This window comes from Erythrolamprus reginae, chromosome 2, assembly GCF_031021105.1.
Source record: "Erythrolamprus reginae isolate rEryReg1 chromosome 2, rEryReg1.hap1, whole genome shotgun sequence".
NCBI classification, from domain to species: Eukaryota; Metazoa; Chordata; class Lepidosauria; order Squamata; family Dipsadidae; genus Erythrolamprus; species Erythrolamprus reginae.
The window spans coordinates 250,517,124-250,589,212 of record NC_091951.1 but is presented as its reverse complement, the minus strand read 5'-3'; the positions used below and the strand labels follow the sequence as shown (position 1 = coordinate 250,589,212).

At 43.4% G+C, this 72,089-nt stretch overlaps 1 protein-coding gene and 1 long non-coding RNA gene across 2 annotated transcripts in view; both read right to left on the bottom strand.

The window, feature by feature from the left end:
• The window catches only part of LOC139162272 (uncharacterized), a 3,808-nt gene extending 3,192 nt beyond the window's left edge, over nt 1-616 (bottom strand). The window contains exons 1-2 of the long non-coding RNA XR_011558289.1: nt 490-616; nt 25-65 (exon numbers count right to left, since the gene is read on the bottom strand). This is a non-coding gene — a long non-coding RNA (uncharacterized lncRNA). The remainder of the gene's footprint in view (nt 1-24; nt 66-489) is intronic.
• A 17,461-nt stretch (nt 617-18,077) lies between these two features.
• On the bottom strand, nt 18,078-46,900 carry LOC139159553 (SUN domain-containing protein 3-like). Its single transcript, XM_070736864.1, is given in 11 exon segments — nt 18,078-18,236; nt 19,349-19,441; nt 20,046-20,213; nt 28,827-28,847; nt 28,849-28,940; nt 30,198-30,279; nt 36,293-36,295; nt 40,359-40,515; nt 42,256-42,332; nt 45,674-45,768; nt 46,522-46,900. Coding segments are annotated over 11 exon segments (1,326 nt in total).
• Between the last annotated feature and the right edge of the window lie 25,189 nt (nt 46,901-72,089).

The following is a 72,089-nucleotide window of genomic DNA, read 5'->3' as shown; positions in this document are numbered from 1 at the left end:
TGGAGGGATGTATAATAGCCTTACCAGAGATTGTTCAGCTCAGTTTCATACACTTTTGCTAGTTCCTGTTGGAAGGAAAAAAACATATATGATTCAACTTTTATATGAACAATTTGTACCGTGGACCTCAATCATAGTTAACTGTAGTTAATTTATGACCATTTTAAAATATATATATTTTATATATATTTATGCTTCTTGACTTAAATTCAATTCCATACCTACCCAGCCAGAATTATGCAGTAAATTATAATCTTATCATTTAGTGATTGCCTCAGATAGTGAGAATTTACCATTACATAGATGATGAAAAACTAACTTTGGAATCAATAACCACATTTATCTTTACAACATCATTTGGTTACCTGTCCACATTGCCTTGTGCTTATCCCATACCCTCTGGTAGAGCCAATACATTTTAATTTATGTTTGCTTGTTTGTATCCTACTTTCCATTATATATATATATTTACAAAATATCCCAACATACCTTTTTCCTCTTATTTTTCCCAAAAATAACAAGTGAGTTAAGGTGAGTGTGTGTGACTTGGCCAAGATCACCCAGCTAACTTTCAAGGTTAAGGCAGGACTAGTACTCAGTGTCTCCTGGTTTCTAAGCCAGCATTTTAATTGCTATATCAAACCCAAGCAAGCTGTCACTTCCTGAGCTGCTTGTTTGTGTAGCAGTGGTTACTCCAAAACTGCTGAGAACAACTTAACAGGCTCAGTTGTGTAACGTTAATTAGTTGATTACAGCCTGGTAGCAGCTGCTGCCTGGAATTGACAAAATCCTAGTCACTTTCACCCCTGAAGGCATTTGCCTTCCAAAAAGCTGCAGCTACACTCCTTTCAATGCATATTCCCCATCATGTACCTGTTCACTCTCTTTCCAGTGAATGTAAATGCAAACACCATTCCCATTCTTTCTAATTATCCCAGTGCCAGGGTAAGCATTTCAAACGATGGGGAGTAGGGGAAAAGGGGCATATAATTTGGCCTTTTCTCCAGGTTCTTCATAAATTGAGTTCTCCCTACACCTTCCACACTGCTTGGAGCCCCTCCCTTATGATACCAGGTTGCAACGCCTTGGTCCCTTCAGCCTTGAAAGATGGCGTTTAAGGGGTGACTTGATCGAAGTGTATAAAATCATGCATGGGATAGAAAAGATGGATAGAGAAAATTCTTTTCTCTATCACACAATACTAGGACGAGGGGGCACTCCTTAAAGCACATAGGTAAGAAAGCAAGGACAGATCAAGGGAAATATTTCTTCACCCAGAGGGTCGTTGGTTTATGGAATTCAGTTGTCAGCCTTGATAGCTTCAAGGCAGGATTAGACAGATTCATGGATGCCAAGTGTATCGGTGGTTATTGAAATGGATGTCCATGTGCCGCCTCTATGTTGGTTGAGGCAGGCAGGATTCCCTTGAGTACCATTTTTTGGGGGTCAAGGGAAAGGGAGGGGTTTGCCTTCTCCTTCTGCTCAAGATCCCCATGTACAATTAGGGGGCCAATGTGTAACACAGAATGCTGGACTCGATGGGCTTTGGCCTGATTCAGCATGGCTCTTCTTATGTTCTTATGCTTGGGCTCATTGTTTGTGGTTATATCCTAATGCTGTAAAGCAGGGATGTCAAACTCATGTTGTCATGTTGTTATTATGTGATGTATTGTGACTTTCCCCCCCCCTTCGCTAAACCGGGGTGTAGGGGTGGCCAGTGTGTGATGCAGCTGTGCCATGATTGTGACACCCCTGCTTCAAAGCAAGGGAAAGTTGAAGTAAAATAATAAGCAGAATTGTGGCCATGTGATTTTTTGCTTAGTGACAGCTTTGCTGAGCAACGGACTTGTAGTTTGTCAATTGCAGTCACTAAATAAGGAGTACCTATTTTTGGAGAATGCAAAAGTAGTGGAGCCAAGTTTGCTACTTGAACCATTCTTTTATATTTAAAAAATAAAATCCAGATTTTAACTGTCACTTCCATGATGACAGATTATACACAAATTCACTTGCTGTTTTCCAGATACAACATTTCTGGTAGCCTCAAAACCCAAGAAAACAAATGTGAACAGCATCTTTGATGGCCTCTTATTATCGAGCAAGGGCTTGTTTCCATTGAGAATTGTTACTGAGGAAAGGATGTTTGTGTGTGGCAGCCATTTTGTCTTGAGGCCAAATTCTCAAATTCTCTATGAGTTCCCCAATCTGGCCCCAAACTATTTCGATGACTTCCTTTTCTGTCCCTTACATGTAATGGTGTTTACCTTGGATGACAGGCCATCAGATAAATGCAGGTATTCACAAACACTGTAAACGGTGCCTGTAAGAAACAAACAAAACCTGAAGGAGCATTTAAAATCTCACTTTTTTCTACCGATACTTACCATTCAAACAGCCTTCATTTACTTCAACCACCTACCCAAATTGTCTCTTACAGAAGCTCTTTCAGTAGTGAAAGAAAAATCTGTATCTGAGAAAAAGGTGAATAGGATATACAATAACATGCCCTTGTTTGCAGGTTGTATACTTCCGCTGTGCAGTTCCATGCGTATTCGTCCTGCAAGAATCTGCAGTTGGATCCTGGTTCAGAGGAGCAGGAGTTGGAGCTGGGACTGTCCAACAGGGAAGACATAGTCCTCTATAAATGAGTGGAAAGTCAAGGGGATGAGGATGAGGAACTCCCAAGGCCATCTGGCACTGAGAGTAGGGGGGGGGGGCAACCGGATGGGGATCCTCCTGCAGGAGCAGAGCAGCTGCAGAGGACCAACAGAGATGGTAGCCTCTCAGTGGTGGGCTGCTACCTGTACGCCTCGGAGCTCCATTCCGCTAGATTGCGCAATTTGCGTGCAACCACTCTTATGCCATCTTCAATATTCTAGTGATTGGCGCCATCTTTTTAAAAAAAAATTGTCTTTTTTGCTTCCTGCACATTTGCAGAAGCAAAATCCTGCTAGGGGATGCTCAGGTGAGTGAAATGTGATTCATTTTTTGCTTCTCCACATGTGTGGAAGCAAAAAATCACCGAAATTGCATGCGAGCGAGCGTCCCCTCAGGAGATTTCAGCAAGTTTTTGTTTCATGCGCATAAGCAAAATCACATGTGGGAACGGATGCACAGGCGCACATCCATGACCACCCGAATGAGTAGGATGCCCGTGCAGCGCACCGGTATGCAGGTAAGTGGAACCCGCCACTGTTCTAGACTGCCTCTGACAAGGAACGGATGAGGAGAGCAGAGTGGAGAGGGGCACAGAGGAGATCAGCGAGGTTGCTTACAAGGAAGCAGCCCCGTCCTTCCTCAGAAGGAAAGCTGGGGAAGGTTGATTGAATCAGATGCTTGAGAAGGTGTGTCTGTTGGGAACACTTGCTTGTTTTGATGTGCTTCTTCCCAGCTTCACTGGATCCTGTTCCTTGAATTTTGGGCTTGGTCTCAGCTCTCAGACTTTAGAATCTTGGACTATTATTTGGTTGCTGGAACTCTGGACTTATTTCCAGTGAAGGGCTACCAAAATTTTACTACCACATTGTGGGCGTGGCTTATGCAGGACGCCCTGCATTTTCTTTCAACATCTTTCAATGCAAACTGGGTGCTTTGGGGGTGCATTTTCGCTACCCCACTGCATTCCCCCCCCCACATCCAGGCAGTAGCCCCACCCCTGCTTATCTCCTGCTTATCACCCTCATGGGACTTTGTTTGTAAACTCAGAGTGACAGAAAAGCATTAGTGGGTTGTGATAATGAGCAATAAGGAAACCTTCCTTAACCACTGCCTTGCCCACCTGACGTGAGTTAAAACATGAACTTTTCTGGATAAAATCTGGCACATTGGGACTTCTGACACTCAGGTCATCGACACAAGCACCTTTTTTGTTCAATCCATGAGAACCTCCTGCTATTCAGATGTGTTTTTTTTCAAATCTGAAGTGGAAGTACTTACCATAAATGGCTAAGGCAGCTATGATGAGCAACATCAAGCATTTCACACAGTTATCCATTTGGCTTCTGTGGAGGAAGGTAGGATCATTAAGGAAAAGTCAATAGACGGGAAAATTCTTAGGATAAAAATGCTAAGGATAAGAATGGGAATTTTGATAATGGCGAAGGCCACTCAAGGGCATTGCTCGTTCTTTTCCCAACCAGAGAGGTTTATTAACAAGTCATTCTGAGGGTTGCTGCTGCTTCATGTTTTTTCTCTCTCCTCTCTTTTCCTTGCTTGATATCTGCCATAAAACAATGCGTGGTGTGATGTCATCAAACAGGGTGTTCCCTAACCCCTAGTGCCAATGGTATCACACTACATTATGGCTATGCTAGATGTTGCATGAGAAAGGGAAGAAACACCTAGGACAAGTGTAGACAAATTTGGCTCTTCTATGACTTGTGAACTTCAGCTCCCAGAATTCCTGAGCCAGTCATGCTAGCTCAGGAATTCTGGGAGTTGGAGTCCACATGTCATGGAAGAGCCAACTTTGCCTAGGAAGATGCATCTATTGAGTTCAACCAGTTCAGTTTAAGGTGTTAGCAACATTGTTAGGTATCAGATAGGGGCCTTTCGCAAACTGGATATGCAGATATGGAATTGGAAATTGCCTGCATGTAAAACAGGTCAAGCATCAAATTCTAGGCAATGCTGAGGTTATTACATTGCTTGAGATATGGAAAAGCAGAAGTGAGAGTAAAAAACATAGTAGAGTTGATGAAAACCAGCAAGAGGATCAGCAGAAAGACTACTTGTGAAGTAGAGAAAGACAAAACATAAGCTTTCTTCCTGCAAGTAATGGAGGAGAGAGGCAGCTTGAGTCTATGCAAAGGATTCAAGAAGTCCATGGGTGTTTCAGCTGGGTTTATTTCAACATGGCCAACTCTTCATAGGATGATTCACTGCGGGACAAGAATTACACTAATATCAAAGAAGTGGTGGAATGGAAGAATGGAAAATTTAATATTTTAAAATTTATTTTACACTTGCGGAAGGCGCTGAAGACCTGGCTCTGCCAACGGGCCTGGGGAACCCAGAATGGGATGGAGCCCATTAAATGGCTCGTGTGATCTGCTACTGCCAGGGTAGGGAATGGGGTAGGGGGTGATTTTATTATATTATACTATATTAATTTATTTGATTCTTTTTATTATCTTTATTGTTTCAAATGTGGTTTTATATTCTGTAAGCTGCCTTGAGTCACTATGGGTGAGTAATATAAAACAATATAAAACAAACAAACAAATAAATTGATCCCAGATTCAGTTCTTGGACCTGCAGTGAAGATAATGATTTACTAAATACATCAAAAAACCTTCCTTTGTTTCTAACTAACCCTGTTCTAAAAAGTTGCTTGTTATAATCATCTTCTTTGGCACAATCCAGAGAACGTATGTGTTGTGAAAAGATCTAACATTTTGCTATATTTTTTTTCCTGTTAACAGATGATTGTACTTTCTGCACCATCTGAAATAGAAGTTGATCCAGAAAATCTGATCTCTGAGAATGCCTTTTTCCTTCATTGGGAGGAATTCTCAGTATGAAATATGAGGATTGAAAGCTAAAGGACTTTTTAAATTTTATTCTATTTTTTCCAAATCACACAAATTTACTGCCAGGTGAAGAAGAAGAAAAATAAATGAGTTGAAGTGCTGGATACTTTCACTAGAGGTCAGTCTTACTTTATATAATAAACAGCTGGTGATCCCTTGTGGATGATTCTTCCAGAGATCCCTATTTCCTTAATTAAATGGAGAAACAGAATGAAAAAAACAAAAAGGGATTGGGAACCAAACTTTCTGCTTGGTTCCCCATTGAGGTTGCTTGTGGGAATCTGGGAGGGAGTTCAGAAATGAACCCTCTTCAGCTGACCGAGGAAATTGCCTGCTTGTGGAAGGGAAGAAAGGAAGCTGTAGACCAGTAATGGTGAACTTATGGCATGGGTGCCACAGGTGGCACGCGGAGCCATGTCTGCTGGTATGTGAGCCATTGCCTTAACTCAGCTCCAATGTGCATGTGTGTGCTGGCCAGCTGATTTTTGGCTCACACAGAGGCCCTGGGAGTTTTTGGTTTCCAGAGAGCCTGAGGAGGGATGAGGGAGGGCAAAACATGAGCCTATTGGGCCCACCAGAAGTTGGGGAACAGGCCATTTTTGCCCTCCAGAGGGTCTCCAGGGGACAGGGAAGCTATTTTAGCTTCCTCAGGCATTGAATTATGGGTGTGGGCACTCACGCATGAGCAATAGCGCGCACCCATGCTCTCTTGGCACCAGAGGAAAGAAAGGTTTGCCATCACTGCTGTAGACTATAAGGAAAATTGTACCCCAGCATACCTGTAAGGGTCCCCTTACTTCAAAGAGAAAGGCCTCGCCCAACAATATCTGACACTCCACAATAACCTCTGAGTCTTTCTCTGGCTCTTATTTCACCACCTTCCTTCAGCCGTTATATGTCAATTGTCAGCCTGAGTTCTAAGACAGCCAACTGCCATTTGCCCATCCACCACCTGATTGGATGCAGAGGGAGAGAGGGAGGTGTGAAAAAAATAAAAGATACAATAGCAATAGCATTTAGACTTCTATACCGCTTCACAGTGCTTTACAGCTCTCTCTAAGCGGTTTACAGAGAATAAGCCTATTGCCCCCAACAATCTGGGTCCTCATTTTACTCAACCTTGAGCCTACTGAGATTCGATCTGCGAAACTCCTGGCAGCCAGTGATCAGCAGAAATAGCCTGCAATACTGCACTCTAACCACTGGACCAGGGAGGCTCTTCAGTCCTCTCTTGTGTCATACAACATATGATTAGTGTGAAGGCGTGGTTGGATGTCACCAAAATGACAACTTTCCCAAACTTCCTAAGTGAGTCAACGTGTGCTAGATTTCTGTAAATAAACTCATTCTGGCTTCTTTCATTCAACAGCTCTTGTTTTAAACCTTCCCATTGAAAGTTGTATTTTATCATAGGATGGATATATGTTTATCCCAGGCATGTTTAAATTCAGTTACTGTGGATTTACCAACCCCGTCTGCTGGGAGTTTGTTCCAAGTATCTACTACTCTTTCAGTAAAAAAATATTTTCTCATGTTGCTTTTGATCTTTCCCCAACAAACTTCAGATTGTGTCCCCTTGTTCTTGTGTTCACTTTCCTATTAAAAACACTTCCCTCCTGAACCTTATTTAACCCTTTGACATATTTAAATGTCCCAATCATGTTCATTAAGTCTTTCCTGATACGTTTTATGCTTATCAGGAAAGACTTAATGAACTCGATCTGTATGGTCTGGAGGACAGAAGGAAAAGGGGGGACATGATTGAAACATTTATCTGTCTTGAACCCATACTACATCTTGGACATCAACACCCTTGAAAACGTCCAAAGATATTTCACCAGAAGAGCCCTTCACTCCTCCACTCGAAACAGAATACCCTACGAAAATAGACTAACAATCCTGGGCCTAGAAAGCCTAGAACTACGGCGCCTAAAACACGATTTGAGTATTGCCCACAAGATCATATGCTGCAACGTCCTACCAGTCAATGACTATGTCAGCTTCAACCGCAACAACACAAGAGCACGCAACAGATTCAAACTTAATACAAACCGCTCCAAACTTGATTGTAAAAAATATGATTTCAACAATCGAGTTATCGAAGCGTGGAACTCATTACCGGACTCAATTGTGTCAACCCCTAAACCCCAACATTTCTCCCTTAGACTCTCCACGATTGACCTCTCCAGGTTCTTAAGAGGCCAGTAAGGGGCGTACATAAGTGCACTGGTGTGCTTTTCGTCCCCTGTCCAATTGTCTTTCCTTTCTTTCACCTATCATATATATTCTCTTCCTTTCATATATCCTCTCCTCTTAGTTCACTTACCCTTACCACATGTCTATTTTTCTTCCTATGTATTTGTGTACTGGACAAATGAATAAAATAAAAAATAAATAAATATGTCAAAGGGTTAAATAAGGTTCAGGAGGGAAGTGTTTTTAATAGGAAAGTGAACACAAGAACAAGGGGACACAATCTGAAGTTAGTTTTCTTTCCAGTTAGGTAAACACTCAAACCAAGAATGGTGCCACCCACACAAACACACACACACCGTATTTAGCTTGCCAAGAGTGTCATATTGGGGATTGTCAAGCATTTGGTCAAGGAGTGTGGAACCAACTCTCACCTCCGTGTCAATGATGGCATGACATCCCTCCATAACGCAACTCAAACTGGGCCACAACTCTCATTGTCGGGCTGGTGAGCACATGGGGGGGACACACACAATGTGTATGTGTGTGTCTCAGAAAGCTTTTCTTGCTGTTGAACATAAACACATGCAGGCCTCCAGGGAAGTAGTCCTCGACTTATGACCGTTCATTTATTGATTGCTCAAAGCACCAAAAAAAAAAAAAAGTCACTTGGGTCCATTTTTTTTACCCTATGGGTTCTTCTACCCTTATTTCATTCATAGTCAGAAGGCTGGGAGGCTAATCTTACGAGTGCCCGTTGAAGACCTTTTGCATTTACTTGTGGAGTTTTAAAAACTTAAAAACTTAAGTTATGAAGGCAAGACAGCAGTGGAAGGGATGTGCTGGTGCCTGGAAGCTGTTGGGGTCTGGATGCGTGTCAACAAGCTCAAACTCAATCCAGACAAGATGGAGTGGCTGTGGGTTTTGCCTCCCAAGGACAATTCCATCTGTCCGTCCATTACCCTGGAGGGGGAATTATTGACCCCCTCAGAGAGGGTTCACAACTGGGGCGTCCTCCTCGATCCACAGCTAACATTGGAACACCATCTTTCGGCTGTGGCGAGGAGGGCGTTTGCCCAGGTCCCCCTAGTGCACCAGTTGCGGCCCTATTTGGACAGGGAGTCATTGCTCACAGTCGCTCATGCCATTATCACCTCGAGGTTCAACTACTGCAACGCTCTCTACATGGGGCTACCTTTGAAAAGTGTTTAGAAACTTCAGATCGTGCAGAATGCAGCTGCGAGAGCTATCATGGGGCTTCCTAGATTCGCCCACGTTTCTACAACACTCTGTGGCCTGCACTGGCTGCTGATCGGTTTCCGGTCACAATTCAAAGTGTTGGTAATGACCTTTAAAGTGTTGGTAATAAACCTGGCATTGGACCAGAATACCTCTGGAACCGCCTTCTACCACACGAATCCTAGTGGCTGATAAGGTCCCACAGAGTTGGCCTTCTCCGGGTCCTGTCGACCAAACAATGTCATTTGGCCGGCCCCAGGGGAAGAGCCTTCTCTGTGGCAGCCCCGGCCCTCTGGAATCAACTCCCCCCGAAGATTAAAATGGCCCCCACCCTCCTTGTCTTTCGCAAGTTACTCAAGACCCACCTATATTGCCAGGCACGGGGGAATGAAGACATCTCCCCCAGGCTTTCTTATATTTTATGTTTGGTATGTATGTGCTGTATGGTTTTTTTAAATTGTTGGGGTTTTATATAATTTTATTATTAGATTTGTTTCATTGTTATACTGTTTTTTTATTACTGTTGTGAGCCGCCCCGAGTCTTCGGAGAGGGGCGGCATACAAATCTAATAAATTGAATTGAATTGAATTATCAGAAAGTCAGGATTGACTAGGACAGTGATGGTGAACCTCTGGCACCCGTGCCACAGGTGGCATGCAGAGCCATATCTGCTGGCACATGAGATGTTGCCCTAGCTCAGCTCCAGCACACATGTGCACGATTTTCAGCTTTTGCAGAGGTCTAGGAGGGAGTTTTTGGCTTTCAGAGGACCTCTAAGAGGTGGGGGAGGGTGGAAAATGGGCCTACCAGACTCACCAGAAGTTGGGAAACTGGGTGCTCATGGCCTCTGGGGGATGGGGGAAGCCATTTTCTCCCTCCCCAGGCATTGGATAATGGGTGTGGCCACTCGCAAATGCCCAATAGTGCACGCACACTGGTGCTTTTGGCACCCAAGGAAAAAAAGTTTCGCCATCACTGGACTAGAGTGTTTGACTTGTCTTCTCTCAGGTTCAATCAGAAAAATTCTTTACCACTTGTCCACTAGTGAGTTATAAGACCTTATGACAGTGATGGCAAAAATTTTTCCCCTTGGGTGCCAAAAGAGTGTGTGTGTGCCAACACCCACAATTCAATGCCCCTCATGCACCATGCACCCCTCTGCACATGCACACATGATGTCCGCATTGCCCCATGCATGCATGCATGTCCCCCTCCCCCATTTTCCAACTTTTGGGGGGGGGGCCTTAAGTCTGCTTTTTGCCCTCCTCAGACTCCAGAGTCTTTCTTGGAGCATGGGGAGGGCGAAAACAGCCTCCTCCGCCCTCAAGGCCTTCTAGAGGCTGAAAATGTCCCATTTTCCAACTTCTGGTGGGCCCAGTAGGCCTGTTTTTCACCATCTCCAGGCTCCAGAGGCTTTCTGACACCCGTCAAGCGGGTGCAGAAGTTGGTGACAAATCAGTAGCTTGTCACACTTGCCTGATGTTTATGGGAACTTGGGAGGGGTGATTTTCATGAGGGAACAGATGCAACCACAAAGCATTCTTTCGAGTGGTTCAAGGCCATCCTATACCCACCCACCTGGGCGGAAGCGGAGGAAGGACTTGCCCTGCTGGTACAATCTGAGTGGGCAATGTGACAAGTTTGTGGGTGGGGGGAACAAGGGATGTGAATTTTCAACTGAGTGGGAAACTCAGATTCAGGTTTCCCAGTGTGGGTGCCAGGATGGCTTCGGAAATAAATTGGAACTTTGAGGAGTACTTTGACTCAGATTCTGATTTAGTTCAGATGTTACTTGGAACCTTGACACCTCCCCTGCCCCCACTAGAGGCTGAAAATGCCTTCCCAGAGCCTCCGCATGAACCAAAAATCAGGTGGCTGGCAGGGACATGCATGATGTAGGGAAACAGCTTGCGTGCTGGCAGATATTATTATTATTATTATTATTATTATTATTATTATTATTATTATCATCATCATCATCATCATCATCATCATCATTATGTCGATACAACAGAGCAAATGAGATCACTATGCTGGATTTCGTATTTCATCACCAGTCGGGCGCTTCCCAAGCACCTAGGACTGCGTGATGTAGTAGCAAATTATGTTTGCCGATCCCAGTAAAGTGGCCTTTTGCAATTGACAGATGGAGATTTTGTCAATTCCGATTGTTTTCAAATGTCCACTGAGATCCTTTGGCACTGCGCTCAGCGTGCCAAATACCACTGGGACCACTTTCACTGGCTTATGCCAGCTCGATTTTTAGATCTTCGTATTTCACTAATTTCTCTAGCTGCTTTTCCTCAATTTTCTGTCCCCTGGTATTGCGATGTCGATGATCCATACTTTCTTTTTCTCTACAATCAAGATGTCTGGTGTGTTATGCTTCAGAATTCGGTCAGTCTGAAGTCGGAAGTCCCACAGTAGTTTTGCTTGCTCATTTTCGACCACTTTTTTGGGCTTATGATCCCACTAGTTCTTTGCCACTGGTAAATGGTAGTTCCGGCACAGGTTCCAGTGGATCATCTGTGCCACAGCATCATGTCTATGCTTGTAGTCAGTCTGTGCGATGCTTTTGCAGCAGCTGAGTATGCTACAAAAAGATTGCACAGACTGACTACAAGCATAGATTATTATTAATAATAATAATAATAATAATAATAATAATAATAACAATAGGATTTCTATGCCGCCCCTCTTCGAGGACTCTGGGTGGCTCACAACATATAAAATATACAATACACAATATCTTAATCCAATTAACTAATTAAAAATCTAGAAATCCCCCGCATGCTACCTAAGGCCGCGTGCTTCACCATCACAGCCTTAGATTGCTGAGGCAATATGTCCCTAATAAAGGCCAGTTTCATATTGCCATATTAGTAGTTCAGTGACATTGTATAGTGCTAGAACAGTCTTTGTGGGGCAATACCTATTCTTCACTTTGAGGGTTAAATGTCATGCTAAGCAGGACTCAATGAAAAACCTTTTAGCAATCTGTAGTAAATTGGTAATATTGGTACTATGGTCCTAGATGTTGAACAATAGCAACAGAAGTACATTTTTTTTCTGAAAAATAAGCTGCTGAATATAGAATTGGTGAAGAAGTGGAATATTGTTTTCGATGCATCTCGGTCTTGGTGTTGAAGGCAAATATTGGGCTTAAAGTAAAATGCAATCAGGGGTGCCCCAGCCTTTGGATGATGGGCTTTGAAAAAAAATTGTTCTAATAAGCAATGTAGGTATTGCACTTTAAATGCAATGAAATCTGTATCTTAATAAAGAGGCATTAGAAAGTATAATGAGAACAGAGATAATGAAATGCTTGTCCTTAAATATTTTAGTAGAATTAAGATTGCACTCATATATAATAAGCAAATGTTATAAAATGCTGTAGCACGATTTCTATGGAGTATAGTATATGTTCTTCCTTAGCCTTGGGTGAATTAACGAAGGGCCAGATATTTTAAATTAGTAAATATTGCAGATTTCATTTCGGAAAACACATTAGTTCATTTAACATAGAGAAGGGCAATGTGTGACAAAATTCAGAGGTGACATTTGCTCATGAAATTTGAAAGAAATTGGGTGATATTATTAAATATAACACTTGAATGCATGGGGTAGTAAATAAATGCTTTGGAACAACTCTTGAATATAGGTGTTGTTTAATATTACTGTATTTTTCGGAGTATAAGACACACCAGGGTATAAGACGCACCTAGATTTTAGAGGTGGAAAACAAGAAAAAAAGTATTCTGAATCAAATGGTGTAGTAATATATTATTTAATAAAATACCAGCAGAATGTAGTAGAATACTTTTTACAAACATGTACCCCTTTTACAAACTTCAAACTTGACAGCTTTAAGACTTGTGGACTTCAACTCCCAAAATTCCCCCTCCAGTCATGTTGCTGCAAATGGGGTAATTAGAAGGTAAAATTACCCCGTTTTTGTGAAAAATGGGCTGGTTTTTTGCCCGTTTTCCTGCAAAAATGGGGTGGGCGAAGGGTCCTAGAAGTTTGCAGGGAATTCCTAGGTGCTGGGGGATGGTAAAAATGCTGTTTTTGCAAACCCCAGGCCATTTTCCACCCATTTTTCCACCAAATGGGGCATTTTTGTCTCCTCCCCAGTCCCTAGGAGCTCTTTGCAAGCTTTCTAGGCCCTTTTCCCACCCCATTTTTACAAAAGAATGGGTGGAAAATGGTCCGGTTTTTTTGCAAATATGGGGGCAGTTTTGCCATCCCCCAGCACCAGGAGCTCCGCAGACTTCCCAGACCCTCTGTCCCATTTTTGCAAAAAACAGGCACATTTTTTCCAAAAGTGGGACACTGGAGCTGGGCTTAGGGACAGCAAAAATGGCTATATTCAGTGTATAAGATGCACCAACTTTTTCATCCTCTTTTTTGGGGAAAAGGGTGTGTTTTATACTCCAAAAATATGTTAGCATCATAGCCAGAAATGATATACATCCCAGCAGCCCAAATTACAGCAAACAATGGATTGTCAATATAAAAAGTTGCACTTCTGTATAGAATCATGAATATCAACTTAAAACATGTAAAATTAACTATTAGTTAAATATATACTTTGGGTAGGTGCAATAATTATATGTTCCAAACAACGTATAAATTTTAAGATAAAACCGCTAAAGAAATTGTGGCCAGTATATGGTCTGTCTTTAGAAAGTAATAATGAAGGCTGTAAGTTCATGTTTATTAATCATTCACACCCAATTATTCCTTATTCCTTTCATTCTTTGTTCTCTAGAAAGATGCTTTGATGGCTACCCTTTTATTTTTTTTACAACATGAAACTACCCGTATATACTCGAGTATAAGTCGACCCGATTATAAGCCGAGGCACCTACTTTCGCCAAAAAACCTGGGAAAACTTATTGACTCGAATATAAGTCCAGGGTGGAAAATACAGTGGCTACTGGTAACTTATAAAAATGGAATATTCTTCTATTGTAGCTTCTTAAAATTGTTTTTGTAGGAGAATAAAAAAACATATGAAGAACGGTTGCAAGAACTGGGTATATCTAATTTAATGAAAAAAGAGACCATGGGAGACATGATACCATTCTTCCAATATCTCAGAGTTTGCCACAAAGAAGAAAGAGTCAACCTATTCTCCAAAGCCCCAGAGGGCAGAACAAGAAGCAATGGGTGGAAACTAAACAAGGAGAGAAGCAACTTAGAACTAAGGAGAAAATTCCTGACAGTTGGAACAATGAATCTGTGGAACAGCCTGCCACCAAAAGTTGTGAATGCTCCAACACTGGAAGTTTTTAAGAAGATGTTGGATACCCATTTGTCTGAAGTAGTGTAGGGTTTCCTGCCTAGGCAAGGGGTTAGACCAGAAGACCTCCAAGGTCCTTTCCAACCCTGTTGTTATTATTATATTATATAACTTTTTCCCTTCCAAAATGCTTTTTATTTATTGCATCTTTCTTCCTCCCCTTCCAAAATCTTTCTTTTTTTTTAATTCCAAAAACCTCTTGAAATATCTTTAGGAATGTTATCTTAATCTTAAAACCTGTTATCTTAATTTTCATTACAATATCATTATAATTTTCTTAATAATTGGGATTTCATATACTCTTTCAAAACAATTGTTTAAATCAAACTTCCATGTGATAAATATTCAGATTTTCCATTTAAAACCTATTTCATAAGTTAAAATCATTATTACTACATCAATAGATCAGTAAATAACAATTGGGGGTTACTCAATCATTAACTGTAAAATCTTTCTTCTACATGATATTTATCTTGCATAAGGAGAAACCATACTCTTTAAAAAAGTTAAATCTATTCATATTGATTATGTAGAACAAATGATTAATGATAAAATTCATACTATTATATTATCCTAACCTTCGTATTATCAGCATTAACAATCTGCTTGGGTAGGATAAGTATAGTTGGAAGAAAAAGTTTAATTACACAGTTATCCCCACTTTAAGCAACAATTTCTTACAAAATAACCTATCCTGTTAATCAAATTAAAATGGGTAACTTACATTTTACTTGTACATTTTATTTATTTGTAAAATATCATTGCTGGCTTGATCAGAAGAGAAATCCATGGTTCCTTCCTTCTGAAAGTCTCTTCAACTCTCCCGCCCCTCCCCCCAGTGCTTCCTGTAGAGGAGGAGCTGTGATTGGTACAGCTTGCTGCCAATCAGATAGCTCTCTCAGTGCCCCCTTTCTGTGTAGAGAAGGAGCTGTGATTGGTTCAGCCAGCTACCAATTAGGCAGCTCAGCAGTAGCAAGAGAAGAAAGAAAAAAACCCTCCTGTTGCCAGCCATGAGGTTTCTTTCCTCCCTGCCTTTCACATCGGAACTGTGGAACTTTGGGACAGTTTTCAGGTCAGTGAAAGTCAGTGACTCTAGTATAAGTCGAGGTTGGATTTTTCAGCACATTTTTGTGCTGAAAATATCGACTCATACTCGAGTATATACGGTAATTAAATGGGTGAAGGATGGAAGCTTTTCAAAAATCTCTTTTGTGTTTTTCCATTGATTATGAATTTCATCTGCATAAATAAACCATCCTCACTGGATAAGTGCTGAGCAACCTGACATTTCCAGTTTTGTGTTTTTCTGTTTTCTTCTCTTCCTATCCTTGTTGTCTAAACCAGGCCAGATTTTAACGAGAAGGATTGTTTGTGCATGTATTTGTAAATTCAATTTGTAATTTCTGAAAATGATGGTCATTAAACAAATCCATTCATTTGATTGGACTTGTTTTTTTTTTACTGACACCAACCAAAAAATGACAGAAACTGGCAAAAAACCCCAACCAATAAAACTGTAACACTCATATGGGGTTCCTTGTAACAATGGGAACGTGGGAATTATAATCAATAAAGGAGCAAATCAATGTTGGAATCTGAAACCTATGTTTGGCTGTCTTTGTGCATGTCTGTACAGCATACCCATCTGTAAATGTCATGGAGCAAAGAATTCAGTGGGTAGGAATAGTGGGCGCAGAAGGTAGGAAGAAATAGGTAGCCAATAACTATTCTAGAGAATAAGTACTGAAGTGGTTGAACTGAAAATAAAAATGCAAAGTTCTCAATTAAAGGAAGACAGAGTTAAAGAGACAGTTGAAAAGGAATCCTCAGTGAATACAAAGTAAGTTTCTGATATAAAAAGGAAGAATTAGCTCTGAACGCTTATTGCTTTTGAAGATAATTATTTGGATAGTAATAATTATATAAATATCCGGGCCTTAGAAAAGGATTGCGAGAAAGGATTACCTTGAATGCCTTTTCTATATGCAAGAGTTATTAATTAATTAATTTTTTATTTCATCAAGAATGCATTAGATCAGGGGTCTCCAACCTTCGTAACCTTAAGCCTGGCGGACTTCAACTCCTAGAATTCCCCAGCCCAGGTTGCTTTGCTGGCTGGGCAATTTTTCTTTGCTTTGCTGGCTGGGCAATTCTGGGAGTTGAAGTCTTCCAGGCTTAAAGTTGCCAAGGTTGGAGACCTCTATATTAGATAACAGATATAAAAACATAATTATGAATACATGAAATGGATATGAATAAAAGGGACCATTAGGGACAGAGACGGTAGGCACACTGGTGCGGTTATGCATGCCCCTTAATGATTAGTATTCCTAATCTTAATATTAGTGATTCCTAATAAAGTAATTGTATATAATATAGGCACAAAACATATAAAATTATGTGTTGCACTTATTGGGCTGTATTAATTATGATATCAGGATACCTGAGCTGTCCCCATCCGAAACGTGAAGTCAGCTCTGAGGGGCCCTTGGATTCTCTGAACTTTCTGCTTTCTTGCAGATGTTTCATTACCCTTTTCTTTGTACCAGTGAGAGTGTGAAAGATTCTTTTAAAGGGCTAAGTAAAGGAGGTGGAGCTAAAATGATTGTCTCAGGCAATTTAGCAGGCCAGAAGTGAAAGCATTATAATACATGTACAGCCTGGAATAAATAGGAATGAACTGGACAGTTTTAAGTCTTGGATTATTGGCTTCACCTTTATCCTATCACATTATGGAACCCGGCCATCTGGTTGGGCAATGCCCATCACATGAGTATGACACATATAGCCACAATGCTAACCTTTTCTGATTTATTTTCCCTAAAGGAAAAAGATATGTGGAATTAAGGTGAAAGCAGACAAATTCTTCTGGTTCTGGTAAGCTAACTTTCTTTAACAACTAATTTGCCTGTGGGAATCATTAGCCTTATATTTATCTTTTCAAATAATTTTCTTCCTAAAAAGGATTTATTGACCCATAGAAGGATTGCATGGCTTGGAACATGTTAAACAAGATAGCCAACACTACACCAGGCTCATCAACTGAGTGGAAAGTATATTTTTGTTATTGAAATGTTTTTCGAGTTACCTGTAAATTTAAAGCTGAAAGGTTGTTCAGTGTGTACAAATCTATGGAGGGTGAGCCTTAGTTGAAAGCTCCTTAACATTTCATGACACTGCTTTTCTTTATACATATTATTTTTCAGTCAACAGAGTGATTCATTAAGACATAATTTTATAACTACATGGATATTTACCCCATTTCTTGATACAGTGATACTTATTGTGTGTATTATTAGTCTTCCACATTAAGGTAATTTTTGTAGGAAATATGACTCATTTATTTGAACTTTTAATATCTCTGTACATTTGCCTCTATGCTGTAATCTGAACTGAAATATTTTATTGGGAGATCACCTCCAGTCACCTCATCTTTTTGAGAGATTGCACAGAATCTACTCATGCTACTCACATTAGTTTAACAACTACACATTACTTTAACAACTACATTACTTTAACAACTACGTTACTTTAACAACTACATTACTTTAACAACAATTCTAACTGAATTTTCAACTGAAATCAACATTAGTTTAACAACTACATTAGTTTAACAACCACTACTTTAACAACAATTCTAATTGAATTTTCAACTGAAATCAAACTGAAACCTGTTAGTCAAATAACTCAACATCATTAGTATATCCTCATGTTTTCTTTCCCATTTTCCCCTGGTGGGAAAATCTGGAGCAAGTTCTAGGTGCTTTTTACACTTGCTCAGTATAAATGTTCATATTCCTGTTTTTCTTTATTTATCTTGGGAGATTTCATCCACTTTCTTGCCCAAATGGTTTATATTGGCCATCCTTCCATGCACCCTGATTCGATAAATGCACGTGTACTCTGGATTTCCCCAGTTGCTCTCCACTTTTATCTTTACATACTGGAACGCCTTCTCTTGTTCATTCTGAAATGTAGATGAGGGAAAAGAACAATCATAATAAAAAGCAATCGAGATGAAGTCATCCTTTTGAATGGCTCTATCGGTTTAATAGAAGAGTGCAAAGCCTATACTGTATATCTATATACAAGAGCCGGGGTGGCGCAGCAGGTAGAATGCTGTACTGCAGGCCACTGAAGCTGATTGTAGATCTGTAGGTCAGCGGTTCAAATCTCATCACCGGCTCAAGGTTGACTCAGGCTTCCATCCTTCCAAGGTGGGTAAAATGAGGACCTGGATTATGGGGACAATATGCTGGCTCTGTTAAAAAGTGCTATTGCTAACATGTTGTAAGCTGAACTGAGTCTAAGGAGAAGGGCGGCATAAAAATCAAATAAATAAATAAAATAAATCTGTAGACCTGTTTCCCAAATGCTGATATAACTGCTTTTGGATTGTTATTCATCAGAAAGAAGATTTATGGTGGGTTTTTTTGTTTTTTGTTTTGCTATGTCCCATTACCTCCCATCGATATATATAGTCCTCAACATATGACCCCAATTGAGCTCAAAATTTATGTTGCTGAGTGAGACCTTTGCTAAGTGAGTTTTGCCCCATTTTACAACTTTTCTTGTCACATTTGTTTAATTAGAAATACATTGTTACTTAACAAATTGTTAAGTGAATCTGGTTTCCCCATTGACTTTGCTTGTCAGAAGGTTGCAAAAGTTAATCACATGGACCCCGAGAAACTGCAGCTGTCCAAAATGTGAGTCAGGTGTCAAGTGTACAAATAGGGGTGCTGCAATGGTTACACGTGTGAAAAAATGGTCATAAATCACTTTCTTCAATGCTACTGAAACTTTGAACAGCCGTTAAGTGAACTGTTGTAAGTCGGGGACTATCTGTATAGTGCCACAGATTATCTAAACTATATTTCCTCAGGAGGAGCTCTGGTTTTCCAGCTCTGGCCTAATCCACTCCTTAAAGTAGTGAATTAAAAGTTGTCTGATTTTTAGTAGATGGGGCAGAAATTGGAGAGATTCTTTCCAAACAACTCGCTCTGACACAGCCCCTTCAGTTTTACTCTATCCTACTTTAGTTTTACCTCTACCCCACTTCTCCCATTTCTAGTTTACCTTCAGCTGGAATGTCTGAATTAATTCCTTCTCGGTATCATACAAAAGAGGAGATCCCAGCAGGATCTCCTCTTTTGTTTCATCATTTAGCCCCTAAAATTAAAAGGAGGGAATCAGTGTAGAAGAGTTGAATGCTGCAGCAGCCCAGAAGGACAACCTGGAAGCAGTTCTTGGCCAACAAAGTCAGGTCAATGCAGAAACCCCCCAAAAAAGAATTTTGAGTCTTGACAAGCAGGCAACCTTTTAGTGGTGAGCGGAATTATTTTATATGAAACGGGCAGAGAGCTACGGAGAGTGGTCACATGATTGTCAAGCTACTCCCACCTGGTGACATGGCAGGCAAGCCACACCCACAAAATAAACCATGCCCACAGTGTGGCAGTAAACATTTTGGCAGCTCATTGCTATATGTTCATAATGCTCCCACCTCCCAGTTTTCCCCAAGAACTTTGAGAGATGAATTGGTCTGAGGGAGTATGACTGGCCTAAACTCTGCTGGCTTTTATACTAAAGGGAGAAATAGAACTCGGAGCACTGATTTCTAATCCTTCATCTTAACCTCGATACCAGAATGGCTCCATATCCTATTTCAGCTCAATATCAAGGGCATAGTAGCCTTGGTGCTTCCTAAATTGCAGTTCTTTTAATGAACCTTAGAGGTAAGATATACGATAAGTTAAAACAGTATTGTACTCACATAAACCAAGAAATCTTTTAAGGCGCTTGTGATTCCTTCCGAAAAAGCTATTGCTTTAGAGATGTGCTGAACTGTAACGGCTGTGAGTCGGACTTTTTCAGGCAGCTTAATTACTACTTGGCCTTCAGATCCTGAGAATGCCCAGCAGTTTCCAGGGTAAACATCCGGCTACAAACAGGAGACCATTCACATAAATAAAATGCTCAAAATTGGAATCACTCTATAATATGTAAATAGATACATTGCTCTGGGGTTAAAATGGTCTATACAAGAGACACCCCCAATTTGGTGGTGGGGTATGTATGCTTGTCGGGTGGTGGGCACTTTTCACTATACACTTGTTTTATGTTATGGGTATCTTAAAATTGTTAAAAATCAATTAAACAAATGAATTCAGGTCTTTCAGATTGATTTGATGTGTGAGTACAATAATTACTGGGGTTTCTCCAGGAGTAGGGTGAACTTTATTGTGAATGTGTGACAAAATTACTTCTGACCTCTAATCTATGTTTTCTCTGGCTTATTAAGAGGTCAGATACACCAGCAAATTAAACTATTAGTGGGTAAATAGAGTTTTGTAATTAAACCAGAATAATATCCCAACTAGTGTAAATTTTCCAATCATTTGAAACCAGGAAAATGTCATTCTTCCCTCATTCCTCCGTTGTAAATGAGGCATTCCCTCTTTCTCATTCTCTTTCTGTCTATCTGCCTTTTAATCTCATTGAGGGGAGTAGTGAAGAGGATGGGCAAGAAAGGACCAGGATCTCCAACATTTTTATTTTTATCCCTCTAGAAATGAAGGGAATGGATGACGAACTGGGAAAAAGGATTACATAAAGTGAGGAGAGTACAAGGTGAAAAGAACAGAGAAAGGGGATGGATGGGATTAAAGAAATATTCCCAGAAGGTTTGCAGATTTTTTTTTTTTAAATTTATGTGTTTGTTTATCAAAACGTGTAAATAATAGCAGGTATTGATATAAACACAAACATAAGTAAAGTAGGTACAGGCAAATAGGACAATAAGGCAGGGATGGTAGGCACAATAGTGTGCTTATGCATACTCCTCACTAATAAACTTATTGTGTGTGTGTGTGTGCATATTGCTCGAAAAAAAAATAAAGGGAACACTCAAATAACACATCCTAGATCTGAATGAATGAAATATTCTCATTGAATAGTTTGTTCTGTACAAAGTTGAATGTGCGCAGCAGCATGTGAAATTGATTGTCAATCAGTGTTGCTTCCCAAGTGGACAGTTTGATTACACAGACGTTTGATTTACTTGGAGTTATATTGTATTCCCTTTATCTTTTTGTACTGTGTGTGTGTGTATATTTATCACCAAGCATTTATCACCAGCAGCCAATGCTTCAGCAAGGGGCCATTTTCTTCCATTCTGAAGCCCAATAATGAAGACTTCTATAGAAATGGGAGAGAATTCTTCTTTTGCTTTCCAACGTCCAGAAAGCATAAATAAGGAGAAACAGTCTACACCAGTGTTTTTCAACCGGTGTGCCGCGGCACACTAGTGTGCCGCGAGACATGGTCAGGTGTGCCGCGAGGCGGTTCCCCCCCCCGCTATTGCCCCCCCCGCCGCCATTGGCACCCTCCCACGGGAGGCCGGCAAAGGTTGCTTTGAAAGTCGGCCCCCTCGCGCCCATGGCTTCTCGTCGCTTCCCCAAAGCACCGTCGCTTCCCCGAAAGCGTGCTCTCATCTCCCTGCCAGCCCGCGGGGGGGCGGGGAGGCGCCAGCAGCAGAAGGGAAGGGAGCCGCGGCCGCCCCTGCCTCCCCACGGTGCCTCCGGCCCACTCGGCCTTTCGGCGCTGCCCCCCGCCTGCCCCCTCTCCTCCACCGCTGTCTCCTGCCTTTCGGCGTGGCTCCTCCTGCACCCGGAACGCAGGAGACAAAAAATGGCCCAACTCTCGTTCTCTCTCCGTTCTCAGCGGAGGCCAGCGAAGGTAATATTCAATGTCGGGAGCGCGCGGGCGGTTGCGCGCGCTCCCTACCCCACTGCTAGCCGCTCGGAATATTCAAAATAAGAAAAACCTTCGCCGGTGAAGGCTTTTCTTATTTTGAATATTCCGAGCGGCTAGCAGGGGGGTAGGGAGCACGCGCAACCGCCCGTGCACTCCCGACATTGAATATCACCTTCGCCAGCCTCCGCTGAGAAGAACGGAGAGAGAATGAGAGTGAGTGACAGCAACAGACAGCAAGATAGAGAGAAAGTGAGAAAGAGAGAGAGAGAAAGGGGGGAGAGAAAGAGATAGCAAGAGAGAGAACAAGAGAGAAAGAGTGTGAGAAAGAAAACAAGAGAGAGAGAGAAAGCAAGAGAGAGAGAGAAAACAAGAGAGAAAGTGAGAAAAAGAGAGAAAGAGGGAGGGAGAGAGAAAGAGAGAGAGAAAGAACAAGAGAGAGAGAGAAAGAAAATAAGAGAGAACGAGAGAGAGAGAAAATAAGAGAAAAAGAGATAGCAAGAGAGAGAGAAAGCAAGAGAGACAGATAGGGAGAGGAAAGGAGAGAGAAATGAGAACAAAAAGGGGAGAAAAAAGGAGAAATGATTGAGGCAGAGAATGAGAGGAGAGAGAAACTAAAGAGAGAGAGAGGGGTGATTCTTGAAGCATATGGTAAAAAGCACCCAAATAATAAGAAATGCCCCCCAGCCCACACCTCTTTTTGAAAAGAATAAAAGAGAAAAAACCCCAGCCCTCAACTGGTTTTGGAAATGGTTCCAGTGTGTATACACACACACACATAAGGGGGGGGAGAGAGACAGGGATGGAAAAAGAGGAGAAGTGAGAGGGAAAAGGAATGAGGGAAAAAGGGAGGAAGAGAGAGAAATGACAAACATGAGAGAGAAAAGGGGGAAAGACAGGAGAAGTACCCAGAAATGAGATATAAATTTGAGTAGGGATGATTGATGATTGACTGTATTTATAAGGGGATGTTACATGGGATTGTATATACGAGGGGGTTATGTGTGTATGTATGTATGTATGTATGTATGTATGTATGTATGTATGTATTTATTTAATTTGTGTCATTTTGGTTGGTGGTGTGCCCCAGGATTTTGTAAATGTAAAAAATGTGCCGCGGCTCAAAAAAGGTTGAAAATCACTGGTCTACACTATAGCAATAGCAATAGTACTTAGATTTATATACCATTCCACCGTGCTTTACAGCACTCTCTGAGATGTTTACAACATTAGCAGCCCCCATTTTTACCAACTTCAGAAAGAAGGAAAACTGACTCAACTTTAAACTGGTGAGGATTGAATTTCTGGCAGTGAGCAGTTACCCTGCAATCCTGCATTCTAACTACTGCGTCATCACAGCTTTTGCCATCATTTAAAATCTTCTTAAATACAGCAACTCAGAACTTCACAAACTATTCCAGATATACATTCAGAAACAACATACAAAGGAGAAGATTTTGTTCTTCTCTGGAATATTCTGTTTTTGAGCTGGAGAGTTTTGTGCATCCCTCCCCAGGGTTGGGCTACTGCCCGGATGGGAGAGAATGCAGTGGAGTAATGAAATTGGAACTCCACCCTACAGCACCCAATTTGCACTAAAAGATGTTGAAAGAAAATGTAGCGCGTCCTGCATAAACCATGCCCACAGTGTGGTAGTAAAAAATTTGGTAGTCCTTCACCCTCCCTCTCCCTGCTCTAAACCAACCGAAATCATATTATTGTAACTTCTGAACTCTGCCTTAGTTTAATGCAATTAAACGCAACAGTTAGTGAAAAGTCTGAGGAGCTTGAGTTTAAACGGTTCCTTTATTCAGCTCTATTCGGAAAGTGACTTCAGCAAGGAACGCGTCTGGCTTTACACAGCACCAGACGCTCCTTTTATACTTTTAGACTTCCCGCCGAAACCCAACTGTCAGAGTCTTAGCCAATCAGAGGCGTCTAAAAAAATTCAACTATTTACATTGCTTTATACATACTCAACACCCCTCCCTCCTTAGTTTAGAAAAAAACAGTTTTACAAAGAAAGCCAGGTGATAAAATCATCCAATCGGCTCAGTCTGCGTGCAATCCTTTCGGACCTGCGCAGATCATTTGAGTCTTGGCAATCGGCCGAAGAGGAGGTCGGCTCGCTAGCGTCTCCACTGGAAGTCCAGTGCCTTGGTTGCGGAAAGGGCCCCAGTGTAGAGTCCGCGGGCACAACGCCGACCCCCGAGGATGCTGGCTCGACATCGCTGGAGGAAGATCGTGGAATTGGTGAGTAGATTTGCGTGTCCATTAAATTTTGTTGTATAGTCCATCCGTTGAAGTCCTCTGTAGAAAGCGAGGGTGAATATCCAAGTTAGTGTTTCGGGCTGTGGTGGCGTTTGGTACAGGTGTGGACTCTTGGCGCCTTCGTAGGTTGTCGATGTGCCTTTTCCACACTCGGCCATCGTCTAAACGCACATAGTATGTCTTTGGCACGGTTTGTTGTAATATTGTCCCTTTTAACCAATTAAGTCCACCATCAAAGTTCTTTGCAAACACATTTTGACCTAAATACAAATTTCTTTCTGGATTTACAACATCATTTTTGCTTTCACAATACATAGGATGGAGTCTATCTATTGGGGTCCTCAGTTTTCTCCTCATCAAAAGTTCAGCAGGGCTTTTTTGAGTGGTAGCATTTGGGGTGATGTGCTGGGTTAATAAGAATTGGTCAAGGTGTTCTTGCACCTCACCTGGTCCTGACCTGCGTAAGGCTTCTTTGGCCACACGCACGTACCTCTCTGCCAACCCATTAGCCCAAGGGGAGTAAGGTGAGATGAGGGCGTGTCTGATGCCTAATTGATCTAAAAATAATTCTATTTGTCTGGCAGTTAACTGGGGACCATTATCTGACACCAATATGTCAGGGCAGCCATGTGTGGCAAAAAGACGGCGCAGGGCTTTAATGGTGGCACTAGTGGTGATGTTGCTCATGGCAATAATTTCTACCCATTTAGAATAAGCATCCACAATTACTAAAAAGTACTGTGGCCCAATTGGGCCTGCAAAATCAATATGAATCCTTGACCATGGTCCCTTTGGTTGTTCCCATTCCATTGGTGTGGTTCTAGGGGGGGGTTGGCCTAGACTCTTGACATGGATCACAAGTGGCTACCCATTTTTCAATCTCTGCATCAATCCCTGGCCACCATAAATGTCCTCTGGCCAAGCTTTTCATTCGCACAATACCAGGGTGCCCCATATGCAATAATTTTAAGACTTTATTCCTTAAGCTGGAGGGAATTATGATCCTGTCTCCCCACAAAAGGCACCCTTTAAGATAAGACAGTTCTAGCCTTTTGTTTCTGAACTCTTTTAAACAATCCCCCTGGTTTTCGTTAGGCCATCCCTTTAATACACAGTTGACTACTTTCTGTAACTCTGGGTCTTGTCTTGTGTGATCAGCTACCTCTCTAGCGGTTGTTATTGGGTTCTCTTCTAATTCTAAGATTAATACATCTGCAGCTGGGGCTGGGTCCTCTACTGCTATGGTCATGGGGCATCTACTCAGCCCATCTGCGTGATTAATTTCTTTTCCTCCCTTATGTTTAAGTTCATAATTATAACCTGCTAAAAATATAGCCCATCTTATTAAGCGTGGTGACATAAATGGAGGTGTGGGTTTATTTGGTGCTAAAAGTCCTAATAAAGGTTTATGGTCTGTTATTAACTCAAATTTGCAGCCAAAAATATAATTGTGGAATTTCTTAACCCTAGCTACTAGGGCTAAAGCTTCCTTGTCTAATTGGCTATAGTTGCGCTCTGCGCTAGACAATGTTCTAGAGAAATAAGCTATCGGGGCTTCCATGTCATTTGGCAAACATGTGCCAAAACAGCACCCACACCATACGGTGAGGCATCGCACGTTAATCTTACTGGTAGCAAGGTGCTCTATTGGACCACTACACTGTTTGATGTTAAAAGGTTTTTTATTTGTGCAAAAGCTTCGCTCTCAGTTTTCCCCCAGGTCCAAGGTGTTCCCTTCTGTAGCAATTTCTGGAGAGGCTCGGCTGCTGTTGCTTTCTGTTTTAAAAAAACAGAATAGAAATTTAGAAGGCCCAAAAATGCCTGTAATTCAGTTTTGTTCTGTGGCTCTGGGGCTTCTCTAATGGCCTTTATCTTATCAGGTGTTGGATGGATGCCTTCTCCATCAATTCTATAACCTAAAAACTCCACACTGTGGGTACCCCATACACATTTATCTGCCCTGATTCTAAGGCCCTTTTGCTGTAGTCGTTTTAAAACCTCCCTAATTCTCTGGTTTATTTGTAGTTGACATTCCCCTGAAATTAAGATGTCGTCAAAATATGGTATTGCGCCTTTTATTCCTGCTAGTAGCCTCTCCATTAAACTCTGGAAGATTCCCAGGGCTACGCTCACTCCGAACTGCAACCTTGTGCATTTAAATGCACCCCTGTGTGTGACTATTGTTTGTGCGAGGGCGGTTGGTTCATCGACTGGCAATTGCTGATAAGCCTGCGCCAAATCGATTTTAGCAAATACTTTCCCTTCCCCCAGGGAATGAAGCAATTGTTGGACCACTGGAATAGGGTAAGGATGGTGTTGTAAGGCTTTATTAAGAGTGGACTTATAGTCAGCACAAACTCTTAATGAGCCATCAGGTTTTAAAGGGGTAACTATGGGGGTTTCCCAAGGAGCCTGGTCAACAGGGACCAAGATGCCCTGTCCTATTAGTTTATCCAGTTGTTGGTCCAGTTTTGGAAGTAGTGGTAGGGGAACTCTACGAGGTTTAAGCCGTACAGGGGGAACTTTGGGGTCTAAGGAAAAAGATATAGGTGGGCCATTGTAAGAGCCCAAGGTGGAGCTAAATACATCAGGAAATTCTTGTAGTAAGTTAGGAATCCCTTGGTCACTCACATTATGAATACCAGTAATTACAATCCCAAGGGGAGCCATCCACTGTAACCCCAAAAGGGAGTGCCTGGCTCCCGACACCACAATCAATGGTAGCATACAGTTAACAGTTTTAAACAGTATAGGTACATCAATTTTTCCCATAACAGGAATAATTCCCCCTTGAAAATCCTTAATTACTAGAGCAGTTGGCTTTAAAGCAGCCTGGGTAAGATGAGGCATATATAACTTTAGTTTTTCCCAAGGCATGATGGTAAATCTAGACCCCGTGTCTAGTTCCATCTGGCATGGCTTCTTGTTAAGGAGCAGTGAAATCACAATTTTGTTCGAGCCTTTAGTTACCGTGCTATTAATTGAATGATCAGAGTTACCTCGTGCGTAGTCTCGGTTGGTGTTTGCGTTGTTTCTGCGTCCTGGAAAATGATGATTGCGGTTGTCGCGCGGCTGGCCAGGCTGACCCTTAGGACAAAGAGGACGCTGGGCAGAGAAGGAGTCTTCTGGCATGGGGGCTCTGCAGGCTTCTGCGATGTGCCCTCGTTGGTCGCATCGGCGGCAAATGGAATCCCGGAAAGGGCATTTCAGGCACGGATGGTTCCTCGGCAGCCGGAGCAGGGAAAGATGGGACGAGGTTGTCTCGGTGGCCTCGCAGTGTCATGTTTGAGCAGGAAACAGTTGTCTTCACTGTTGGCTGGTAGACTTTGCTCGTCTGATGACTTGGATTGGGAAGGTTGAGTGTCGATCTTCGCGACGACTTCCTTCTTGTCATTTTGCTTGAGTTCTTTGGCGGCAGCTTCAGAGATTTCAGCTGTTTGAGCCGTCTTGATTACGGTTTGCAGGGAAGGCTCATCTTCTGTTAGGAGCTTATTTCTTACGGCTGCATTTCTCATGCCGAAGATCAAGGCGTCAAAGAGCTGGGCTTCTGGGTTGTCAAATTTGCACTTTGACAAGACGGTGTGAAGACGGGTGGCATATTGGTTGATAGATTCGGTGTTGAGCTGGCTCATTCTGGAGAATTCATGCCGGAAAACGATGGCCAGTTTTGTAGGTTGGAAGTGGGCAGCGAGCTTGGTTTTCAAGGCATCCCAAGTCACGGAGTTCGCCGGCAACGGGTCTGTCAGAGTCTGGGCAAGATCGTATATCTCTGAGCCGCAATAATTCAGGAATATTGCTCTCTTCATGTCGCTGTCGGCGTCCTTCATGCCCGCAGCTTTTAGGAATATGTCGAATTTTGAGATGTAGTTATCCCAAGTAGATTTTTCTGGGTCGAAGAAGTCAGGAGCTCTTCCGACAGGTAGGTTGTCCATGGTGGAGATCTCAGGTTCGACCGTCCGACGTCGCCAGTGAAAAGTCTGAGGCAGCTCGAGTTTAAACGGTTCTTTTATTCAGCTCTATTCGGAAAGTGACTTCAGCAAGGAACACGTCTGGCTTTACACAGCACCAGACGCTCCTTTTATACTTTTATACTTCCCGCCAAAACCCAACTGTCAGCGTCTTAGCCAATCAGAGGCGTCTAACAAAATTCAACTATTTACATTGCTTTGTACATACTCAACAGTTAGATTTTCAAATCAGAACAAAATAGGCCGTGAAGAACTGCAGAAAAAGTTTGCAGAGCCATTCACAAATATGTGCCTCCTTTAATTTTAAGGAAAGCACTGAGCTTTCCTTAAAATTAAATGAAGTCAGATTTTATCAACATTTCGATCTGGAATACAAGATCTCTAGGAAATCCAAGGGCTATAGTGTAGGCTAGATTGAGAAGTTAAAGAAAACACCCAGAAGAAAATAATGACATGTATATAGTTATGTGATAGAAACTGGACTCGGGGCAGTACTATTTTTCTAGCTGAGAAATTGTACTATTCTTCTGAATTAACTAATAGCAATCATAGAAATACTGCACCTGTAAAATAGTTTCAGGGGGGGTTGGCTGAAGAGATAAATGGAAACCAACAGTTTTCCTGGTGCAAAAAATCGAAAGACTTAGATGTCCTGTCTTTATCAATCGTGGCTCCTAGATAGACAGACAGATGATTATGTAACCTCAAGTTGTTTTCTATTTCTAGTGAACATTTAGATGTATTTTCTTATGACAGATGTTTTTTAAAGTCTAGAATGAGTAGAGTAAAATATAAAGAGATTTCTTATCAGAAATTACATTCATTCACATGTAATTTCCCAATATTTATTTATTTATTTATTTATTTATTTATTTATTTATTTATTTATTTATTTATTTATTTATTATTTGGATTTGTATGCCGCCCGTCTCCGAAGACTCGGGGCGGCTCACAACACGTGGAACAAATCATAAATAATCCAACTAAATTTAAAATATTTGAAAATTTAAAAAACCCCATATACTACTAGACACACACACAAGTATACCATGTATAAATTAAACATGCCCAGGTGGAGATGTTTCAGTTCCCCCATGCCTGACGGCAAAGGTGGGTTTTAAGGAGTTTACGGAAGGCAGGAAGAGTAGGGGCAGTTCTAATCTCCGGGGGGAGTTGGTTCCAGAGGGCCGGTGCCGCCACAGAGAAGGCTCTTCCCCTGGGGCCCGCCAACCGACATTGTTTAGTTGACGGGACCCGGAGAAGGCCCACTCTGTGGGACCTAATCGGTCGCTGGGATTCGTGCGGCAGGAGGCGGTCTCGGAGATATTCTGGTCCAGTGCCATGAAGGGCTTTATAGGTCATAACCAACACTTTGAATTGTGACCGGAAACTGATCGGCAGCCAATGCAGACTGAGGAGTGATGGTGAAACATGGGCATACCTAGGTAAGCCCATGACTGCTCTCGCAGCTGCATTCTGCACGATCTGAAGTTTCCAAACACTTTTCAAAGGTAGCCCCAATATTAGTTCCCGCGTAGTCTCCATGTAGATAGATGATACTTTTATAAAGGCTAGAATAAGTACAGAATAAAATATAAAGAAACTTTTCATCAGAAATTAAATTCACTCATATATACTGTAATTATCCAATAGTAATTCATCTTTTGTAGAGTTTAGTGTAGAAAGAGAAAAATCTGTCAGATATGATTTCAAATCACTTTCTTATTTCCCCCCCCCCCCCCAAGCTTCAGTTCAGGGATTTAAATGTGATGCGCATTAAACATTTAAATCAACCGAAGCTTTCAGATACTTCTCAAGGGCAACCAGGTTCTCAAGATCCAGAACTGGGTGTAACTACTGCACAACTCGCAGTTTATGCAAAGACACTCCTGGCTGTGAGTTGCAAACCCAAAGCCACTCCATCTTTCAGGACATTGACTTTTGAGCCCAGTCAGCCTTCTGTATATCGTCTTCAAAAATCTTCTTAAAAGCCAAATGGAGCATATCAATCATTTCCTGCAAAGGATAAGAAAAATGCACCAGGGAAATGTTTTATACAAATATCAGTTACATACGTTAGACATCGTAAATTATAAATATAACCATAGACTTAATTCCAACTGTTAGCAACAGATACACAAATATGGGCAATAAAGCATCATGTCAAAAAAGCCAAAATTTGCCAATTCGGCAAATGGTTTGTTTCTCAAGTTTGCTGAGTAAAGACAGGAAATAAATGTGCCCAAATGAATAGCCCATAAAGGAATATTAACTGGTATCTAATAATATTTTTCTATCAGATTTTAGCTAAGGAGGAATGGTTGCTGGTGCTTAAAACAGTGTGTACCACGATTCTTTTAGATAGCATTAAGATGTTTTCATATGTCATTTAGGTATGTGAAAAGATGATGCCTATGAAGCATACACTATAGCCAGCCCTGGGACACAGGCATTTGGGGGCTAATGTCAAAAGACGAAAATTTATATCAGTGCAGAAATCCCTATGCAATACTCATGCTTTTTAGACATAAAGGCTGGAACTTCTGTGGAGAAGAAAAGTATGTAGAAAGGAGAGGTGATTTAATAATTCTTAGACTCATCAAACAATCCAGACAGACTATCTCATGTAGCAGGTTGGAGATGTACAAATTTCCTTTAAAATTTTGGTAAAGGGTAATCCCATAATTTACTATGTTATTTAATTTCTATACCACTCAACTCTCCAAAAGGAGTAATTGTTTTGTCTTCACCATAAAGATTTAAAACATACTAGAACACCTTTTATTATAAGCATCTCTATCATGAGCAGTGGGAAACCTATGACTAGGGCAGTGGTGGCGAACCTTTTAGAGACTGCAAGCCAAAACCCACTTGTCGCAAAGTGCCAACAAGGCAATTTAACCTGAATTCTGAGGTTTTACTACCTAAAATGATAAAGGCAGAGTTCAGCTAATTGTTCTATGAAAAATGTGATAAATGCACTTTTATGCCCCTTCATTTTTTCTGCTTTTGAAATATTATGCCCAATAACAATAAAAAAGAAAAACTTTTGTAATATCATTTTTCTTTTTCTCCTTCCCTTTCTGTTTTTCTCTCTCTTTCCTTGCCTCTCTTCCCCTTTCCCTTCCTTTCTGCCTTTTTCTTTCTCTTCCTCTTTCCCTCCCTCTCTGCCTCTGCTTCTCTCTTTCTCACCCTGTTTCCATCCCTCTGTTTCTCTCTCTCCTTCCCTCCCTCTCTCTCTCATTGCCTTCATCTGTTTCTCCACCCCTCCAAAACTGGTGCTGGGTGGTGGGAATCTGGAGGCTGATGACCCTAGGAGCAGTGCACCGAAGTTCAGCTGGCTGGCAGGGAGGCATGGCACCCCAACGCAGGCAGCTCTGCAGGAAAAGAGCTATTGTACTTACCTGAATGGTCTTCTCAATGCGCTTCGTGGAGAGTCCAACGTGGGGTATACTCTAGTTTTATTGGTAGGGACTGAGTTTGAATTTAAATAATTAATTCTGTCCTGCCCCCTGCTTGCCCAGAGGGTTCAGTTTTAAAACGAAGGCATAGACATATATTCTTTATATAAAAAAACTTTATTTGTTACAGGAAAAAACCAGAACTATAAAAAGGAACTGCAACCCTGGGCAAGAACAAGGCCGGGTGGGTTTTGGACTCTCCACGCAGCGCATTGAGAAGACCGTTCAGGTAAGTACAACGGCTCTTCTCCAATGCGCTGCTTAGGAGAGTCTAACGTGGGATATACCCAAGCTAAGGAGACAGGGAGGGATTAGGCCTGGTCAGGGGAGCAGAAGCGGCACACACTCATTGAAGAATTCTCCTGCTAAAAGCTGCTTCTGCAGAGGCAAAGACATCGAGGCGGTAATGTCTAATGAACGTTGTTGGGGACGACCACGTGGCTGCGCGACAAATATCCTCCACTGATGCCTATGTGTTCCAGGCGGCGGATGTGGCCGCACTTCTGGTGGAGTGCGCTGTAATCCCTTGTGGTACCTGCTGGGACCGTGCAATATATGCTTCCGCTATGCAAGATCTTATCCATCGTCCAATTGTTTGGGAGGAGACCTTGAGTCCCTGAGTGGCCGGGAGGAAGGAGACGAACAAGTCTTCAGATTTTCTAATCGGTTGTGTCCTACGAATGTACAGTTTGAGGGCTCGCCGGACATCTAGTTTATGCCAGCAGTGTTCCTGAGGATGAGCGGCTTGGGCGCAGAAATCTCGTGAAATGGTGTGTTGACCTTCGGTAGAAACGCCTGGTCCAGTCGCAGAACCACTCTATCTTGATGGAAAATGCATAAATACTGCAGTACTGAGAAGGCTGATAATTCCGACACCCTTCTGCTGAAGTAATTGCTACCAGAAGAGCGGTCTTAAATGAGAGTATGCGAAGTGGAACTGAGCGCATTGGTTCAAAGGGCGGGCCAGTTAATGCCCGAAGGACCAGTGGGAGGTCCCAGGTGGGATACCTGTGCACCACCTGTAGTCTGATGTTAGTAGCACCGCGGAGGAAGTCTCGAATGTAGGGGTGGTGATATAGTGACCTCAAATTCTCCAGGCGAAGTACTGTGGACAATGCTGCTACCTGCCGGCGGAGGGTGTTCGGTGCTAGTCCTTTTTCGAACCCTGCCTGGAGGAAGGACAAGATCTGTTCTAAGGACTCTTGCAATGTGTCCAGATTCTTTAAAGTACAGAAGGTAATATGCTGACCAAGTAGAGTCGTAAATCCTGGTCGTTGAAGACCGCCGGGCTGCCTGGATAGTTCCTATTACCATATCAGGTAGGGAGAGTGCTCTCAATCGGCACCCCTCAAGTACCAGACGGTGAGGTGCCACCATTGAGGGTCTGGGTGGTGAACTGACCCCTGGGTGAGGAATACCTGACTTTCCGGAATCCGCCATGGTCTGGAGACCGATAGATCTTGTAAGTCTGAGAACCACGGGCGGCGTGGCCAGTGTGGCACTACCAGCAGAATCTCTGCCCTTTCCGCCAGCAGATTGTTCACTACCCTTGGGATGAGTGCCGTCGGGGGAAAGGCATAAAGAAGCCCTTCCGGTCAGGGGGAGTGTAGGGCATTGACACCTTCCGCTCCTGTGGATGGGAAGCATGAGAAGAAGCGGGGGAGCTGTGCATTGTCCTGGGTGGCAAACAGATCCACCTGTGGCGTGCCGAACCGTAGACAGATGTCCTGGAATATGTTCGGGTCCAGCCGCCATTCCGCTGGATCTAATGTTGCCCGGCTCAACCAATCCACTTGTGTGTTTAGAGTCCCTGCTATGTGCTCCGCCCACAAGGACTGCAGTTGTTGTTCCGCCCAGGAAACTAGTGTCTATACTTCCTTCATGAGGCATTGTGATTTTGTGCCTACTTGATGGTTTATATATGCCCAGGTGGCCACATTGTTTGTGAGGATGAGGACTGGGCGGCCTGCCACCCGGGGAAGGAACTGGCGTAGGGCTAGCGATACCGCCCTTAACTCCAAGAAGTTGATGCTGTTGTTGGCAAGCTCTTCCAGAGTCCAGGTGCCCTGGGCTATTTGGTGTGCCGTGTGTGCCCCCCGGCCTGAGAGGCTCACGTCGGTTGTCACAGTGATGGACATCTGTTCCTTGAAGCAGGTGCCCTGGTGGATAGCTGATGTTGTCCACCATTGAAGGAAGTGGCGGACCCTGGGTGGTAATCAAACCAGCTTGCTGGTGTGACTGTTTTTGTTCTTCTGAAATGGCAGGAGGAACCATTGTAGTTGTCGTGTGTGTAGTCTTGTCCAGGGGACCACGTCGATACATGATACAAACATGCCCAGTAGCCTGGATATTAAGGCCAGTGGTACTTTGTGGTCGTGACGTACTGATTGTACTGTCTCTACTAGGGATGCTTGATGGTCTGGTGATGGGAAGACGTGGCAACTGACCGTATCTATGATTGTGCTGAGATGACGAAGCGATGTTGTAGGTGTCAGGTGACTCTTCACAAGATTTATTGAGAATCCATGCGCCTGTAGGGACCGGATGGATAGATCGACCTGTGCTTGTTTGGGCGACCTGGATAGAATAATGACGTCGTCTAAGTAGGCTTGGAGTCTTATGGACTGGAGGCGTAAGTCTGCCATTACGACATCTAGCAACTTGGTAAATGTCCTGGGTGCTGAGGATAGCCCGAAGGGCATGGCCCAGTATTGGAAGTGGGCACCTCCCAGGTAAAACCGTAGGTATCTCCTGTGGTTCGGGTGGATTGGTACATAGAAATATGCCTCCTGTAATTCTATGGAGGTGAGGAGGTCGTGCTGACGGATGCAAGCTAGGATGGATTTGAGTGACTGCATCTTGAACTTGCGGTACTTTACATAAATGTTCAGTTGCTTTAGATTGAGGTTGAAACGATGTCCCCCTGAATTTTTGGGCACTAGGAAGATGTGTGAATAAAATCCCTTTCCCTCCTGGTCCAGAGAGGTACCGGTTCGATGGCCGCGATGTCCAGCAGGTGTTGGACTTCTTGTTCGAGTAGGTCCCTTTCTGCTCTGTTGGCAGGGATGGGGCATCTGAAGAACCGGTTGGGCGGGAGGGCAAGGAATTCTAGACGCAGTACTGATTGGATGGTGTTTATGGCCCAGCAATCTGAGGATGTCTCTTCCCATTGCGTGGAGAACACTTGAAGTTTTCCTCCAATGGGAGCATCTGTGGATGAGTCATTTGGATTTCCGAAAGTTTCTGGAGGGTTGACCCCTAAACGGGCATTTAGGTTGGATGTATGAACGGTACCACACCGCATTCCTGTCTGTAAAGGGCAGTCTATCCTGTCGATAGTAGCCTTGGCCATAGGTTCTCTGGGCTTGCGCAAAGGTAGAGGCTGTAGTGGTGTCGTAACGAAAAGTCTGTCTGCGGGAATATGGTGCTAGTCTTCTATCAGGACGCCTATAAACCTTAGGGAGGACCTTGCGTTTGTCTTTTTCCTCAACCAATACTGAGTCTAATGACTCATCAAATAGTTTCTCCCCGCTGAAGGGAGCTGCCGCAAGATGCCATTTAGATCTTGCATCAGCGTGCCAGCTTTTGAGCCAGAGAAGGCGGCATGAGGACATAGTGGCCGCCATGGAACGTGCAGCGAACTTAGCGGAGTTCAATGTTGCGTCCACGGAAAACTCCGCTGCAGCGAGAAGCTTAGTTAATTCCTGACGGAGTCTAGCGTCCTCTGGGCCCAGTCTGGATTGCATTTCTTTAATCCAAACAATGGATGTGCGTTTAAAAAATGAAGCTGTATGGGGAGCCCGCAATGCCCATGCTGCTGACTGATGTGACTTGCGGATGAGGGTTTCTGCTTTGCGGTCGTCCGGCTTCAGGCCTTCCATGTCTGCTGGGACTACAGCATTGGAAACAAGATTGGCAACCAGTTGATCCACAGGGGGGATCTGTAGCAATCCTTCAATGTTTGGGCCAAACCCATAGAACTTCTTTTTGATGGAGGAAGGGCCTGCGGCCGCTGTAGAGTTCTCCCACGGGTGTTTTATATTATCGATGAAAATTGAAGACGAGGGGATGAAGTCGGATTCCTTTTCTGGTTCAGTAAAAAGTCCTGCAGTAGGGTCCAGCTCTACTGATGGGTCGGTAGGCTTGGTAGTGGAACCCAGACTAACTGTGGTCTTTGCTTTGTGCAAAAGGGTTTTGAACAGTGCGGCTTTAAACAAGCCGGTAAAAACTGGTCGTTCAGTAAATGTCTCTTCATCCTCAGAGAACTCATCCTCTGCCCCACTTCCCTCATCATGTGACGGGGGCTGAGCCCCCAGCGAGTCCTGGTAGGTGTAGTGGGCATTAGCCATGGGCCATATCTCTGGTTGCTGGCTCTTGGTAGGCATAGGAGGTTGCTGCTGGACGCCCGTGGCGATGCCCTACGAGTATGCGTTGGCAATCATGTCCTGCACCATTGGGGAGAGGTGATGCCAAGCGTCAAGGCCCGACTGCAGGCCTGCAGCCATGGGGGTGAAGGAGGCAGATGGCACCGGCTTTGAATTTGCCAGAGGTGGAGACTGCAACCCCACATCCTGTCCCGGGGTTGTTGTGCGAGCTGAGGCACCGAGCAGGGGGAGTGTCTCCCCACGTTCAGGAGACCAGTCTTTGTCTGCGTTTGCAGGGGCAGGTTCTGGTATATCCATGGCATTAGCTGTGGGTTGGGGAGGCATACCCATTTGAGAGGGTGGGAGGCTCCAAGGCTGTTGAAATTGATTGTAAGGCAGAGTCCAGGTCTGCTTCTGAGCCTGCTCCATCATTTTTTCCAGAGCTTTAATCCTCTTTTCAGTCTCTTTAGCAGATGCAGAAGACTGGGAGGATTTGGACTTTGGCTTAGTGGAAGGTGCCTTGTCCTTGGGCTTAACCACAGCTGGGGGTGGTGCAATGTCTTCTGCCCCTTGTTGGTGTTCTTTAGTCTCAGCCATTGAAGCAGTTAGAGCTTCCAGTCCCGCACCGCCAACAACAAGCCACCAGGTGGCAGCCTACACTAGAGAGACAGGCTTCTCAAGGCACACAGAAAAAACGCCGGTGTTTTGCTGCTGAAACAGCCTGTAACGTGAGCCCCAGCAGCTGTTTAAACTTCGTGGCAGCTAGTAGTGAAGGAGAAAAAAAAATTCTGGAAGCCTGGATTCCTTTTAAAAGGTTTCCGGCGGCTCGTGCATGCGCCCACTAGTAACCTGGTTACTATGGGGCTTTTAAAATGGCGGCCCCCAGGCTGACGAGGGGGACGCCATTAGCGAGGTCAAGAAAAGGGCTTGGGAGCGCCGAACATCTGATTAGCACGGCGAGCTGCGGCACGAAATACAAACTCTGAAGAGTCAGCCTTAAGAAAGGACTTTGGAGGAGCTGGTTTCAGGTGCAGCGGAGAGACGGACCCTCGCGGCATCCTCGGTAAGTCGGGGGCTCAAACGGGCATTTTGGGGGTTGGCAATGTCCACTGAGGACAGAGGCCAGCCTGAAGTGACCAGCAATTTAACCTCCGTGAGCCTGGCCCTGGAGGGCTAGGCTCCTTGCCCATTAAAATTCATTTAATCTCCTGGGTTGTATGTGCTGAGGAAAGGGACCCATATGAGCAATCCAGGCGGTTCTTGCTGGCGGACCAGTTAACCAGCCAAAGGTATACAATTATATAATTAAAAATTAACTTACCTTATATTGTTTAGGAGAGTCCAACATGGTGGAAGTCAGTCGGAGAGGATAAAAATAATGTCCCTACTCTAAGACTGAGTTTTAAAACTGAGCCCTCTGCGGCAAGCAGGGGGCAGGACAGAATTAATTATTTAAATTCAAACTCAGTCCCTACCAATAAGACTAGAGTATAACCCACGTTGGACTCTCCTAAGCAGCGCATTGGAGAAGCAACTGACATCCGGAAGGTCAGAAGGAGCCTAGACCAGGGGTAGGCAAAGTTGTCTCTTCTATGACTTTTTTACTTCAACTCCCAGAATTCCTGAGCCAATCATGCTAGCTCAGGAATTCTGGGAGTTGAAGTCCACATGTCATACAAGAGCCAACTTTACCTACCCCTGGCCTAGACGATCCAGGGTTGCATTGTGGCTCTGTGTCGTAATGAATTTCAGGAGGAGGAGGACCCCATCTCCTCCATTGGGAAACACCTGAGCTATGATGGTGAATCTATAGCATCATGCGAGAGGTGGCATGCAGAGCCCTCTCTGTGGGCATGTGCGTCATCACCCCAGCCTAGCTCCATCGCATTTCTTTGTCGGTTTCATTTTCAGGGAAACAAAAGTTTGTAGGACTAAAAAAAAATTTCACTCAATCAATTCCAACTTTGTGAGATCTTCTCCTTTCATGAGAAGTTGGAATTGATTGAGTGAATTTTTTTTTTAGTCCCACAAACTTTTGTTTCCCTGAAAATGAAACTGATGAAGAAATGTGATGGAGCTAGGCTGGAGTGATGACGCACATTCCCACAGAGAGGGCTCTGCATGCCACCTCTCACGTGATGCTATAGATTCACCACCATAGGTCTAGGATTGTCCAAACTTTTCCACTGGTTGATTGTTCTCCCTGTTGGGAAATTTCTCCTTGGTTCTTGGTTGCTTTTTCCCTTGATTAGTTTCCATCCATTGTTTCTTGTTTTGCCTTCAGGTGCTTTGGAAAACAGGTTGATGCTCTCTGCTCTCTGCAGTCCTTCAAATATTGGAACACTGCTTTTGTGTCATCCCTAATCCTTCTTTTCATTAGAGTAGATAAACCCAATTAGCATCATCCTTGTTTCTCAACATTTTGTTGATATTGTGGCGACCAAAACTGGATGCAACATGGAATACTAGTGCCCAGTATGAAATTATAATTTACCCTTTTGCAGCAGGAAAGAAACCCTCACTGTGGTTCAATGTTTTCCCTACTGTATTTTTTAAACATATTTGGTACGAGTGAGGCTGGGCATGAGAACAACTAACAGACTTCAGTTTTCTAAAAGGGGGGAAAATGACATTCTATGGTAGCTAATACAGTGGTACCTCGAGATACGAGTTTAATTCATTCCGGACCTGCGCTCTTAAGTCGAGCAGCTCTTATCTCGAACGAGTTTTCCCCATAGGAATTAATGTAAATAATTTTAATTGGTTCCAGCCCTCAAAAAACTCACAAAGTTAGTCTAAATTATGCAAAAAGACATTGCAAGAATAAATGTAACTTTACTTATTAATAAGATGATAAGCTGAGAGCTTTCCTTCCCTTCCTCTTTTTACCCAAAACAATCAACATGGCAAACTTTTATTTTTATTCATTAAACTGTAGTTATTTATTCAACTTCACTGCCACCCAATCCTGTAGAGGGAGGAAAGAAGGGAGGAAGGAAAAGGAAAGCAAGAAATGGAGGGAGGAAAGGAAGGAAGGAAAGAAAGAAAGGAAGGAAGAAAGAAAGGAAGAAAGAAAGGGTGAAGGGACAGGAACAGAGGAAGGAAGCAAGGAAACTTATGAAAGGGGAGAGTAACTTCACTGCCACCCAATCCTGTAGAGGGAGGAAAGAAGGGAGGAAGGAAAAGGAAAGCAAGAAATAGAGGAAGGAAAGGTAAAAGAGAGAAAGAAAAAGAGCAAGAAAGAAAGCAAGCAAGAGAGAAAGAAAGATAATGAAAGAGAAATAAAAATAGAGAGGGAGAATGAAAGAAATGGAAGGAGGGAAGGAAGGAGAGAAAGCAAGAGAAAGAAAGAAAGCAAGAGAAAGAAAGAAAGAAAGAGAAAGAAAGAAAGAAAGAAAGAGAAAGAAAGAAAGAAAGAGAAAGAAAAAAGAATGAAAGAGCAAGAGAGCAAGAGAGAAAAAGAAAGAGAGAGAAAGAAAGAAAGAAAGAAAGAAAGGCAACTTCAAAGAAAGGCTCACTGAGCATCTCTCACTCTCTCTCTCTTTCTATCCCTCTCTCTTTCTCTCCCCCTCTCCCCCCTTTCCCTCTCTCTCCCTCTCTCTTTCTCTCCCCCCTCTCCCCCCTTTCCCTCTCCCCCCCCAGGCCGGCAGCGATGTTTTAAAACAGCCGCGCCGTTTGCGAGCTAACTCCTGAGGTGCGGAAGTTCGCCTTTGGCGTTTGGGCCACTCGGAATGTGAAATTCAAAACAGCGTTCGGATCCCCCCACCCCCAGCAGAAGCCAAGGACCCCCAGAGTGGGGCGGCAGGGGAGGCGACCGCCTCTCCACTCACCAAGTGCCGGGATACGAGCCGAGAAGAGCCGGGCTGGCTTACTTTCCTTCCTTCCCGCGCTGATGCAGAGCCACTCGAACAAAGCGTCAGGCCCCCCTGACGCTTTTGGCAGCAAAAGAGCCCAGCGTCGCTTCGGAAGCCGCCGAAAGCATCAGAGGGGCGCGACGCTTTGTTCGAGTGGCTCTGCATCAGCGCGGGAAGGAAGGAAAGTAAGCCAGCCCGGCTCTTCTCGGCTCGTATCGCGGAGAGGGGCGGCATACAAATCCAAGTAATAAATAAAATAAAATAAAAAAATGTCTCTCCTCTCCCAGCTCTTATCTCGAGTAGCTCTTAAGTCGAGCAGCTCTTATGTCGGGGTTCCACTGTAGATGTGCAAAAGAAAATGATAATCTGGAAAGATTGAAACCAGAGAATTTCTGAGATTAGTTGCAGCTTCCTACTTTCTCCTCTCCTGGTAAGTCACTTTCCTGAAGGATTTCCTTGGTGGACTGCAGAATCCCTTTCTGGGTGTTGCTGATCTCAGAATGCATTTGATCTATTTCATTCTTAAGGTCCTGAATTTCATGGAATTGATCTTCCAGCAGATGTTGAGATTTCCTTGTAATAAAGGAGGGGAAATGGGTGTCATGATTATATGCAACACTCTGAAAAACTGTTAAATGGCAAAGCAAAAGGATGCAAACCCGTTCTATTGTTGCTTCCGTTTAGTGTTGCCTGGATTTTTGCTGTAGACTAGTGTGATACAACTGGTCCTTGACTTACAACCATTCATTTAATAAGTCTGAAATTACAGTGGCACTGAAAAAAGTGATTTCCGACCACTTTTCACATTTAGGACTGTTGCGGCCTCCCCATGGTCACATGACAAAGATCCAGATGCTTGGCAACTGATTCATATTTATGACGGTTGCAGAGTCCCAGTGTTGTGATCATCTTTTTGCAACCTTTTTACAGACAAAGTCAATTAGGGAAGCCAGATTCATTTAATAACCATGCTATTAACTTAACAAAGGCAGAGTTTCACTTAACCAGCGTAGCAAGATAGTGGTAAGCAGGGGCAAAATTCACTTAACAAATGTCTCATTTAGTAACAAAAACATTTGGGCTCAATTGTGGTCGTAAGTTGAGGACTGCTCTCTCAACTGTTTTCCAGACCATTCCTGGGCCTGCAATGCACCAGCTAATTATTGTGGTTACATAAAACTGGATATTAAGGCATTTCCCCCGAATCTGAAGGATATTAGAATCAAGAAGGGAGATATTAAGCATGCCTGACCCCAATACGGTAAACCAAGGATGTCAAACTTAATTTCATTGAGGGGCACATCTGGGTTGTGTTTGATCTTGAGGGGAGGTAGGTGTGTTTCATTTTCAGGGAAACAAAAGTTTGTGGGACTAAACAAAAAATTCACTCAATGAATTCCAACTTTGTGAGATCTTCTCCTTTCATGAGAAGTTGGAATTGATTGAGTGAATTTTTTTTTCATTCATTCATTCATTCATTCATTCATTCATTCATTCATTCATTCATTTGTGTTTCTGAATGGTTGTCCCATTTCCATTCCCAACTCAGCCAGTGTGGACAACTTTCACCATCAAAGAAATTGCTGAATAGTTGGCTGGAAAAGATATGTGGTTTGGAGAATCTGAGAGAAGTAGACTTGAATTTAGAGGGAGGGACTTGGGACTAGGAAGAGAGAGAGAGAGAGAGGAACTGCAAATGAGACCATGCAGAATCTGTTACTTTTAAAGTAAAGGAAGGAAGAAATTAAGGATAATTAATTTGTGCATAAAAGACACCATTAAAACACAATAATTGAATATTTTATAGTTATAATACATTATTTTAATATAAAACATGGATTTATAATCAAAATAATTTTTAAATATTTAAATTCTTGGGGATGTGCATGCATGCGCAGGGTCGGACACATATGGGGGGTCAAAAATGCATGCAGGGAGTGGAGGGGCAGGAGGTCACTTGCATATGCAGGGAGTGGGGAAGCGTAGGGGGAGTGCGCACATATGCGGGGTGCATGCAGGGGAGTTGTGTGGGCAATTGCGAGGCTGGGTGTGTGTTGCATATGCATTGCATTATGGGTGTGCAAGTATGCTTTCGGCAAGTGACAATAAAAATGTTAATCACCAATGTGTTAGGGTAACACCTCTTTAGCCTATTTAAAGTCTTTCATGTCATCTAATATATGATATTTTCAACCTCTACCCCACCCAACGTAGAACTTCTGTGATGGAGAAGATGATTAAATGCAGAGTTAGCTGTCTTGATTCTGATTTCTTTCCAAAAGAGGTTTTGGACATTGTTACATTGCTACTTACCTTATATCGCAGAAGAATTGCAAAAGTTTTTGAAGAAAGCAGATACACAATAAGGCTAGGAATGCAGCATATGGCTTCTGTGAAACAGAACAATTCACAAAACAATTAAGGTGTTGATTCTGAAGGTTTATAAAGTACCGTATATACAGTGGTCCCTCGATTTTCGCGGGTTCGAACTTTGCGAAACGGCTATACCACGGTTTTTCAAAAATATTAATTAAAAAATACTTTGCAGGTTTTTTCCCTATACCACGGTTTTTTCTGCCCGATGATGTCATACGTCATCGCCAAACTTTTGTCCGCCTTTAATAAATATTTTTTTTAATAAACTTTAATAAATAAACATGGTGAGTAATAATCTAAATGGTTGCTAAGGGAATGAGAAATTGCAGTTTAGGGGTTTAAAGTGTTAAGGGATGGCTTGTGATACTGTTCATAGCCAAAAATAGTGTATTTACTTCCGCATCTCTACTTCGCGGAAATTCGACTTTCGCGGGCGGTCTCGGAACGCATCCCCCGCGAAAATCGAGGGAACACTGTACCCGATTATAAGCCGAGGCACCTACTTTTGCCACAAAAACTGGGAAAACTTATTGACTTGAATATAACTCCAGGGTGGAAAATACAGTGGCTACTGGTAACTTATAAAAATGGTGAGTTTTTGTAGGAGAATAAAAAAACATATGAAGAACGGTTGCAAGAACTGGGTATATCTAATTTAATGAAAAAAGGGACCATGGGAGACATGATAGCATTCTTCCAATATCTCAGAGTTTGCCACAAAGAAGAAAGAGTCAACCTATTCTCCAAAGCACCTGAGGGCAGAACAAGAAGCAATGGGTGGAAACTAAACAAGGAGAGAAGCAACTTAGAAATAAGGAGAAAATTCCTGACAGTTGGAACAATGAATCTGTGGAACAGCCTGCCACCAAAAGTTGTAAATGCTCCAACACTGGAAGTTTTTAAGAAGATGTTGGATACCCATTTGTCTGAAGTAGTGTAGGGTTTCCTGCCTAGGCAAGGGGTTAGACCAGAAGACCTCCAAGGTCCCTTCCAACCCTGTTGTGATTATTATATAACTTTTTTCCTTCCAAAATGTTTTTTATTTATTGCATCTTTCTTCCTTCCCTTCCAAAATCTTTCTTTTTTTAGAATTCCAAAAACCTCTTAAAATATCTTTAGGAATGTTATCTTAATCTTAAAACCTGTTATCTTAATCTTCATTACAATATCATTATAATTTTCTTAATAATAGGGATTTCATATATTCTTTCAAAACAATTGCTTAAATCAAACTTCATGTGATAAATATTCAGATTTTCCATTTGAAACGTATTTCATAAGTGAAAATCATTATTACTATATCAATAGATCAGTAAATAACAATTGGGGGTTACTCAATCATTAACTGTAAAATCTTTCTTCTACATGATATTTATCTTGCATAAGGAGAAACCATACTCTTAAAAAAAGGTAAATCTATTCATATTAATTATGTAGAACAAATGATTAATGACAAAATTCATACTATTATATTATCCTAACCTTTGCATTGTTTTAAAAAAGTCAGAATTAACAATCCACTTGGGTAGGATAAGTATAGTTGGAAGAAAAAGTTTAATTACACAGTTATCCCCACTTTAAGCAACATTTTATTACAAAATAACCTATCCTGTTAATCAAATTTAAATGGGTAACTTACATTTTACTTGTACATTTTATTTACTTGTAAAATAGCGTTGCAGGCTTGATCAGAAGAGAAATCCATGGTTCCTTCCTTCTGAAAGTCTCTTCAACTCTCCCGCCCCTTCCCCCAGTGCTTCCTGTAGAGGAGGAGCTGTGATTGGTACAGCTTGCTGCCAATCAAATAGCTCTCTCAGTGCCCCCTTTCTGTGTAGAGAAGGAGCTGTGATTGGTTCAGCCTGCTGCCAATCAGGCAGCTCAGCAGTAGCAAGAGAAGAAAGAAAAAAAACCTCCTGTTGCCAGCCATGAGGTTTCTTTCCTCCCTGCCTTTCACATTGGAACTGTGGAACTTTGGGACAGTTTTCAGGTCAGTGAAAGTCAGTGACTCTACTATAAGTCGAGGTTGGATTTTTCAGCACATTTTTGTGCTGAAAATATCGACTCATACTCGAGTATATACGGTAATTAAATGGGTGAAGGATGGAAGCTTTTCAAAAATCTCTTTTGTGTTTTTCCATTGATTATGAATTTCATCTGCATAAATAAACCATCCTCACTGGATAAGTGCTGAGCAACCTGACATTTCCAGTTTTGTGTTTTTCTGTTTTCTTCTCTTCCTATCCTTGTTGTCTAAACCAGGCCAGATTTTAAAGAGAAGGATTGTTTGTGCATGTATTTGTAAATTCAATTTGTAATTTCTGAAAATGATGGTCATTAAACAAATCCATTCATTTGATTGGACTTTTTTTTTTTTACTGACACCAACCAAAAAATGACAGAAACTGGCAAAAAAACCCAACCATTTGAATTATGAATAAAACTGTAACTCTCGTATGGGGTTCCTTGTAACAATGGAAACATGGGAATTATAATCAATAAAGGAGCAAATCAATGTTGGAATCTGAAACCTATGTTTGGCTGTCTTTGTGCATGTCCGTACAGCATACCCATCTGTAAATTTCATGGAGCAAAGAATTCAGTGGGTAGGAATAGTGGGCGCAGAAGGTAGGAAGAAATAGGTAGCCAATAACTATCTAGAGAATATGTACTGAAGTGGTTGAACTGAAAATAAAAATGCAAAGTTCTCAATTAAAGGAAGACAGAGTTAAAGAAACAGTTGAAAAGGAATCCTCAGTGAATACAAAGTAAGTTTCTGATATTAGCTCTGAACGATTATTGCTTTTGAAGATAATTATTTGGATAGTAATAATTATATAAATATCCGGGCCTTACAAAAGGATTACGAAAAAGGATTACCTTGAATGCCTTTTCTATATGCAACAGTTATTAATTAATTTATTTTTTATTTCATCAAGAATGCATTAGATCAGAGGTCTCCAACCTTCGTAACTTTAAGCCTGGCGGACTTCAACTCCTAGAATTCCCCAGCCCAGGTTGCTTTGCTGGCTGGGCAATTTTGCTTTGCTTTGCTGGCTGTTCAATTCTGGGAGTTGAAATCTTCCAGGCTTAAAGTTGCCAAGGTTGGAGACCTCTGTATTAGATAACAGATATAAAAACATAATTATGAATACATGAAATGGATATGAATAAAAGGGACCATTAGGGACAGGGACGGTAGGCACACTGGTGCGCTTATGCATGCCCCTTAATGATTAGTATTCCTAATCTTAATATTAGTGATTCCTACTAAAGTAATTGTATATAATATAGGCACAAAACATATAAAATTATGTGTTGCACTTATTGGGCTGTACTAATTATGATATCAGGATACCTGAGCTGTCCCCATCCGAAGCGTGAAGTCAGCTCTGAGGGGCCCTTGGATTCTCTGAACTTTCTGCTTTCTTGCAGATGTTTCATTACCCTTTTCTTTGTTCCAGTGAGAGTGTGAAAGATTCTTTAAAAGGGCTAAGTAAAGTAGGTTGAGCTAAAATGATTCTCTCAGGCAATTTAGCAGGCCAGAAGTGCAAGCCTGTCAAAATTGGAAACTTAAAATGAAAGGCCTTATGGATGTGGATGATGGGAGAGCTTCTAGCGCTGTAGAATAATTTTGCAGAAGACAGCAAGAAGACAAGAAAAGCACCTGGGAAGATGAGTTAATTCTGGAACTAATCCATTGTTAGAGAGTCTTCCCGTCTCTCCCCCCCCCCCCCCCCCCGTTTAAATGTTTTTCATTTTGTTCCTTGGGAGCCAATGACAAATTTTGTGTTGATTTCCAGAGAGTGGGAGAAAATGAAAAGAGCCAATGATAATCAGCATGCGATTGGGGACGTCCCATCATCTGCCAACATATTCTCCATTGTCTTGAGCCCAAACTGAGGAGCCCATATAATTCATTTGCTGATAATTTGCTCATCTTCCCAGGCGCTTTTCATGTCTTCTTGCTGTCTTGACTAATCCATTCACACAAGAAATATGTATGTATCTATGACTTTTGAAAGATCTCATTTTATCTAGGGAGTTATGCATGGGAAGGTATTATAAGCCGACCCCTTCGAAATAGCAACCTGTGTTTTTAAAGTATTTATTGCCAAGTTTAAGCAAAATAATCACATTTTCTTTGCTGCGGGGCAGATATTGAGCGGTATGGAGATGGTGGGTCTATCGCTCTCCTGAGACTACGGCAAAAATCGTCGGAGATGGGCCAGTCCAGCTTCGAAATGTCCCGAGGTTGGTCTGTTGTCTTGCCCCCCATTGAAGCAGCCAGAGACTGAGCGTTCTCGCTGCTGCTGGGGACGCTGGGGAGCGTTGGAGGCTGCAGGCTGTAGTGCCGATCAGCTGAGGCGCGGAAGATGGCGGCCGCGCCTGAACGCTGAGCGAAAATGCCGAAGGAGGGGAGAGAGGAGAGAAGCTGTGAAGGTGGAGAGCTGGACCGAGCCAAGCTTCCTGGCGTGGCACTGGTGAGTGAGAGTGACCAGTGCCGAGGCGGTGGAGGCGAGGTTCGAGGGTCGACGGAAAGGAGGGGAGCGGAGAGAACGGAGCTGAATGGAGCAGAGACCATCACTGGAACTGGGGTGACCCTGCCTGCTCGTGAGACTGAAGCCGCTGACGATTCGGGCCGGTGGGAGCGACCTGCAGTCGGTGGTGGAGAGCACCTGAGAAGATCTAATGGGCGAGGAATATCCAGAAACAACACCCCCCCCCCCCTGTATGGCACCGGTGGGTGAGAGCTGCTGGTGCCAAGAGGGGGGGACGACGAGAGAAACGAAGGAGACAGACGCCCAGTATGGGTGCTTACAGAGACCTGAAGAACTTGAGAGGGGGCGAGAACTATGAATTACTGGCAGAAACATCATGGCCAATGAGACCGGGGTTATTGTGTATCGTTTTAATCCCTGCTTTTGTCATCAATTGTCATAAACTGTCACCCCCCCCCCCCACCATTTCTTCTCACTTTTTTCCCCATTTCCTCAACTACAGTACTGTACTATTAAGATCATAGAAGAACTGCGCCCCTAGTGGCAAGACCATAGACTATAGTAAAAACAAACTTTAAGACTAACTATATGGAAGATCTATAGAGGACTCGGACCTGGACTGGTTGATTGGCTGATGATTGCTATTAATTAAGATCTTATTTCGTATTCTATATTTTTATACTATTTTATTAACTTTCTAATTTTTTATCTTATTAACTTATTTATAAGGATAATTTTAATGTTTTAGTGTTTTAATCTTTATTACTGCTATTTTATACTGTTATTGATTTAATTGTTTTTTAAAATATTGGGTGGGCTAAGTAATGGATGACTGGGATAAATATGCTTGTGGGTATGAATGGAATGATTGGTATAACTGGGTTGGGGGAGGGGGTTATGGTATGGATGAGTTGGCTGATAGTGGTGTGAATGATAGATTTGGCCCACCTGACGCTCGGGAGACAGGAGAGGAGGGGGCACTGATCTCTGGGGTGGCAGAGGGTCGGAATATCCCTGTGTTGCTGGGGAGAGGCAGATATGGCGGGGGCCACAGAGTTAGCCGTTCCAGGGGAACGAGGGACCGTTGCTTATTAACAGTCCCCTGTTCCGGCTCTGTGAGCCCAATCTTGGGTACTGATGATGGGTGTAACTCTGGCCCTGGACTCAGGTTGCTGCTGCTTAATGCCAGGTCGGTGGTAAATAAAGCTCTCCTCATCCGGGATTTGATCCTGGATGAGGAGGCCGACCTGGCATGTATTACTGAAACCTGGCTGGGCCCGGAGGGAGGTGTCCCTCTCTCCGACATTTGCCCAGCCGGGTTTCAGATATGGCAGCAACCTCGACCCCAGGGAAGGGGGGGAGGAGTGGCTATTGTAGCCAGGGAGAGCCTTTGCCTGCGTAGACTCATTGCTCCGGAAATTGCGGGTTGCGAGTCTCTCTTGATGAAATTGGACTTAGGGGTTCAGGTGGGCTTATTTCTCACGTACCTGCCTCCCAGCTGCGTGTCTAAAGCCCTGCCTGTGCTACTCGAGGAGGTAGCCGGGCTGGCGGTGGAGTTCCCCGGACTTATAGTCCTGGGGGACTTCAACCTGCCGTCGCTCGGCGAAACCTCTGGGTTGGCACAGGAGTTCATGGCCACCATGACAGCCGTGGACCTGACTCAAGTAGTACAGGGTCCGACTCATGAGAGAGGGCACGCACCTGACATGGTATTCCTTTCCGAGCAATTGAGTAATGGTCTGAGACTAAGGGGCTTAGAAGCATTGCCTTTGTCATGGTCAGACCATTTTCTACTACGGCTTGACTTCCTGGCTCCAATCCTCCCCCGCAGGGAGGCGGAACCAATGAAGATGTTCTGCCCCAGACGCCTGATGGACCCAGAGGGCTTTCAGACGGCGCTTGGGGTTATTCCAGAGGCACTCGTCCACAGTTCGGCAGAGTCTCTCGCGGAGGCCTGGAATACGGCTGCTGCGGAGGCTCTAGACCGGATTGCGCCTTTGCGACCTCTCCGAGGCGTTAGACCCCGTAGAGCCCCATGGTTCAACGAGGAGCTCCGGGAGTTGAAGCGCCAAAAGAGACGTCTAGAGAAGCGATGGAGGAAGAGTAGGTCTGAATCCGACCGAACACTTGTAAGAGCTTTTATTAAGACTTACAAAGTGGCGCTCAAGGCGGCAAGATGCGCGTACCATGCCGCCTTGATTGCATCAGCAGAATCCCGCCCGGCCGCTCTGTTTAGGGTGACCCGCTCCCTTCTTAATCAGGGGGGAGTTGGGGAGCCCTTGCAGAGTAGTGCCGAGGACTTTAACACGTTTTTCGCTGATAAAGTCGCTCGGATTCGAGCCGACCTCGACTCCAATTGTAAAACAGAGTCGACTGACAACGAGTCAGTCGAGGTGACTGGGGCACGTACTTGTCCACCTGTCTGGGGAGAGTTTGATCTGGTGACACCTGATGAAGTGGACAAGGCCATTGGAGCTGTGAGTTCCGCCACCTGTTTACTGGATCCGTGTCCCTCCTGGTTGGTTTCGGCCAGCAGGGAGGTGACACGGAGCTGGGCCCAGGAGATTACCAACGCTTCCTTGGGGAGGGGAGTTTTTCCATCACTCTATAAAGAAGCGCTTGTGCGCCCCCTCCTCAAGAAGCCCTCCCTGGACCCAGCTGTGCTTAACAACTATCGTCCAGTCTCCAACCTTCCCTTTATGGGGAAGGTTGTTGAGAAGGTGGTGGCACTCCAGCTCCAGCGGTCCTTGGAAGAAGCCGATTATCTAGGTCCCCAGCAGTCGGGTTTCAGGCCCGGTTACAGCACGGAAACCGCTTTGGTCGCGTTGATGGATGATCTCTGGCGGGCCCGGGACAGGGGTTTATCCTCTGTCCTGGTGCTCCTTGACCTCTCAGCGGCTTTCGATACCATCGACCATGGTATCCTTCTGCGCCGGCTGGAGGGGTTGGGGGTGGGAGGCACTGTCCTTCAGTGGTTCTCCTCCTACCTCTCTGGCCGGTCGCAGTCGGTGTTGGTGGGGGGTCAGAGGTCGACTCCTAGGTTTCTCCCTTGTGGGGTGCCTCAGGGGTCGGTCCTCTCCCCCCTGCTATTTAATATCTACATGAAACCGCTGGGCGAGATCATCCAAGGACATGGGGTGAGGAGCATTGCATTTGTCATGGTTGGACCATTTTCTACTATGGCTTGACTTCTTGGTTCCAATCCTTCCCTGCAGAGAGGCGGAACCGATTAAGATTTTCCGCCCCAGACGCCTGATGGACCCAGAGGGCTTTCAGACGGCGCTTGGGGTTATTCCAGATGCACTTGTCCACAGTTCGGCAGAGTCTCTTGCAGAGGCCAGGAAGAAGGCTGCAATGGAGGCTCTTGATCAGATTGCGCCTTTGCGACCTCTCCATGGCGCTAGACCCCGTAGACCTCCATGGTTCAACGAGGAGCTCCAGGAGTTGAAACGCCAGAAGAGACGTCTAGAGAAGCGATGGAGGAAGAGTGAGTCTGAATCCGATCGAACACTTGTAAGAGCTTTTATTAAGATTTACAAAGTGGCGCTCAAGGCGGCAAGATGCGCGTATCATGCCGCCTTGATTGCATCAGCGGAATCCCGCCCGGCCGCTCTGTTTAGGGTGACCCGCTCCCTTCTTAATCAGGGGGGAGTTGGGGAGCCCTTGCAGAGTAGTGCCGAGGACTTTAACACGTTTTTCGCTGATAAAATCGCTCAGATCCGGGTGGAGCTCGACTCTAATTGTAAAACTGCTTTGGTTGCGTTGATGGATGATCTCTGGTGGGCCCGGGACAGGGGTTTATCCTCTGTCCTGGTGCTTCTTGACCTCTCTGCGGCTTTCGATACCATCGACCGTGATATCCTTCTGTGCCGGCTGGAGGGGTTGGGAGTGGGAGGCACTGTTCTTCAGTGGTTCTCCTCCTACCTCTCCGGTCGGTTGCAGTCGGTGTTAGTGGGGGGTCAGAGGTCGACTCCGAGGTCTCTGCCTTGTGGTTGCCTCAGGGGTCGGTCCTCTCCCCCCTGCTATTCAATATCCACATGAAACCGCTGGGTGAAATCATCCAAGGGCATGGGGTGAGGTATCATCAGTACGCTGATGATACCAAGCTTCACATCTCCACCCCATGTCCAATCAACGAAGCAGTGGAAGTGATGTGCCGGTGCCTGGAGGCTGTTGAGGCCTGGATGGGTGTCGACAGACTCAAACTCAACCCAGATAAGAGTGAGTGGCTGTGGGTTTTGCCTCCCAAGGACAATTCCATCTATCCGTCCATCACTGTGGGGGGGGGTAATTATTGACCCCCTCAGAGAGGGTCCACAACTTGGGCGTCCTCCTCGATCCACAGCTCACATTAGAGAACCATCTTTCACCTGTGGCGAGGGGGGCGTTTGCCCAGGTTCGCCTGGTGCACCAGTTGCGGCCCTATTTGGACCGGGACTCACTACTCACAGTCACTCATGCCCTCATCACCTCGAGGTTCGACTACTGTAATGCTCTCTACATGGGGCTACCTTTGAAAAGTGTTCGGAAACTTCAGATCGTGCAAAATGCAGCTGCGAGAGCAGTCATGGGCTTACCTAGGTATGCCCATGTTTCACCATCACTCCGCAGTCTGCATTGGCTGCCGATCAGTTTCCAGTCACAATTCAAAGTGTTGGTTATGACCTTTAAAGCCCTTCATGGCATTGGACCAGAATATCTCCGAGACCGCCTCCTGCCGCACGAATCCCAGCGACCGATTAGGTCCCACAGAGTGGGCCTACTCCGGGTCCCGTCAACTAAACAATGTCGGTTGGCGGGCCCCAGGGGAAGAGCCTTCTCTGTGGCGGCACCGGCCCTCTGGAACCAACTCCCCCCGGAGATTAGAACTGCCCCTACTCTTCCTGCCTTCCGTAAACTCCTTAAAACCCACCTCTGCCGTCAGGCATGGGGGAACTGAAACATCTCCCCCGGGCACGTTTAACTTATGCATGGTGTGTCTGTGTGTGTGTCTGTTAGTATCTGGGTTTTTTAAAAATATTTAAATATCTTAAATCTGTCTGATTACTATGATTTGTTTTACATGCTGTGAACCGCCCCGAGTCTTCGGAGAGGGGCGGCATACAAATCCAAGTAATAAATAAATAAATAAATAAATAAATAATACATGTGCAGCCTGGAATAAATAGGAATGAACTGGACAGTTTTAAGTCTTGGATTATTGGCTTCACCTTTATCCTATCACATTATGGAACCCAGCCATCTGGTTGGGCAATGCCCATCACATGAGTATGACACATATAGCCACAATGCTAACCTTTTCTGATTTATTTTCCCTAAAGGAAAAAGATATGTGGAATTAAGGTGAAAGCAGACAAATTCTTCTGGTTCTGGTAAGCTAACTTTCTTTAACAATTAATTTGCCTGTTGGAATCATTGGCCTTATATTTATCTTTTCAAATAATTTTCTTCCTAAAAAGGATTTATTGACCCATAGAAGGATTGCATGGCTTGGAACATGTTAAACAAGATAGCCAACACTACACCAGGCTCATCAACTGAGTGGAAAGTATATTTTTTTATTGAAATGTTTTTCGAGTTACCTGTAAATTTAAAGCTGAAAGGTTGTTCAGTGTGTACAAATCTATGGAGGGTGAGCCTTAGTTGAAAGCTCCTTAACATTTCATGACACTGCTTTTCTTTATACATATTATTTTTCAGTCAACAGAGTGATTCATTAAGACATAATTTTATAACTACATGGATATTTACCCCATTTCTTGATACAGTGATACTTATTGTGTGTATTATTAGTCTTCCACATTAAGGTAATTTTTGTAGGAAATATGACTCATTTATTTGAACTTTTAATATCTCTGTACATTTGCCTCTATGCTGTAATCTGAACTGAAATATTTTATTGGGAGATCACCTCCAGTCACCTCATCTTTTTGAGAGATTGCACAGAATCTACTCATGCTACTCTCATTAGTTTCACAACTACACATTACTTTAACAACTACATTACTTTAACAACAATTCTAACTGAATTTTCAACTGAAATCAACATTAGTTTAACAACTACATTAGTTTAACAACCACTACTTTAACAACAATTCTAACTGAATTTTCAACTGAAATCAAACTGAAACCTGTTAGTCAAATAACTCAACATCATTAGTATATCCTCATGTTTTCTTTCCCATTGTCCCCTGGTGGGAAAATCTGGAGCAAGTTCTAGGTGCTTTTTACACTTGCTCAGTATAAATGTTCATATTCCTGTTTTTCTTTATTTATCTTGGGAGATTTCATCCACTTTCTTGCCCAAATGGTTTATATTGGCCATCCTTCCATGCACCCTGATTCGATAAATGCACGTGTACTCTGGATTTCCCCAGTTGCTCTCCACTTTGATCTTTACATACTGGAACGCCTTCTCTTGTTCATTCTGAAATGTAGATGAGGGAAAAGAACAATCATAATAAAAAGCAATCGAGATGAAGTCATCCTCTTGAATGGCTCTATGGGTTTAATAGAAGAGTGCAAAGCCTATACTGTATATCTATATACAAGAGCCGGGGTGGCGCAGCAGGTAGAATGCTGTACTGCTGGCCACTGAAGCTGATTGTAGATCTGTAGGTCAGCGGTTCAAATCTCATCACCGGGTCAAGGTTGACTCAGGCTTCCATCCTTCCAAGGTGGGGAAAATCAGGACCTGGGTTATGGGGGCAATATGCTGGCTCTGTTAAAAAGTGCTATTGCTAACATGTTGTAAGCTGCCCTGAGTCTAAGGAGAAGGGCGTCATAAAAATCAAATAAATATATAAAATAAATCTGTAGACTTGTTTCCCAAATGCTGATATAACTGCTTTTGGATTGTTATTCATCAGAAAGAAGATTTATGGTGGGATTTTTTGTTTTTTGTTTTGCTATGTCCCATTACCTCCCATCAATATTTATAGTCCTCAACATATGACCCCAATTGAGCTCAAAATTTATGTTGCTGAGTGAGACCTTTGCTAAGTGAGTTTTGCCCCATTTTACGACTTTTCTTGCCACATTTGTTTAATTAGAAATACATTGTTACTTAACAAATTGTTAAGTGAATCTGGTTTCCCCATTGACTTTGCTTGTCAGAAGGTTGCAAAAGTTAATCACATGGACCCTGAGACACTGCAGCTGTCCAAATTGTGAGTCAGGTGTCAAGTGTACAAATAGGGGTGCTGCAATGGTTACACATGTGAAAAAATGGTCATAAATCACTTTCTTCAATGCTACTGAAACTTTGAACAGCCATTAAGTCAACTGTTGTAAGTCGGGGACTATCTGTGTAGTGCCACAGATTATCTAAACTATATTTCCTCAGGAGGAGCTCTGGTTTTCCAGCTCTGGCCTAATCCACTCCTTAAAGTACTGAATTAAAAGTTGTCTGATTTTTAGTAGATGGGGCAGAAATTGGAGAGATTCTTTCCAAACAACTCCCTCTGACACAGCCCCTTCGGTTTTACTCTATCCTACTTTAGTTTTACCTCTACCCCACTTCTCCCATTTCTAGTTTACCTTCAGCTGGAATGTTTGAATTAATTCCTTCTCGGTATCATACATGAATGTTCCCAGCAGGATCTCCTCTTTTGTTTCATCATTTAGCCCCTAAAATTAAAAGGAGGGAATCAGTGTAGAAGAGTTGAATGCTGCAGCAGCCCAGAAGGACAACCTGGAAGCAGTTCTTGGCCAACAAAGTCAGGTCAATGCAGAAACCCCCCAAAAAAGAATTTTGAGTCTTGACAAGCAGGCAACCTTTTAATGGTGAGCGGAATTATTTTATATGAAACGGGCAGAGAGCTACGGAGAGTGGTCACATGATTGTCAAGCTACTCCCACCTGGTCACATGGCAGGCAAGCCACACCCACAAAAACCATGCCCACAGTGTGGCAGTAAACATTTTGGCAGCTCATTGCTATATGTTCATAATGCTCCCACCTCCCATTTTTCCCCAAGAACTTTGAGAGATGAATTGGTCTGAGGGAGAATGACTGGCCTAAACTCTGCTGGCTTTTATACTAAAGGGAGAAATAGAACTCGGAGCACTGATTTCTAATCCTTCATCTTAACCTCGATACCAGAATGGCTCCATATCCTATTTCAGCTCAATATCAAGGGCATAGTAGCCTTGGTGCTTCCTAAATTGCAGTTCTTTTAATGAACCTTAGAGGTAAGATATACGATAAGTTAAAACAGTATTGTACTCACATAAACCAAGAAATCTTTTAAGGCGCTTGTGATTCCTTCCGAAAAAGCTATTGCTTTAGAGATGTGCTGAACTGTAACGGCTGTGAGTCGGACTTTTTCAGGCAGCTTAATTACTACTTGGCCTTCAGATCCTGAGAATGCCCAGCAGTTTCCAGGGTAAACATCCGGCTACAAACAGGAGACCATTCACATAAATAAAATGCTCAAAATTGGAATCACTGTATAATATGTAAATAGATACATTGCTCTGGAGTTAAAATGGTTAATACAAGAGACACCCCCAATTTGGTGGTGGGGTATGTATGCTTGTCGGGTGGTGGGCACTTTTCACTATACACTTGTTTTATGTTGTGGGTATCTTAAAATTGTTAAAAATCAATTAAACAAATGAATTCAGGTCTTTCAGATTGATTTGATGTGTGAGTACAATAATTACTGGGGTTTCTCCAGGAGTAGGGTGAACTTTATTGTGAATGTGTGACAAAATTACTTCTGACCTCTAATCTGTGTTTTCTCTGGCTTATTAAGAGGTCAGATACACCAGCAATTTAAAGATTTTTTTTGTGTTGTCACTGATATGTGCCCTAAACTGGTCAAGTACTAGTAGGGCAGGTTTCTTCAGAAGCCCTCCAGGGCGTTTGGACCACACTTTTTCTATCCATATTTTCATTCCACCTTCATCCATCCATCCTTTCTCATGAACATGGACAATAACTCCACGTGGGATCACCTCTTTCGGCATGGTTTTTCTTTTGAAAATTATCATTGGAGGCAACTTGGTGCCATCCGCGCAGCAGGACAACACAACAGTATAATGGGTTTTCTCATGTCCTGAGGTCTTCACAGTTACGTTTTTTGCACCTTTCACATCAACAGTCCTGTTTGATGGAACATCAAAGGTTAATGGGACTTCATCCATATTTCCAATCTGCCCTATTTCAAAGCCATTTTTCTTTCTTGCATCAATAACAAATTTATGGAAAGACAGAATCTTGGATTCATATTCTTTAGGCATTTTTTGCGCAATTCTAGTTTTGGTGCGCATAGCAAGGTCAGATCTTCTCATGAACCTGTAGCACCATGATGCTGATCCAGTAAAGTCATCAATGCCTTTCTCTGCAGCAAGACGCTTGGCTTCATATCTTATCATTTTCGTGGAGACTGATAATCCATTGTTCCTGTGATGTATGATCCACTCTTTCATTTCCACATCTATCTGTGGCCATTTTGCAGTATGCCCACGAAAAGTGTGTTTGCTTTTATCTGCTTTTTACAGTGCTTCCTCCTGTTTCCTCCATTCCCGTATCATTTTTTCAGTTGGAGGTAGCCCAAACTGTCTTTCAGCTGCCCTGTTTCCATGTTCTTTGGCGTATTTTACTACCTCCAGTTTAAATGGGATTTTATAGCTTAGCCTTTTCTGCTTTGACATCTTTGTAAAATTGGATGCAGCAGGAGACTACGGTAGTGTTCTACAACAAAAATGTAATGAAAGAACTGTCATCAAGAGCTGCCATCTGCCCAAGGCACTATTGTGGGGTCTGGGTACTGTATGGGAAACTAATATGGGGGCTGGTTAATATATGAGACACTTGTGGGGGGCTGGCTACTGTATGAGACACTTGTGGGGGCTGGGTACTGTATGGGACACTAATATGGGGGCTGGTTAATATATGAGACACTTGTGGGGGGCTGGCTACTGTATGAGACACTTGTGGGGGCTGGGTACTGTATGGGACACTAATATGGGGGCTGGTTACTATATGAGACACTTGTGGGGGGCTGGCTACTGTATGAGACACTTGTGGGGGCTGGCTACTGTATGGGACACTAATATGGGGGCTGGGTACTGTATAGGACACTATTGTGGGGGGCTGGCTACTGTATGGGTTAGAATATGGGGGGGGCTGGTTGCTGTATGCGACACTACATGTACATGTATGTGGGGTTTCCCTAAAGTTGCACAGCCCCACATACATGTACATGAATGTGTTAAACTGTCACTGAGTGATTCTGTGTAGTGACAGTTCAGACAATTCATGTTGTGTTTTACCTTTTTTTTCTTTTTTTTACACTTTACTGTTCACTCTCTTCTCTCTTCATCCACATGTACCGGTATACAAGGTGCAAAACTACAATTCCCGTCATGCCTGCACAGAAAAAAGCTGGTCAGGCATGATGGGAAGTGTAGTTGGACTACAAGTGCTGTACTGCGCGTGCGCCGGCACCATACGTGACACGGCGCTTGCGTCACATCCCCCCGTCCTCTCCATCCAGTCCGCCCTCCGCCACCGCAACGGACCAGAGAAGAGAGAGGCGGCGACAGAGGCGGCGGTCTCCAGATGAAGACCTCCCCTGGACGGCGAAGCGAGACAGAGGCTGTCCGGGACACTTTTGGTGAGTATATCGCCGCCCCCCCTCTGCTCCAGCGCCTCCCCCCCCCTCCCTGCCTGCATCTTCGCTCCATAAGACGGGGCTGATTTTTCATCCTACTTTGGGAGGAAAAAAACTGCATCTTATGGAGCGAAAAATACAGTACCTTATCTTGTTTAGGAGAGTCCAACATGGTGGAAGTCAATCGGAGAGGATAAAAATAACGTCCCTACTCTATGACTGAGTTTTAAAACTGAGTCCTCTGGGGCAAGTAGGGGGCGGGACAGAATTAATTATTTAAATTCAAACTCAGTCCCTACCAATAAGACTAGAGTATAACCCATGTTGGACTCTCCTAAGCAGCGCATTGGAGAAGCAACTGACATCCGGGAGGCCAGAAGGAGCCTAGACCAGGGGTAGGCAAAGTTGTCTCTTCTATGACTTTTTTACTTCAACTCCCAGAATTCCTGAGCCAATCATGCTAGCTCAGGAATTCTGGGAGTTGAAGTCCACATGTCATACAAGAGCCAACTTTGCCTACCCCTGGCCTAGACGATCCAGGGTTGCATTGCGGCTCTGTGTCGTAATGAATTTCAGGAGGAGGGGGACCCCATCTCCTCCATTGGGAAACACCTGAGCTATGGTGGTGAATATAAAGCATCATGCGAGAGGTGGCATGCAGAGCCCTCTCTGTGGGCATGTGCGTCATTGCCCCAGCCTAGCTCCATCGCATTTCTTTGTCAGTTTCATTTTCAGGGAAACAAAAGCTTGTGGGACTAAAAAAAAATTTCACTCAATCAATTCCAACTTTGTGAGATCTTCTCCTTTCATGAGAAGTTGGAATTGATTGAGCGAATTTTTTTTCATTCATTCATTCATTCAATCATTCATTCAATCATTCATTCATTCATTCATTCATTCATTCATTCATTCATTCATTCATTCATTCATTCATTCAGTTGTGTTTCTGAATGGTTGTCCCTTTTCCATTCCCAACTCAGCCAGTGTGGACAACTTTCACCATAGGGTTTTGGCCTCTGTGGAGGAAGGTAGGATCATTAAGGAAAAGTCAATAGACGGGAAAATTCTTAGGATAAAAATGCTAAGGATAAGAATGGGAATTTTGATAATGGCGAAGGCCACTCAAGGGCATTGCTCGTTCTTTTCCCAACCAGAGGTTTATTAACAAGTCATTCTGAGGGTTGCTACTGCTTCATGTTTTTCTCTCCTCTCTTTTCCTTGCTTGATATCTGCCATAAAACAATGCATGGTGTGATGTCATCAAAGAGGGTGTTTCCTTAACCCCTAGTGCCAATGGTATCACACTATACATTATGGCTATGCTAGCTGTTGCATGAGAAAGGGAGGAAAAACGTAGGCCAGGGGTAGACAAAGTTGGCTCTTCTATGACTTGTGAACTTCAGCTCCCAGAATTCCTGAGCAAGTCATGCTAGCTCAGGAATTCTGGGAGTTGAAGTCCACATGTCATAGAAGAGCCAACTTTGCCTAGGAAGATGCATCTATTGAGTTCAACCAGTTCAGTTTAAGGTGTTAGCAACATTGTTAGATATCAGATAGGGGCCTTTCCCAAACTGGATATGCAGATATGGAATTGGAAATTGCCTGCATGTAAAACAGGTCAAGCATCAAATTCTAGGCAATGCTCAGGTTATTAAATTGCTTGAGATATGGAAGAGTAAAATAAATAGTAGAGTTGATGAAAACCAGCAAGAGGATCAGCAGAAAGACTACTTGTGAAGTAGAGGAAGACAAAATATTATCTTTCTTCCTGCAAGTAATGGAGGAAAGAGGCAGCTTGAGTCTATGCAAAGGATTCAAGAGGTCCATGGGTGTTTCAGCTGGGTTTATTTCAACATGGCCAACTCTCCATAGGATGATTCACTGCGGGACAAGAATTACAGTAATATCAAAGAAATTGTGGAATAGAATCACTGAAGAATGGAAAATTTAATATTTTAAAATGTATTTTAAATAATAAAATTGAATTTTTAAATTGTCCCATGGCGAGTTGTCCTGAGGTGAGTTGGCCATGGTGAGTTGGCAGTGGCAGGCTTGGTTGCAGCGACTTGGCTGGGCTGGATTGATTGATTGGTTGATTGATTGACTGACTTACTGACTCAATCATTCATTCATTCATTCATTCATTCATTCATTCATTCATTCATTTGTGTTTCTGAATGGTTGTCCCATTTCCATTCCCAACTCAGCCAGTGTGGACAACTTTCACCACCAAAGAAATTGCTGAATACGTTCGCTGGAGAAGATATGTGGTTTGGAGAATCTGGGAGAAGTAGACTTGAATTTAGAGGGAAGGACTTGGGACTAGGAAGAGAGAGAGAGAGAGAGGAACTGCAAATGGGACCATGCAGAATCTTACTTTTAAAGTCAAGGAAGGAAGAAATTAAGGAAAATTACTTTGTGCATAAAAGGCACCATTAAAACACAATAATTGAATATTTTATAGTTATAATACATTATTTTAATATAAAACATGGATTTATAAACAAAATAATTTTTAAATATTTAAATTCATGGGGATGTACATGAATGCGCAGGGTCGGACACATATGGGGGGTCAAAAATGCATGCAGGCAGTGGAGGGGCAGGGGGTCACTTGCATATGCATGGAGTGGGGGAGCATAGGGGGAGTGCGCACATATGCAGGGTGAATGCAGGGGAGTTGTGTGGGCAATTGCGAGGCTGGGTGTGTGTCGCACAAGCATTGCATTATGGGTGTGCAAGTATGCTTTCGGCAAGTGACAATAAAAATGTTAATCACCAATGTGTTAGGGTAACACCTCTTTAGCCTATTTAAAGTCTTGCATGTCATCTAATATATTATTATTATTATTATTTATTAGATTTGTATGCCGCCCCTCTCCGTGGACTCAGGGCGGCTCACAACACAATAAAACAATTCATAACAAATGTAATAATATACAATTTAAAATTTAAAATAGTTAAAAAAACCCATTTTTAAGCAGACATACCTACAAACATACCATACATAAATTATATAGGCCCGGGGAAATATCTCAATTCCCCCATGCCTGACGACAAAGGTGGGTTTTGAGAAGTTTACAAAAGGCAAGGAGGGTAGGGGCAGTTCTAATCTCTGGGGGGAGCTGGTTCCAGAGTCGGGGCCGCCACAGAGAAGGCTCTTCCCCTGGGGCCCACCAACCGACATTGTTTAGTTGACGGGACCCGGAGAAGACCGACTCTGTGAGACCTATTCGGTCGCTGGGATTCGTGCAGCAGAAGGCGGTCTCGGAGATATTCTGGTCCGATGCCATTAAGGTCTTTATAGGTCATAACCAACACTTTGAATTATGCCCAGAAATTGATCGGCAACCAATGCAGACTGTGGAGTGTTGGTGTGACATAGGCATATTTTGGAAAGCCCATGATTGCTCTCGCAGCTGCATTCTGCACGATCTGAAGTTTCCGAACACTTTTGAAAGGTAGCCCCATGTAGAGAGCGTTACAGTAGTCGAGCCCCGAGGTGATGAGGGCATGAGTGACTGTGAGCAGTGAGTCCCGGTCCAAATAGGGCCGCAACTGGTGCACCAGGCGAACCTGGGCAAACGCCCCCCCTCGCCACAGCTGAAAGATGGTTCTCTAATGTGAGCTGTGGATCGAGGAGGACGCCCAAGTTGTGGACCCTCTCTGAGGGGGTCAATAATTACCCCCCCACAGTGATGGACGGATAGATGGAATTGTCCTTGGGAGGCAAAACCCACAGCCACTCACTCTTATCCGGGTTGAGTTTGAGTCTGTCGACACCCATCCAGGCCTCAACAGCCTCCAGGCACCGGCACATCACTTCCACTGCTTCGTTGATTGGACATGGGGTAGAGATGTGAAGCTTGGTATCATCAGCGTACTGATGATACCTCACCCCATGCCCTTGGATGATTTCACCCAGCGGTTTCATGTGGATATTGAATAGCAGGGGGGAGAGGACCGACCCCTGAGGCAACCACAAGGCAGAGACCTCGGAGTCGACCTCTGACCCCCCACTAACACCGACTGCAACCGACCGGAGAGGTAGGAGGAGAACCACTGAAGAACAGTGCCTCCCACTCCCAACCCCTCCAGCCGGCACAGAAGGATATCATGGTCGATGGTATCGAAAGCCGCAGAGAGGTCAAGAAGCACCAGGACAGAGGATAAACCCCTGTCCCGGGCCCGCCAGAGATCATCCATCAACGCAACCAAAGCAGTTTTACAATTAGAGTCGAGCTCCACCCGGATCTGAGCGATTTTATCAGCGAAAAACGTGTTAAAATCCTCGGCACTACTCTGCAAGGGCTCCCCAACTCCCCCCTGATTAAGAAGGGAGCGGGTCACCCTAAACAGAGCGGCCGGGCGGGATTCCGCTGATGCAATCAAGGCGGCATGATACGCGCATCTTGCCGCCTTGAGCGCCACTTTGTAAGTCTTAATAAAAGCTCTTACAAGTGTTCGATCGGATTCAGACTCACTCTTCCTCCATCGCTTCTCTAGACGTCTCTTCTGGCGTTTCAACTCCTGGAGCTCCTCGTTGAACCATGGAGGTCTACGGGGTCTAGCGCCATGGGGAGGTCGCAAAGGCGCAATCTGATCAAGAGCCTCCATTGCAGCCTTCTTCCTGGCCTCCGCAAGAGACTCTGCCGAACTGTGGACAAGTGCATCTGGAATAACCCCAAGCGCCGTCTGAAAGCCCTCTGGGTCCATCAGGCGTCTGGGGCGGAAAATCTTAATCAGTTCCGCCTCTCTGCAGGGAAGGATTGGAACCAAGAAGTCAAGCCATAGTAGAAAATGGTCCAACCATGACAAAGGCAATGCTTCTAAGCCCCTTAGTCTCAAACTCAATTCCTCAGAGAGGAATACCATGTCGGGTGCGTACCCTCCCTTGTGAGTTGGACCCTGTACTACTTGAGTCAGGTCCCTGGCTGTCATGGTGGCCATGAACTCCTGTGCCAGTCCAGAGGCTTCACCGAGTGACGGCAGGTTGAAGTCCCCCAAGACAATAAGTTGGGGAACTCCACCGCCAACCCGGCTACCTCCTCGAGCAGCACAGGCAGGGCTTTTGACACGCAGCTGGGAGGCAGATACGTGAGAAACAAGCCCACCTGAACCCCTAAGTCCAACTTCATCAAGAGAGACTCGCAACCCGCAATCTCTGGAGCAATGAGTCTACGTAGGCAAAGGCTCTACCTGGCTATAATAGCCACTCCCCCCCTTCCCTGGGGTTGAGGTTGATGCCATATCTGAAACCCGGCTGGGCAAATTTCAGAGAGAGGAACTCCTCCCTCTGGGCCCAGCCAGGTTTCAGTAATAAATGCCAGGTCGGCCTCCTCATCCAGGATCAAATCCAGGATGAGGAGAGCTTTATTTACCCCCGACCTGGCATTGAGCAGCAGCAACCTGAGTCCAGGGCCAGAATTACACTCATCACCAGTGCCCAAGATTGAGCTCACGGAGCCAGAACAAGGGATCGTTATTAAGTAACGATCCCTCGTTCCCCTGGAACAGCTAACTCCGTGGCCCCCGCCATATCTGCCTCTCCCCAGCAACACCGGAATATTCCGACCCTCTGTCCCCCCAGAGATTGGTGCCCTCTCCCTTCCTGCCTCTCCTACGTCAGGTGGGCCAAATCTATCATTCATACTATTTCCATTCATCTCATCCATACCATAGCCCCAACCATCCCACTCATACCAATCATTCATCCCATATACATTATTACATCCACCCCAGTTATCCATTAATTAAAACCCCCAATAATATTAAAAATAGATTAAATTAGTAATAATTAAAACACTAATAAAATATATCTAGAAATATAAATAGAAAATAGAAAAAGTTCATACTAAAGTGCTAGAATATAGGAAATAAATAGATCAATTGACATCAAGTCAGCAGTACAACACCAGTTCTAATAGGTGTATACTGGAAAGGAGGTTCAATGTTTAGAAAGAAGTCCTGGCATATTGTTCTTTGGTGCCAGTCACTGCCACTGGCTGGCACTCTCAGGTCTTTTCTTTGAGTCCACAGTCGCTTTGTTCTTCTAACATTGCAATATTTCCAAGTTTCCAGTTCAGTTAACATTTCCAGTCATCCGTGGTCCCAGCGGTATCCAGAGCCTCCACGCAACCACAGTTAGTATTTTTTGGTATCTTTAGTTTTGCGCGGAGGTTGTTTTCTTCTTCCACCTAGGTCCTCCTCTCCTCCCTGTGCGGTGCCCCCCGTGTCCTCCTTTCTTTCTGGCAGTTCTTTCGTTGGTTGCTCCAGTTGGCGTATTCCACTGGTTTCATAAAAGTCTCTTGCTTCTTCTAACTTTTCTATTTTATATCTTTTTGTTTGCCAATAAAGTGATAGTCCTTCTGGAATAAGCCAACGGAAAGTTATGTTTTCTTTGATCAGAATTTTGTCAGGAAGTGGTAGTCTCTTCTACTTTCTCTTACACTTCTTGGAACTTGTTTCAGTATTGTGATTTCTTTTCCCTTATCTTGTAATTTTTCATTTCTTGTCCATTTCAAAATATCATCTCTTATGGTTCTTCTTACAAATTTGATGTGAACTTCTCTTGGAAGGTTGTGCCAACGTATGTAGCTAGTTTGTACTCTGAAAACTTTATCAATTTCTTTTGTTAATTCTGTGGGATCCATCTGAAGAATTCCTCCAATAATTTCTGCCATTTTTGCTTGGAAATCTTCATCTTTTTCTTCTGTTATGTTCTGAAATCTTAAACCATAAGATGCTCGTTGCACTTCAAGATGTATGAATGATTCATCGTATTTTCGATAACGTGCATCAGATCTGCCTTCGAAATAGTCCATTCTCTTTTCCATTTTTTCAGTTTTCTCCTCCACCACCTTCACCCTATCTTCATTTTCTTTCAGCGTTTGTTGAATTTCCTTCATCTGCTCCTTCATCTCTCCTGTATCCGCATTTAATTCACCCATTTCTGCTTTTAAAGCTTCTGGTTGTTGATTTGCATCTTCCTGTGATTTAAGCATAAATTCTTTCATTGCATTTAAAGTCTCTTGCATCATTACAAGGGTAGGCTGTTGTGCTTTCTCTTTCTCCTTTTCCTTAGCTAACATAGTTGCTGTAGTACTTTGATGTACAGGAGATGGCTGAGGTGACACTGGGGGAGATGAACCTGACGTTAGTGTTTGTTTTTTAATAGTTTTAGTATATGTAGACGTACTCGACATCCTTGGCTTTGCAACAATATTCTACAGGATTTCTTATTTGTAGGATTTTTTTAAAAAGGAAGAGAACTCCAACAGTATGAATCTTCTTAATTTTTAATCCATCAGTTCATTAAGTCTTTTAATTAATTGCAGTTTGCTGGTTTTATTTCATTTTGACGTTAGAAGTTAGAACAAAGGAAACGTGATCCCTCTGCTATCAGAAGTAGAGCCCGGGATTCAATATTATTTTAAAGATTTAGGAATTCCAATCTTTATTTCAGCTTTGCCAAATTATATCTCTTCATTTTGTCATGTCAAGTTTGTATTTTATAGTCAATTTTCTTCCAGTTTTAAAAGTTCAAGTTCAGGTTCAGCTCAAGAAACGAAAGTGAGAAAATAGATCTGCCTGTTGTTTAGCACCTGGATATGAATTTTCAATCAACTTTCTCTTTCGCCTTGTTAAGAAAACTTTCACTTGTAACTTTCTCTGTACTTCAATCTTCTATCTTTAACATGGAACAATGAAATTTTTACCTTGATTCTTCTTTTCTTTTGGTATTCTTTTTCACTCTGTGGAATTTCGGAAATCTTAACTTTCTTCTTCCTCTTTAACGCTTCCCACTGGTGTGGGGGGATCGCAATGGCCGTATCCTCTAAGCACAGAGGATCGGTTGTCCCTTTTCCAGAGCTGCAGGGCAGACCGCTGTCTCTGGAGCTTCGGCAATGACTCCTCGGACAGAGGGAAGCCCCCTGTTCTAGGATCGGGCCGTCCGGACCCGATCCAACCGCAAACCGCAACCTCTGGAGGGGTGAAAGGAGTTTCGGGGACAGAGCCCTGCCCCGGAGCCTCCGCAGCGGTCCCGGTCCAGACCGGAAGCCCTCATTTCACACAGTTTTCCATAGGGTTTTGGCTTAGGCTTTTGGCTTCTAATACAGCAGCAGAATTGAAAAAGTTTTCAAAGAAAGCATATCATAGAATACACAATAAGGCTAGGAATGCAGCATATGGTTTTCAGCATACTCCTTTCAGATGAAGCTGTGGAATCAGATGACAAGTGGCTACAGCAACTCTCACCAGCAATGACTTCTCTGGTAAAACCTCGCCCCTTGTCTTCTCCATTAATTGCGGTCAGTTTGTATATTCTAGATAATTAAAAACTTCATCTTCACTGATATCTTCTTTTTTATATAACTCTTTAAAAAAGTTTTGTACTATTTTTGCTTCTTCATCTATATTATATTTTATTATTCCATCTTCATCCTCTAACTTTTTGATTATTTTTGACTGTCTATGTTTCCTTAATTTATACGCAAGCCATCTTCCTGGCTTATTGGCATGTTCGAAGTATTGTTCTTTAGCTCTTTTTGTCTTTTCTGCTATTTGATTTAGCTCTATGAGTTTAATTTTATGTTTGATTACATCTATTTTTCCCTTTAGCTCCCTGTTCTTAGCATTTTGTTGTGATAAAGATTCTACTTGTTTTAATTCATTTATTAATTGTTCATATTGTATTTTTTTTGTTTATTTACCTTTGCAGTATAGGAAATCGTTAATCCTCTTATGTATGCCTTGGCAGTATCCCATAGGTTTTGTGGGGTAGTATCTAAAATTTTATTTATTTCAAAAAAAATATTTAATTCTTTCTCTATCCATTCCTTATATTTTTTTTCTTTTAAAATATTTTGGCTTCTAATACAGCAGCAGAATTGTAAAAGTTTTCAAAGAAAGCAGATCATAGAATACACAATAAGGCTAGGAATGCAGAATATGGTTTTCAGCATGCTCCTTTCAGATGAAGCTGTGGAATCAGATGACAAGTGGCTACAGCAACTCTCACCAGCAATGACTTCTCTGGTAAAACCTCGCCCCTTGTCTTCTCCGTTAATTGCGGTCACTTTGTATATTCTAGATAATTAAAAACTTCATCTTCACTGATATCTTCTTTTTTATATAACTCTTGTTGGAAAAATTGACAGCTCTTAAAGCGCTAGTGGAAGAGCAAATAAGTCTTGGTCATTTGGAGCCGTCCAACAGCCCTTAAAATACTCCAGTATTTGTGATAAAAAAGAAAAGTGGCCGTTGGCGTTTCTTGCTAGATCTTAGTGATGTCAACAAAGTAATCCGCCCCATGGGCCCCTTACAATGTGGATTGCCTAACCCCAATCTCATTCCACAAAACTTCAAACTGGCTGTAATAGATTTAAAGGATGCATTCTTTTCCATCCCGTTGCAATCTCAAGACCGCCTGCTGTTTGCTTTCTCTCTCCCTGTCTTTAACAATAGTTATCCTACTTCTCGCTATCAGTGGAAAGTTTTACCTCAAGGCATGTTAAACAGCCCTACCATGTGTCAGTATGTGATACATTCACTATTATAGCCCTTTCGCCTCTCCCATGCAAACATTCTTTTATACCACTACATGGATGATCTCTTGCTCTCGGCCGATATGCCTCACCCATCCTTTCAACAGATTCTGCTCCTTCTCATTGAACATTTAACCGCTAATGGCATGACCATAGCTCCTGAAAAGGTTCAGCAAACAGAACCCTTTCTGTATCTGGGTCACAAACTTTCCCAGTTCCGTTCCTCCCCTGTTCTTCCTTCCTTGTCTTTGCCCTCCCCTGCCACCCTGGTTCAGCTCCAGCAGTATTTGGGATCGCTAAATTGGGCTTGCCCTTACTTGCGGTTCATGACTTCTAAGTTGACCCCCCTCTTTTCTGCCCTGGCGGGAGCCTCGTCCCCCTCAGATCTTATCCACCTCACCCCTGAGCAGCTGGACACATTGGCTGAAATTAATAATGCGCTGCGCGTTAAGTGGGTGGATAGGTGCGAGGAAAACACCCCTCTGTCTCTTCTTTTGCTTAACATTCCTTCTATTCCTACTGCTTGTATTATACAAGTGTTGCCCTCATCAATCTTGATCATTGAATGGATTCATCTTCCGCACCCCCCCCCCCGAAAAACTATTTCTTCTCGCTTTTCATTATATACTCTTCTAATTGTTCGCGGCCACCGCCGCTGTCTAACGCTCATAGGTTTTGAGCCAGTCTCACTTTATGTCCCCCTCCCCCTCCCCATGTGGGAATCCTTATTTTCTCAAAGTGAAGACCTCCAGATGGCCCTTGTGGACTGGCCTGGTCAGGTCTTATATCATCTACCTGCAGACACTCGCATTTAATTAATTCAGTTGGTCCCTGTCCGCTTTAACACCTGTATGAAAGACCAACCTATCCCGCAGGCATTAACTGTTTTAGCTGACGAGACAAAAACCAGGGGAGCCTGTGTTTTTCAAAGAAATGGCCAATGGGTTATACACCACACCCCAGCCCAAACCTCTGCTCAACGTGCAGAATTGGCTGCTTCCATTTTGGCCTTTCAGAAACTGACTGATACACCCTTTAATCTTATTGTAGACTCCTTGTATGTTTCCCAGATTATTCTTAATAGTTTTGATGCTTATTTGTCCCCAGCTGTTCACAGCTCCTTATTGGCCCTGTTTTTTACTCTCCAGCAGCTAGTTATGGCTAGGACTGCCCCCTTTTTTGTTGCTCACATACGCAGTTATCAGCCTTTCCCAGGAATGCTAACCCGAGGGCAATGACACTGCCGATAAGGCGGCACGATCACCTGCTGTTTTTTCTCTGTCTTTCCCAACCCCTTGGGAAAGCCACTCCTATTTTCACCAAAATGCCAAAGCTCTCGCCAAACAATTTAGTATCTCAAAATCTGAAGCCTCGGCCATTGTTCAGCAGTGCCCCACATGTAGTCAGCATGCTAACTCCATTCCTATGGGGGTCAACCCGCGTGGTCTTGAGGCTTTACAAATTTGGCAAATGGATATTACGCAATTCCAACCTTTTGCACCCTGGAAATATTTACATGTTTCTGTTGATCCTTATTCTGGCTTTATTATGGCCTCCCCACAGAGAGGCGAGGCCACAAAGCATGTTATCAACCATTGTATTAGCACCTTTGCAACGATGGGACGCCCTAAAGAACTCAAAACGGACAATGGTCCCATTTATACTAGCTCAGCCTTTGTGCAATTTTGTAATACTTGGGGCATCACGCATAAGTTTGGCATAATTTTTAACAGTCAGGGTCAAGCTCTGGTAGAAAGGGCTAACTTGACCGTTAAACGGGTGCTAGAAAAATTAAAAACGGAGAAAATCCCTCCGGGCCTCCCGTCCTTGCAAAACCAATTAAACAGAGTACTTTTTACTCTTAATTTTTAAAACTTAACTGGGCCCTCCGCGCTCTCTACTGCTGCACAGCGACATTTTGCCACACATGAATCTTTGCCCCCCCCCGACCCCCTGTTTATTACAGGTTACTTCCAGATCTGACCTGGAGAGGCCCCGCAGATCTCATCACCTGGGGCCGAGGTTACACTGCAGTGCAACTAGTTCCTGACCGACACGTCCGCCCCTTTTTGCCAAAAACTAAGGAAAAGAAGTAATCCCTCCCTGACCTCTCTGAGTGCTGTATCCTTAATCAAGGATGTCCACCTCACCTACAGAGGCTGTTCCCACGCCCGTACAGGAATCTGGACTGCATCAACCTCCACCTTATGATGAAGTTTTTCCTGACCCTCCAGGACACTTTCCACCACGAGGATGCCCTGTTTTGCGCATTCACAAACACGCCTCCCATTTCACTCTATGGGATAAATTAAATGGACCAATGTCATGTACACCATTTTTCTTTCATGTTTTTATTTTTCTATTGTGTTTTTTGTGCATATTTTTTATTATTGCTTTGACTACTTGTTCCCGCGCCCCCACTTACACCCGCCCTAGATGTTCTATGGACCTGCAACAACAGACGGAGTATAATATTTGGCTACGTCTCGCAAATCTTTCCAACTTGTCTACATTCTGTTTGTCGCAAGCTGTTGATATGCATTTGGTTTGAGGGTATTGTCTGATTCCTGTATGCACCCCCATTTCTGTGTTCCTTAATGATTCCTCTTTGTCTATGTTTTTAACTGCCCAGGAACTACATTATGCCCGGATTTATGAATGGGGTCCCAAGTCATATCGTCTCCCTTCTGGAGCAATGTCATTATATACCCCTCACGTTGCCATAGGAGCAGATGTGGCGTGTGCCCGTATTGTTAATTGTTCCACCCATCAGTCCCACCCATGCTGCTTGAAATTGTCACCTGCCACGTGGAAGCGCAATTGCTCAACCATTCAAAATGTATCATTTGCCTATGGTCATGTTCTGCTTCCCCCAGGCTGGTTTTTTACATGTGGTGACAGGACCTTCAACTATATCCCAGCAAACTTATCTGAAACCGTTTGTAGCCTGACCCGCCTTATTCCTGTTCTCCCCTCCAAGCAAGATGTATTTTTGTCTCACCATTATCGGCAATGCAGAACTATTATTCCCTTGGATAACACCTGTGATGATAGCATTGCCTTATTGAACAAAGCTGAATATATTTCTTTAACTGCCTCACTTCTAGGGGTGCCTGCTTTGGCAGTGTACAATCAGCATTTGATAGGAAATCTTGCTTGTGCTTTGGCAAAAGATATTAACAGAACCCCCATTGCCTTGGCTGCTTTAAATGAAGAGCAATCTGACCTGAGACATGCGATATTAGATAACAGGGCTGCCATTGACTTTTTACTGTTACTCCACCATCAAGGTTGTCAGGCAGTTAAGATCATGTGTTGTTTCAATCTCACTGATAACTCTGCCACCATAGAAGAACACATTAAGGAGATGAAACAATTGGTGTACAACATGGACACAGACATATTACCTAATTGGTGGAATGCTCTATGGTCATGGTTTCCGGATGGCTCTTGGTTAAGGGTAATTTTTATGTATGTGATAGGTATCATTTCAGCCGCTATATTGTTATGTTGTTTTACCCAGTGTATTCCTTCCTTGTTTTCTATGTGTCGTTCTGCCTTTGTTCACGATGTATTGTATGAGTCTGCTCAACCCCTCAAAACCCCCCTAGGACCGTTTTGTGATGATCCGATGGAAAATAAGCTCTTTCACTTCTCCTGTGATGAAAAAATAAGAACAGAGTACTGACATAGGTACTTGCGTTCAATAACAAATAAAAAAGGAGGAGATGATGCAGTATAGCATAAATGTTAGAATAGGATTTATAAATCTGGACCTCTAGCATAAAAATACTCTTACCCTGATTCTATAACCCAGGACAGGAAGGGCACTAACCTGCCTAATCTGCATTCCTGGCAATTACAACAGGGAAACAAAAGGGCTCAAATAAACAATAAACAAAGTTTTCACCACTCCAGGACAGGATCAAAGGGGGAATTTACATTGCCTGAAGCATACAACAGGAGGACAGGGTGATTAAGGAAGATTAGTGAGATACTGCAGAAGACTTCAGAGAAATTAGGTGTGAGGAACATCTGCTCTAAGGAAGAGTTTTCTAGGAAATTGTTTCTTGATATCTATGGGAAAAGGAAGAACTCAAAAGATATGTTTGAAGTAATATTATTGGATGTATCATTTGACTTGTATATGTAATTATCCCCATTTCCTTACGTTCCCAAATAAAAAGGAGTACATGGCTCTACACCATGTCACTTCACCCAGAGAGAGACAATGTGTCCAAGCTTTCTTTCTAGGATTTGTGTTTGTGAGTGACCCCACACGGCTGGGTTGCTCTTAGCCCCTTTTTGAGGACATTGTCTTCACTAGAGACTTTAACAGCATCCACAGACATTAATCCTACCTACACTGAAATTTGGCAACTTTATTGAACACTGGGCACGTTCTCTCCTTCCTTTTGAAAGAATAGAAAAGCTTTTTAGTTTTATAAACACAGAGTAATATAGAAGTGCATATAAGAAAAATATCACCACACACAACCATCTCTAGCAATACAGGTAGTCCTCTATAATTATCCCAAATAAAAAGGAGTACATGGCTCTACACCATGTCACTTCACCCAGAGAGAGACAATGTGTCCAAGCTTTCTTTCTAGGATTTGTGTTCGTGAGTGACCCCACACGGATGGGTTGCTCTTAGCCCCTTTTTGAGGACATTTTATTTATTTATTATTTATTATTTGGATTTGTATGCCGCCCCTCTCCGAAGACTCGGGGCGGCTCACAACAAGTGTAAAACAAATCATAAATAATTCAATTTATTAAAATATTTAAAGATTTTAAAAACCCCATATACTAACAGACACACACACAGGCATACCATGTATAAATTAAATGTGCCCAGGGGGAGATGTTTAGTTCCCCCATGCCTGACGGCAAAGGTGGGTTTTGAGGAGTTTACGGAAGGCAGGAAGAGTAGGGGCAGTTCTGATCTCCGGGGGGAGTTGGTTCCAGAGAGTCGGTGCCGCCACAGAGAAGGCTCTCCCCTTGGGGCCCGCCAACCGACATTGTTTAGTTGACAGGAGGAGGGCCACTCTGGGACCTAATCGGTCGCTGGGATTCGTGCGGCAGAAGGCGGTCTCGGAG